At 33.4% G+C, this 53,340-nt stretch overlaps 1 protein-coding gene across 10 annotated transcripts; it reads left to right on the top strand.

The window, feature by feature from the left end:
- Window positions 1-9,670: 9,670 nt before the first annotated feature.
- Spt-I (serine palmitoyltransferase subunit I) lies at window positions 9,671-48,755 on the top strand. 10 transcript variants are annotated; one of them, XM_076451870.1, is made up of 16 exons: window positions 9,723-9,805; window positions 12,229-12,318; window positions 12,623-12,710; window positions 16,926-17,030; window positions 17,972-18,066; window positions 18,298-18,391; window positions 20,533-20,605; window positions 20,958-21,090; window positions 30,979-31,108; window positions 33,656-33,745; window positions 36,503-36,610; window positions 41,332-41,427; window positions 42,825-42,921; window positions 45,616-45,670; window positions 46,101-46,215; window positions 47,002-48,755. In XM_076451870.1, the coding sequence occupies exons 3-16, from the start codon at window positions 12,663-12,665 to the stop codon at window positions 47,158-47,160; spliced, it is 1,398 nt and encodes a 465-aa protein (XP_076307985.1). In that variant the 5' UTR covers window positions 9,723-9,805; window positions 12,229-12,318; window positions 12,623-12,662; the 3' UTR covers window positions 47,161-48,755. The 10 variants fall into 10 exon arrangements, with proteins under 10 accessions (XP_076307976.1, XP_076307979.1, XP_076307977.1 ...); XM_076451861.1 differs by lacking the exon at window positions 12,229-12,318 and having other exon boundaries at window positions 9,671-9,786; XM_076451864.1 differs by lacking the exons at window positions 9,723-9,805; window positions 12,229-12,318 and adding an exon at window positions 9,676-9,705.
- The last annotated feature ends 4,585 nt before the right edge of the window (window positions 48,756-53,340 follow it).

The raw sequence follows: 53,340 nt of genomic DNA, 5'->3' as shown, positions 1-53,340 counted from the left end.
CTACTCAATGTTAAAAACACTGAGATTTCTTAAAACGCAAACATGTCTTCCACATATTTATGGTGATAAAGCGGTTTTAACGATTAAGGATACTTTTCGAATCATTGTTTTTTTTTATATTATGACATCAAAACCATCTGGTCAGAGAAGGTGCTAGTCTACAACCTATGGTGACACTATCAATTTGATCGTACGGATCGCCATCTAGCATAACATTAGACTTCTTGATAGCAAAGTTAATTAATTTGAAAAAAAATATAGTTGAGAATGGTCACATTGTTCAAACATGAACTTCACTGTATAGTCTTCTCTTGTGGTATGTTTGAGTTCAGTGATTCAACATCCAAAGTTGATTGATGAACATTGTTGTACTGTTGTATTTCATTAGAATAGAAAAGTCAAAACGTTTTTACATCAACGTACATTTACTAAAAGCAAACGTCTTCAAAAATTCTATAAGGAACACAACAAGAATATTTTACAAGTTCCAATGCTATAAACTCAATGTACATCTTTTTTTGTGTGCATTTTTGGAAGATGATAAGATCCTTGGATCACTTACTTAACTGGTAATCTAGTATTTAATTAATGTTTTCCTTGAAGAATATTATACCTTCTCAATTCTAGCAAGTGCCTTTATAAGTTGACTTCTTTATCATCAATAATATCACGTTGTACATTTACAGGCTTTGTTTGAAATCACAAATACTGTTTTCTTTGTGAGATTTCGAAATAATAATAATACTATCATTTTTACTTATATCCTTCAAAGTTGTTAATTTTTCCGAAGTTAAATTTAGAAAACTTTCATACACAAAATTATAATTATTAAAACAAGTTAACCCTAAACCACTAATAATTAAAATGAATTAGACAAAACTGGTCGATATAACAATAACATTGTTCAAATTTTACAAAATAATCTTTAAACTTTAATAATTTTCTGCGTAAATTGCGACCCATTCAGTAAGAAACAAATGTATAGACATAAAATTAAGCGTATTCAGTTTTATTTACACCAATCAATTAATAAAACAAATAAGAATAAAGCTTGTTTATCCAATAAACTAAAAATACTGCTCACATAATGGATGATTTGAATATCCCAGATCAGCATAGTACTTATAGAAAGAAAAAAGTGATTGCAAGTAAAACCAAAACAAAACAGGTTGTGTCTGAAAGAGTGTTAAGAAATTTAAATTGACTAATATAGTGACAGATTTAGAAGATCAGGAAAATTGGTCAAATATGAAACTATAATGTCAAAAATTGTGTGAAAAAAAGGTTGGCCAAAAATGTAAAAATTAGCCGCAAGGATTTCGTTAAATATACCAAATAAGGGTCGGACATTTAAAGAATAATAAAATCTTATATCCAATAATTATGAGGTGATTCGATTATTAAATTCTATTTTTATTTTCAGTATTCACTAACAAATGTTTAAGTAATATCTTTCATCTTGAACAGTTGATAGATGGAAACTAGGCTGAACAAGATGATTGTATTAATTCTTTGTTGATTAAGAAAAAGTGGGGAAGACTATAGAATGATAAGACTACTGTGCCAGATAACATTTCTACAAGGGTTTTGAAGGAGGTTAAGGATTAGATATGTGAGCCACTTGCTACTATTTTTTCCAAGTCCTTGAATAGTGGGCAGGCGTCAAAGGAATGGAAGTTGGCTAATGTAACTCTTCTTTTAAAGGGAGGAAATAAAAAAATTGTCCCAGTAATTATAGACCGATTATTCTTGCATCAATTGTGGGAAACGTTTTAAAAAGTCTAATGAAATATGCTTTGCAAAGTCATTTAACATACTTTAGAATTTTTTGAATAGTCAACATGATTTCATTAAGGGAAAGTCTTGCCTTACAAATCTTTTGACATTTTATAAAGATGAGCTTAAGGGTGTAGATTTAGATTATTTGAATTTTCAGAAAGCATTTGACAAGATGCCATATAAACGGCTTGTGAAAAAGTATCCCTGTAGATTTGGAAGATAATTTAGTTAATTGGATAAAAGAGTGGCTGGATACAAGAAAGCAGAGAATTTATATATATGGTGTTCAGTCAAACTGGATTACCGTTACAAATTGGGTACCTCAGAGCTCAGCCTTAGAATTTTGCTATTTCTGATTTAAAACAATGACATAGATGAAGCAGCTGTCAATAAACTACTTATATTTGCTAACGAGTGTTAGCTGGCTGAGGGAGAGATACGGCTGCTTTACAAAAGGGTTTAGATCATTTAGTGAATTGAAGGAATAAATGGCAGATGGATTTTAATATAGTGAAAACAAGGTAATTCATACGGGGATGTAATAATTTGAATTGTAAGTATAATTTGGATGGTATTAACCTTAATAATGGTATGAGAGAAAGTGGCCTTGAAGTAATAGTTGGTCGACCTTTTAAGTTATCCAAGCAGTTTGCTGTTGCTAGTGGTCGGGCAAATAGGATTTTAGGTTGCATCTAGAGAAATATTGAATTCAAGTCTAAAAATATATAACTTGCTTGATGGTTAATGTTGCAAAGAAATTCAGGCGAGAAACAAAATCTACTTCAGTGCTCAACTTCCTCTTTCCATGTTAGTCTCTACTATTTTTGAAGACTTGAATAATATGTTTTAACTGTATATCGTGACAGATTTACTATTACGCATTTGTTTCAATACTGATGTTTATTTGAGCTAAATATGTATTTTAAAATACATGTTACTTCTACTGTTAAATGTGTATTGTAGAATTACTGACTATTCACTAAAACTGAATAAGATTCTCGAGTGTAAGAATTAACACTGCATATTGTTGTTTTAACTGTAATTTCTAGAATATAGCTTAACGTTTATAAAAGGTAACAACAAAATGCGCAGAGAGACTGTATATTGTTAATCGGCTACAGTTTGTATACTATAAACCTCAGAAGCCATAACTTTGGCTAACGCTTATTAATCTGGAACTTCAGATGTTTGACCAGGAACATTTATAAATTTCGAACATTACAAACCATTTAACTTCAGCAGATTAGTACCGGATGTTAGTATTTTTACAAAGATATTATACAACTCCAGTTGTGAAAAACTCAAGTGTGATCAGCGAAGAGCTAGCTTGCTTTCCATTAAGTGAATTGTACCTGTATCAAATAGAAAGTATTTCGCTCATCGTGAACCCTCGATAGGATATCAAAGAAGTTTTGTATCAGATAGAAGACTCAGTATTGTTTGTAAGTTTTGTAAAACTTTTCTTTATAAATCATTATTTGTAACAACCCTTATTATAAACTGTAATATTGTTTGTATATTAAAGTATATTTGTATTAAGAGGAAAAAAAAGTGTGTATCGATCTTGTTGACAAATATCACAAATTTGATACGTATTGACATTTGATTAACTAATAAGTTTAAATTATTCTTTAACTTAGTTTCAGTCTATTTCAAATTGTAATATAACAATATAAAATAACACACCCACCCAACAACTCCTTTGATTTTTGTCAAGGTGGCCCAGCATGGCTCGGTGGTTAACGCATTCGATTCGTAATCAGAGGGTCACGGGTTCGAATCCCCGTCACACCAAACTTGCTTGCCTTTTCATCCATGGAGGGCGTTATTATGTGACGGTCAATCCCACTATTCGTTGGTAAAGGAGTAGCCCAAGAGTTGGCGGTGGATGGTGATGACTTGCTGCTTTCACTATAGTCTTACACTGCTAAGGAAGGGACAACCCATTTATAGCTTTGCGCGAAATTCTAAAAACAAACAAACAAATCATCACTGGCGATGTAAACTCATTCCACAAGCTAACCACCCTGTTGGGAGAATAAAATGGTTTTAAGTGACACGTAATCTTCTATAAAATTTTAAATTTTGTTCATTTGTTTTATTATATTTAAAGTATGGCTCAACGAAATCAGAAGTCTTTATCATATTGATAACCCAAATACCTTGTATGTTCATTAATATCATCAATTACCCTATTTACTCTAAAGAAAATACATAATAAAACCCAAAAAAACTAAATAGATCTTAAAGAATTACTTCATACCTTTGAAATTTACTTAAAATTGTTCATTTAATTTTTTATAACTATTTATCGTTAACAAAAGTACAGGGATTCCACCATAAACAGAATTTTAAAATTGCCTAAAGCGACAAAATATCTGAGGCCGGCCTTACATCCTAAAATTATTGTTTTGAATTTCGCACAAAGCTACTCGAGGGCTATCTGTGCTAGCCGTCCCTAATTTTGCAGTGTAAGACTAGAGGGAAGGCAGCTAGTCATCACCACCCACCACCAACTCTTGGGCTACTCTTTTACCAACGAATAGTGGGATTGACCGTCACATTATAACGCCCCCACGGCTGAAAGGGCGAGCATGTTTGGCGCGACGGGGATGCGAACCCGCGACCCTCGGATTACGAGTCGCACGCCTTAACGCGCTTGGTCCTAAAATTATATAAGTTTACTGTTTCATTGCTCGATGACTAGAGAAATTTATCTACTGGTATTCCAACATCTTTTTCTTGAAGCACTCTATAAGAGGTTCCCCATCTTTGTGTGATCCAACCTATTCTTACACTGAATTAATTTCAATTTTTGAGGTGTATGTTTGTAAGTAAGCACAAAGCTACACAATGAGTATTTATACTCTGCCCTCCACGGGTATCGAAACCAGGATTTTGGCATTGTAAGAATATTCTACATGAGACGCTAAAAACTAAATAATTTATTTACGGACTAGGAACTGAAATCTGATCAAGATAAGTACATTTATTCTTTACAAATTCGTCTTTCTATTTTTAGTAAATGAATGTAATTTTCTTTGTTTTTTATAAATAGGAAGAGTGTACACTTTTTGTTTAGAAATGAGCACAAAACTACACAATGGGCTATCTGTTTTCTGCCCACCACGGGTATCGAAAGCCGGTTTACAGCGATGTGAGTCCGAAGACATATTGTTGTGCCAGTGGGTGTAACTTGTATGCAAATAACTATAAGATCCATATAATCAACTCATCTTCAAATGAAAGTTTGTAATTGCAAGAAAACATTAATGAAATTATTCATCAAGTGCATGACTTCTAGCATCTTAATTTGAAATAAAAAAAAAACAGTTTGATTTTGTCGATCAGTCAAACAAAAACAACAACAAAAATAAACAAAAACTAAGAACTTTTATTCAATCTAACAGAAACGCCAGCTTACTGGTGACTGTTCGCACTAGTAATACTAATTGTTTGTGTGTGTGTTTTTTATTGCAAAACCACATCGGGCTCTCTGCTGAGTCCACCGAGGGAATTCGAATTGTAACAGTAAAACAAAGTGTAAGAAAATTGAGCATTTCCTTTAAAAGTTTTTCTTTTTTTTATTGGAAACTCTGAACGGGAAAAATGTTCGGAATGTGCTTCTTGGTCACAGGCATCTTATCGCATCGAAATCATTCGACGTACATGGCTTAAAGTTTCATATATTTTACTGTTATAAATTGATAATATTTTATGTATTAAAAGTGATACCCTTTATGGAAAAAATAATAAATTTTTAAGAACTTCAGAATTTTAGTACTACATTTAAAGATTACATCTATAAAAATATAATGAAGCCCTTGTAAAATACCGTGTTTCTCCGATAATAAGACCTACCCATAAAATAAGAACTAGTGTGATTTTTGGGGATAGTTTTAATATAAGCCCTACCCTTAAAATAAGCCGTAGTTAGGAGTGACAGGAAGAGGTAAGAAATAAAAAAAAATTATTAATTAATTTAATAGTTAGTTAATTAGTTTGTTTAAGTATTAATCAGTTAGTTTAATAGTTTAATAATAGTTTATTTTAAATGGTTAGTTTAATAGTTTTACTTTGTAACTTCATTTTTTTAATATATCAAAATAAGATATCCCCCGAAAATAAGCCCTAGTGTCATATTTTGGAGTGAAAATTAATATAAGCCCTGTCTTATTTTCGGAGAAACACGGTAAAGACCCTACATTCTTGAACCTACGTGTTTTTAACATTATGAATGAAACCCTTACGTACAGTCATAGTGAAAATCATGTTTTTGTTGTGAAAAGAGTAATTTTACTTACAATTGTATTTGTTTTAAAGAAATTGTTGTTACACTACCATTGTTATTTTTCTAATTGTCTGAATTTTGAAGACTCAAAGTGTAAATGTTTATGGCATATTGTTTGTGGTACTATTCAACAGATGGAAGCACACTTCATAGGCCTTTGGTGTTGAGATCTTGTATTTCTGCGCAACAGATGGCTCTTTGGTATTTATTATTATTTGACCATACATAGATATATGGTCTCTTCATTCTAGGAAGATACAGTGGTACCTCGGTTCTCGAACTTAATCCGTTCCAGAAGGCTATTTGAAAACTGAATCAATTTTTCCCATAAAATATACTGTAAATTAAATTAATCCGTTACAGACCTCCAAAAAATTTCGCAATATGAAACATTTTAAGTAAAAATATTGCTTATTTATACCTGTATAATAATACTTACATGCATAACGTCAACCACAAAAACTATAAACACAATAAAAAATAATAAATGATAATTTAACTGCACTTTACTTGTGTTGAGGAGAGCTGATGGCGTAAGTAAAAGGTGGTGAGGAACGTGGAGAGTAGGAGGGTTATTATTGTTTAGAAGGGGAGTCATCTTCCATAAAAACGTCAGGTAGCTCTCCTTCTGAGGTTCTTTCTTTTTCTGTCTTGTTGCACCGCTACAGCCTGCTTGAGACTCACTGGACCTATTTCTCAATAAAAACTTGTCTATCAGCACTCGTTCAAGGGGTATTTTTCAGGAGGTCAGCATGCAACTGCTTTGCTTTTTCACAAATGATGGTCTCAGAAATGCTATCATCAGCTAACTGTTTTTCGTTTACCCAAATCAACAACAGTTTCTCTACCTTTTCCATTGTTTTTAATCTTTGTTTCGTAAGCACTGTCACTTCTTTTGCAACATCAGCTCCTTTGATGACCTCTTTATTTTTCAGTATGATGCAGACTGTATACTTCGACATACCAAACTGTGTAACAAGGTCAGACACGCGAACACCACTCTCATACTTTGCTATGAGATATTTTTTCTATTGTGGCTCTAATAACTTTTCTTTTTGGTTTGCTGCTTTCATTATCCTTCTTTGACCCCATGGTGGCTTATTTAATCAAGAAAAGCAAAAACAAAAAAAAAGAAGAACGAGAACGTTCACAGCAAATTTTAGCGGGGGTGTGGACTGAGCGAAAGGTGCGAATAAAATGTTTTGGGCAAGCTTGGCGTGGACCAAAAATGGTCGAAGGGTCGTTCGGGTCATCAGTCGGATTATTTCGGGGGTTTGAACCACGACAGCTTGGTTCGGAAAACGAGTTTATGTTCGACAACCGAGACATTTTTTTTCTCAAACAATATGTTCAAAAACCGAATTGTTCGAGAAGGAAATCGTTCGAGAACTGAGGTACCACTGTGCTTTTAAATGTGATAACCTTCAAATACTAAATCTATTTTATTGGGACAGTCTTTACAGACTTCCAATGGTAAAAGTAGGTACTACTGATATCATAGTGCCATTTGTGGATTTTTCAAGTATTTAAGGTATAGGCACTTTCAATTAAATTAAAAACTCCTACTCATATAAAACTACTGTTTTGCAAAATTAAATATTTAGTAAAATATCAAGTATATCATAACTTATATAAAATTTGACATTTAGCTGTAGTTTTACAAATTAATTATAGTTTTGGTGTTAAATCAACAGCTGACAATAAAATCCCTTGTTGTTGTTATTTCTAATTTCTGTGTTGCATATCGGTGTATAGAAGACATTATAATACTAGATATAAACGACCATACAGCACCGAATTGTCGTTTTTCTTTAATTATACACCTAAAACACAAACCATAACTGACAGTACAAAGCTTAACATATAATGGTTTAAATAATAAATTCTAATCGAATGTCTATAGAGTGTGGCTCAGCATGGCCAAGCGTGTTAAGGCGTGCGACTCGTAATTTGAGTGTCGCGGGTTCGCATCCCCGTCGCGCCAAACATGCCAACCCTTTCAGCCGTCGGGGCGTTATAATGTGGCAGTCAATCCCACTATTCGTTATTTGGTTAAAGAGTAGCCAAAGAGTTAACGGTGAGGGGGTAATGTCTAGCTGCCTTCCCTCTAATCTTACAATACTAAATTTGGGACGGCTAGCGCAGGTAATTTTTGAGTAGCTTTGGACGAAATTCAAAACAAACAAGCTATAGAGTGCGTTTGTATAGCTTTTGTTGAAAGAAAAGTATTATTGAAATAATTAACTGTTACCAATAATGTACAAAAGATCTTTCAAAATTAATGATTACAAAAACAAAAATTAGATATGATGAAAAAATAAAATAATTGAAATTATGTGTTTGTTTTCTTTTAACAAAGCTACATCGAGCTATCTGCTAAGTACACCGAGGGAAATTAAACTCCTAATTAATATTATAGGCGCCAGCCTTTATTTCTTGCATTATAAAATTCTACTTCGATTAGATATGCTGCTATATACATCTCTAAGCGATTCGGTCCCTCATGGCCAGGCGGCTCAGGCACTCGACTCGTAATCCGAGGATGCGGGTTCAAATCCCCATCATACCAAACATGCTCCCCCTTTCAGCCGTGAGAGCGTTTATGTGATGGCCAATCCCACTATTCGTTGTTAAAAAGAGTAGTCCAAGACTTGGCGGTAGGTGGTGATGACTAGCTGCCTCCCCTCTCGTCTTTACACTGCAAAATGAAGGACGGCTAGCACAGATACCCCTTGAGTAGCTTTGCCCAAAATTTAAGCGATTATTCGGTAAATTATGGGTAAGTTTTATCGCACTGTAACCGGGGGATCAATAGGTATTAGATAGTTTTGGGCTAAAATAAATAAAACGTTTGTAGTCAAGGTAATTTTTCGTCATTGTCTTTGATTTTTCGTAAGTGTCATTCTTTACATTTGGCTCTTTGTACAAGTGCTTCAGCTATTGCTTTAATGAAAACAACTATAAACGTAAGAAATAAATACATGAAGATTGGTTCGTTTTAAATTTCGCGCAAAGCTACACGAGGGCTATCTGCACTAGCCGTTCCTAGAGGGAAGGCAGCTAGTCATCACCACCAACCGCCATCTCTTGGGCTATTCTTTTACCAACGAATAGTGGAATTGATTACACAATTTTAACGTCCCCACGGCTGAAAGGGCAAGCATGTTTGGTGTGACGAGGATTCAAACCCGTGACCCTTAAATTACGAGTGAGTACCTTAACCACCTGGCCATGCCGAGCAGAAAACATGAAGAAACTCAATGAATATCCTCCTATTTGGAGGGAAATATTATAACTGAGTTAGCTTTTCCGATATTGGGGTTTTATAGTTTTCCTAGTAAGTTGTGAACAAAGTTATATGATGTACAATGTTTTAGGATCGTTCAAAAATTTATTGTTGTAATAAATTTGTGTGTAATTCCAAGTATATTTCTACAAAACTTTGAATGCTAAAAAAGTTATATATATATTTATATGCAAAAACGGCTCGTTTGGGTTGAGAAAATATTTTACAAACGAGCCGTTTTTGCATATAAATTTCTCAACAAGTGGGTTTCTCGACATCACTGATAGTTATATATATAGTTTTCTATAAAGGTAGCGCTCTTATCAGGGCGTATTTGTTTTGAAACTCGGTAGGAGAATTAGAGAGAGAGTGGTTACAGTAACGTAATATAAAGTATTACTTATAAATTTGTAATAACAGTTATCGTAAAGTGTACATCTGTAGTCAAGGTGTGAAGTTAAGGCTTAAATTAAAAATGGGGTTTTGACGCTTTTTTTTTTGTAATGTAATTGTGGAAATTTTTTTTTTTTTTTCGAAGAAGTTATTAAAACGTGTACTTGTAAAATGTAATTCTACTGTAGGCTAAAGTAAATTAATTGTATTTCAAAATGCCTTACTACTGCTGATGTTATTAGCGTTACTCCTTATTCTGTCACTATATTAATTCACAATGTGTCTTTCACCAGTTCTTTTTGTCTGTATAATTCTGCGACAGTTTTGAATGTATCTCTATTAATCTTACTATTAGTAATGCAAACTGAAAATAAAGCCTAAAGTAGACTAGAGTTAGAGCTTACTTTGGAAAGAACTTACAAGTAAAAAAAATTAGAAATTATTAAAATAGTGTTTGTCAGGAGACAGGAACTAAAATTTAAGTTTATTACGCTTTAAAGTTTAATATTGGAGTTTAATAGAAAAAGGACAAATTATAACAAAATTTTATTAATTTTAGTAAGTGCCATTATAGTTTAAATTAGTTAATACCAATTAGCTTAAGGCACTGCAAATAAAGCCATATAGATAAAAGTATATGACATATTGTAACTTTATGGTTCTGGCTGTTGATAAGAATGGGAAGATTAATCCTATAGTGTTCACAGTATTACTGTTGTTCCCTAAGTATAATGAAAAGATATGTGGTGGAATGCTTAGGAAAACTAAGGGTGTGCTTACAATGTTACATTACTAGTAATGAATTGTTAAGGATTAACAGTTTAAACTAGTGACAAGAACAAAGTAAGAAATTATGTTTATAGTGCATATCAGAGCTAATGTTATTGATGATGGCAGCTCTATTCAGTTGTGTATACATCATGTCTTGGGCTTAAAGCAGAATCAAATAGTTTTCATTTAATCAGAATACTAAGTGAGTACATAAGTTTACCAAGTATTAGTTAAGATTTAATGTATTAAATACAATTTAATAAAACTACAGACACAAAACTATCTGGCTCAGTAAATAATGGTTGGGCAGTAAAACAAAATGCAGCAGTAAACTATTGAAAGACATGTAACATTTAACTGAACACATGTATGTATGTATATAATGTAAAATTTATTCCTCATAAATGAACATGAAAAACAAATAAAGAAACAAGATTAATAATATTTGTTAATTTGTAAAAGAGGGAACAGGGATCATCTAAATAATGCAGAAAGAAGTTAAATGAAAATGCAAAGTTTATGTTTGTAAATCTAGAGCTAAGAATTCTAAAAAAAAAAAGGCAAACAAACTAAGTTGGAAATAGTGTACATTATTTTCTAAAGCTATAAATCCATATTTTTACTCCATGACTAAAGTACTTTTAAATTTTAGTGGAGTCAAAGTATGGATTTATAACTTGAGAAAATAATGTAGACACTACTTCCAGCCTTGTGTGTTTCTGTTTTTTAGAATTTCTAGTTCTAGGCTTGAAAATATAAACTTTGCATTTTGATTCAGTTTCATTCTGTACTATTTTGACTATCCCTATTACCACTTTTATATTAACTTTTACTCATTGTTAATATTAGAAGTCTTTATTTAAAAAAAAAACATTGCTCTGGTTCCAGTTAACAATGTTTATTTTACTGAATCTTTGTAAAACAATTATATTATTGTAGATGGTTTTAAAGTATCTTATTAGAACAAGCTAACAAAAACAAATGAGGATCAGTTTTGTTTGTAAGAAACATGGTGAACTTTATGAATCAAAGTATATTGTTGAGATTTACAAAAGAAAATTGAAATTTCTGTTTTGTCTATAAATCTCCTTTTCAGTTCATTAACACACACACACACACAGAAGACGAAATGGGCTATCTGTGCTATGCCCACCACATGTATTGAAATTTTATCATTGAGCTAATGGAGGGTAGAAAAAAAGTGAAAAACCTTTGGTCTTACTAATGGAGTAGGTTAACTTTGGTCTTACTAATGGAGTAGGTTAACTTTGTTCTTCATACAGATGTGATTGTGTAAACTTTAGGTTTTGAGAAAGAAGATTTGAGTGGTAAATGTTAATGATAAATATGTTAATAAATATTGTGATGTTTTTGTTAGTTCAGTAATGTAAATATTCTTTACTAACTTTGTATTCTAATAAGAAACTTTTTATCATCCAAATATGTTCTTAGAGGAATTAAACTGCTAATAAGTATCAAACATTGAGCTTACAAATAATTATTTCAGTTCAAGTAATTTTATACTCTTTTTATGAGGTAGGATATAGTGGAGTTAAGGATCATCTTGGTTTTTAAAAACAGGTGGTTTAAGTAATTGAAGAATATTGGAAAAGGTTAAGACTTTAACTAGTAAAAAGAAAATACATTTTAGTGTATGGATTGAAAGTCTGAGTGAGGGAGACATGGATTATAAGGAATAAAACCTTAGTTATAGGATGTGCTCTCTCCAAGCTCAGTGGACTTGATGTGTTGGAGGAGAGACAAGAAATGTGAACTTTCAAAGATGAATATTGGGAAAGTATAAGAAAAATTTGCTAATTTTACACCTCTTTTTCAATGGAGAAAATAAAAATTGTTCCAGTACTTATGTATAACAGTCTTACAACAATGGTGTGAAACATTTTTGAAAGTGTAACAGAAGATGTTTTGTAAAGTCATTTAACATAGTTTGATATTTTTGTAAGATGGTTTCATTCAGGAAAGATCTTGTTGTACTGAATATCTGATGTTCTTTAAAGAGGTTCCTGATTATGCAGGTAAAGATGTGTATGAATTTGATGGCAGTCATAATCACTTTTTACTTCACTATTTTTTTTTGCTAGGTTTATCAACATAGTGTGAATCAGCTGTATTCTAAAGAGAATGGATACCACATGGGAGCTTTATGAAATGTTCCAAGCTTTTCTAAAGGTAAAAATGTGTGTAACTTGAAAAATTAAAATATTGTTGACTGTCTTGTGTATGGTACATGTAAATCCTTATACAATCTAGATATTATATTAGTTTTTTTGTTAAAATTATATAAACCTTTCAGAAAAGTTACCTCTATCACTATGTGGAATAAAATTTGGGATTTTTTTAAAAAAACCTTGTTGATATACTGTCGAACTGTAACCACTGTTCCTAACTCTCCCACTACACACAATATGCCCTCTTTAAAAGCATTGCAGTGATATTGGAGTTTGGAATTTTGTACCACCAGAAAGAAAGGGTGTTACCTCTCAAACTTCCTGTAATTTTTCAGTTTCTGATAAGTAATGAAATATTGGAATATTTATTTAATTGTTATGTATAAAAGATACATCTGGTATTAGGAAGGTGTTTATGAACATACTGGTAAAAAAAGTTAAATGTTGTCAAATGGATCTATTTGAAAGTTGCTCTAGTAGTACTCTATCTGTATATCTTAGGTATTACATTATTAATTGTTCTATATTGCCACAGTATAAATCATAACTTTCTGTTAACAATTTTCATTCATAATTCTTAGCATGGTTTTAAGAAAAGTATTTTCTTTCCTTACTGATCCATTTGGGTTTTGTGAGAGTGGTTCTGGTTGATATTGTACACCTTAATTTTCAGAAGGACCATGGTGAGGTCTCACAAAAGATTTATTTATTAGTTGGATGCTTGTGAGATTAAGTTAAAAACTAAGTGAATAGTGTGTGTGTTTTCTTATAGCAAAGTCACATTGGGCTATCTGCTGTGTCCACCAAGGGGAATTGAACCCCTGATTTTAGGGTTGTAAATCTATAGACTTACTGCTGTCCCAGCAGGGGACAGTGAATAGTAAGTAGACTAAGATACAATTAATGATGCCTCTCAAAAACATTTGTTAATCGTTATTTGTCATATGGGCATAGATAACGTGTTAAAATGGAATATTTATAAATTTACAACTGATTCTGAAGAATAAATTCTGCTGAGAATATTCCTCTTATTTAAAATGTTCTTGGAAGTCTTAATGAATGAACAAGAATGTACAAAACAAGTTTTAATGAATGAACAAGAATGTACAAAACGAGTTTTAATGAATGAACAAGAATGTACAAAACAAGTTTTAATGAATGAACAAGAATGTACAAAACGAGTTTTAATGAATGAACAAGAATGTACAAAACGAGTTTTAATGGATGAACAAGAATGTACAAAACAAGTTTTAATGAATGAACAAGAATGTACAAAACGAGTTTTAATGAATGAACAAGAATGTACAAAACGAGTTTTAATGAATGAACAAGAATGTACAAAACGAGTTTTAATGAATGAACAAGAATGTACAAAACGAGTTTTAATGAATGAACAAGAATGTACAAAACGAGTTTTAATGGATGAACAAGAATGTACAAAACGAGTTTTAATGGATGAACAAGAATGTACAAAACGAGTTTTAATGGATGAACAAGAATGTACAAAACGAGTTTTAATGAATGAACAAGAATGTACAAAACGAGTTTTAATGGATGAACAAGAATGTACAAAACGAGTTTTAATGGATGAACAAGAATGTACAAAACGAGTTTTAATGAATGAACAAGAATGTACAAAACGAGTTTTAATGAATGAACAAGAATGTACAAAACGAGTTTTAATGAATGAACAAGAATGTACAAAACGAAGTTTTAATGAATGAACAAGAATGTACAAAACGAGTTTTAATGAATGAACAAGAATGTACAAAACGAGTTTTAATGAATGAACAAGAATGTACAAAACGAGTTTTAATGAATGAACAAGAATGTACAAAACGAGTTTTAATGAATGAACAAGAATGTACAAAACGAGTTTTAATGAATGAACAAGAATGTACAAAACGAGTTTTAATGAATGAACAAGAATGTACAAAACGAGTTTTAATGAATGAACAAGAATGTACAAAACGAGTTTTAATGAATGAACAAGAATGTACAAAACGAGTTTTAATGAATGAACAAGAATGTACAAAACGAGTTTTAATGAATGAACAAGAATGTACAAAACGAGTTTTAATGGATGAACAAGAATGTACAAAACGAGTTTTAATGGATGAACAAGAATGTACAAAACGAGTTTTAATGGATGAACAAGAATGTACAAAACGAGTTTTAATGGATGAACAAGAATGTACAAAACGAGTTTTAATGGATGAACAAGAATGTACAAAACGAGTTTTAATGGATGAACAAGAATGTACAAAACGAGTTTTAATGGATGAACAAGAATGTACAAAACGAGTTTTAATGAATGAACAAGAATGTACAAAACGAGTTTTAATGAATGAACAAGAATGTACAAAACGAGTTTTAATGGATGAACAAGAATGTACAAAACGAGTTCGCTTTTCTATGTAAAATATTTTCTCAACCCAAACGAGCCGTTTTTGCATATAAATTTCTCAACAAGTGGGTTTCTCGACATCACTGATTAAAGACTGGAAGTATTGAAATTTGGATAGTACCCATTTTAACATGGAAAAGAAACAAATTGGGGAAATATTTTGGTAAACATCAAAATTCATCAGCTGGAATGATGTTTTTTAAGTTATCTAGGTTGTGATGAAAGATTGTGAATTTGTTTTCTGTAAAATTTGAAAAAGTAGAGGAAATTTAAAGTAAATTCTAATTGGCTTGGTAGTAATTTAGGTGTTAAATTATGTGGGCTCTTGAGGGGCCAGCAAAACAACCTGGGGTGCTCAAAAACTTTCATGTGCCCAAAGATGTTAAATGTTTAAATTGTTCCCTAACATATATATGCAAAAACGGCTCATTTGGGTTGAGAAAATATTTTTCGTAGAAGAGCGAACAACATTTCAACCTTCTTCGGTCATCGTCAGGTTCACAAAGAAAGAAAGAGGTAACTGAACCTTCTTTGTGAATCTGACGATGACCGAAGAAGGTCGAAACTTTTGTTTGCTCTTCTACGTAAAATATTTTCTCAACCCAAACGAGCCATTTTTGCATACATATTTCTCTACAAGTGGGTTTTTTCAACATCACTGATGAGTTTCCTAACATATTGGCCATTTCAGAGATTGAATCAAAGTTCATACTCTGATGGATTGGTTGTGTGAGTCATAGATTCACAGGTTGTATTCTGACTGATTAGCTATCTGAGTGATAGAATCAAAGATTGTATTCTGATGGATTGCCTGCTTGAGTGATAGAATTAAAGTTTGTATTCTGATGGATTGGTTAGAGTGATAGAATAATTAAAGGATATATTCTGATGGATTGGCTATTTGAGTGATAGAATCAAAGGTTACATTCTGATGGATTGGCTATTTGAGTGATAGAATCAAAAGTTACATTCTGATGGATTGGCTATTTGAGTGATAGAATCAAAGGTTGCATTCTGATGGATTGGCTATTTGAGTGATGGAATCAAAGGTTACATTCTGATGGATTGGCTATTTGAGTGATGGAATCAAAGGTTACTTCTGATGGATTGGCTATTTGAGTGATGGAATTAAAGGTTGCATTCTGATGGATTGGCTATTTGAGTGATGGAATCAAAGGATGCATTCTGATGGATTGGCTATTTGAGTGATAGAATCAAAGGTTGCATTCTGATGGGTTGGTTATCTGAGTGACATAATGAAAGACTTGAAACAAATATGGATATTAAGAGTAATAGGTTTGAATTGCTAACTTTTTTCACAGTTTTCAAGTTACAAACTTGAGAAATTATTTACTTTAAGATATGGTACGTGTAGTTAATTTCAATTATTAGAATTTTGTTTTATCTGAATAAGGAAATGTGTGAAATTAATAGTTTAAAATATTGTTTGATGTCTTAGTTCTACTATACATAAACCATTGTTAAAGCTATAAATTGCTCTGGTGCTTAGTTAAAAAAATAAGTAAACCTCTCCAAAATTACATTTGGATCAGTTATTAATTAATTAATTACCTTTTACAATGAGTGAACTGACTTGGACTTGTAATTTTATTTTTCCTTAAGTTTTTGAATTTCAAAATATAAGTTTAATGATTGAGACAGTTGGTACATTTTGGTACTTGTATGTGTGTGTGTGTATGACCTGAAACATATTTCTTAGATTAAATGTATTACAGATAAGGTTCATTTCAGCTTGAAGTTTATGTTTTTTTTTACTTGCTTACCATTATACACAAATTTGTTTGTCAGGCACCTTCTTATCATCTTGCATTAGAAGCATTTTTAATCGTGTGGGTCTTATGGCTAATTTTTCACAAGAGTTACAAACCAGAGCGGTTAGAGCTGACTGAAAAGGTGAGTCTGTGAAGTATTTAACAGTTATTCAGATTTGTGTACAATGTCTGGCCACTGATACCTTTTATTTATATTTTTTGTAATTGTTGTAGCTGGTTTAGGTTATAAATGTAAATGCAAAAAGATGATGATGGAAAATCATAAAATATCAGCCTCCCCATTTATTTTTTATTCTAGCAGATTTGTGGTCCTTATTAGTAAGATTGTAATTGTTATTCTAATAGAACTATTATAAGACTGACATGTTTTAAATATTTTAATTTGTACAAGAAATGCAGTAGTAAAATAAGTTTCATTGTTTTTATCATATGTCCATTGATTTCTTGTTTTTATAATATGTCCATTGATTTCTTGTTTTTATAATATGTCCATTGATTTCTTGTTTTTATAATATGTTCATTGATTTCCTGTTTTTATAATATGTCCATTGATTTCTTGTAGTAACTTTTCCATATTATCATGAAAAGCTTTCTTGTATCAAAAGTTAACAATTTGGCATTTTTCTCTGTACTATGAATATTTTTGAATATTTATACACTTGTCCAACAGTGATTTTCTGGCATTTTGTATGAATATTTATACACTTGTCCAACAGTGATTTTCTGGCATTTTGTATGAATATTTATACACTTGTCCAACAGTGATTTTCTGGCATTTTGTATGAATATTTATACACTTGTCCAACAGTGATTTTCTGGCATTTTGTATGAATATTTATACACTTGTCCAACAGTGATTTTCTGGCATTTTGTATGAATATTTATACACTTGTCCAACAGTGATTTTCTGGCATTTTGTATGAATATTTATACACTTGTCCAACAGTGATTTTCTGGCATTTTGTATGAATATTTATACACTTGTCCAACAGTGATTTTCTGGCATTTTGTATGAATATTTATACACTTGTCCAACAGTGATTTTCTGGCATTTTGTAATAGGAAAAAGAAGAGCTGATAACAGAATGGAAACCAGAACCTTTAGTTCCAGATTCACCTAACAGCCATTATGCTTTAAAGCCAAGAGTTGTGTCAGGGTAATTTTTTTCCTGGAAAAGGAAATAATTGTTAAAAAAAAAAAAAAAAAATTGAAGGAGTCACTAAATTTCCAGCAGTACCTAACAATTTTTACTAGAATTAAGATAAACACCTGATAAAATGGTTAAAGTTAATGTATATTTTAATAATTTGAGGGTATTTAAACATTTCTAGTTTTCATATGTGATTTCAAGCTGTTAAAGACTAAAACAAAACAATTTCTCTTTCAGGGCTTTGGGCAAAAAAATTATTGTCAATGATAAAGAATGTCTGAATATGGGCACACACAATTATCTTGGTTTAATTGATTCACCAGAAATAAAGGTGAGGTTTTGAATATTTATAACATGCATGTTGAGTTTTTTGTGTGTTATTTCAAGCTCGGTTTATTCTGTTTACCTAACTTTCTCAACATGAGCTCAGTCAATTTGACTGACCATGTGACCTCTTTGTACTCATTTGAAATCTTTATAGATTTAATACTTGTATCTTTCAATATACAGTGTGTATAATGTCACAAAATTTGGCAGTCTTTTAGTTGATGTTATAAATATTTCACATGCGAAAAATTTTTTTAGAGAAATATTTTTAATAAACAAAATAAAGATTTGTCCATAAATATGCTGAGTGCTTGTTTTGAATGGTTCGTGTGAAAAGGATTTAAAATATGCTAAGTACATTTCAAACTTTTTTTCAATGTAATGTTATATTTTATCAGTTATATTCTCTATTCTATCTTTATGTAGGGGATAAGTCAATTTGACCAACCAGGTAACCACAAAAAAATTCAAAACAAATCTATATTATCCTTTTTTATTGATAGAATGACTTCAGATTGTAACATTAAACTACATCTGTTTATCCTAAGTTTATTTAAGATCATATAATTATATATCTATTTTGAATTTTTGCCCTTTGAACTATGTCTTACTGCTATCTATGCCCAATCTTTTTTTCTTGCTATCAAAGAAACTTAAGGCCTATTTTTATGGTATAGTACACTAAATTTTTATGTAATTAAATAATGCACCAAAGAATATAGACTAATAACATACAAAAAGCAAACGATTTCCTGTAACAATCACAATTTTTCTGGCCTCCTATGAAACAAGAGCAGTTTCAAATTGATCAAAACAGGCTGTTGTGATTCTCAGGGTAACTGAAGTTATAAGTGAAATTGATGCTTATCAATTCAGAAAACATTGTAATATACACATACTGTTTGATAGATGAAATTTTGTCATTCCATTGGTTATAGTTAATATTTAAAATGTGAGAGAGAACTACTAATACATCAGGTGGGTGTGGCAGTAGGGGTCTAATTTTCTATCTGATAGCTCTTTAACCAAACAAAATTGAAAGGTATAAAAATTATGATATGTCTGAGCAATGACAATTTTATAGTGAGCAATTTGCATTTAATTTTGTACTTTTACAAGGGGTGGTAGATAAAATAGAGAAGATGGCAAGATAAGAGCAAATGTATCATACTAGCAGGTATTGAGGAATATTATTAATATTGCCTTTTAGAATTAGGAACTCAAAACATATGTACTATTAACATGTATATTATTGGCTAAGAGTTTATATTATTATAATTGATATAACATAAACAAATAGTTTAATAACATTTGTAAGGCACTAACTTTGTGTTGTGCATAATAAATGATACCTGGGATGAGATGGTTAAAATTGTTTAAGAACACCTTTCAATTTGCAGTGCTAATTGTTGTAGCACTACTACTACTTACAAAGCTTCTTTTGTTTCTAAATGTTTATTACTTAAGAATTTACTTATATTGTGACAGATCTAAGAAATTCAAACTATGATATATTTCTAAAATTTCGTACAATAATTGTGCCTGATGGTTGTCTCTCTACAGTAAAAAACCCAAAATAAGAATTCATTTGATTTGTTAACATAGCATTTAGTAATCCATAGATAAAGACAGTTTTCCTCTCCAGTGATTTAACTGTGAGGGTTTGTAAGATCACATTTTAATTTAGGAGTATATGTTTGGCTGAGATGTAATAACGTTTTACACTGCTGACATAAATGTAGCATATTCAAAACTTTAGACTTTTATTAAACTTCTGTCAATATTTTTATGTTCTTAACCAAAGAGAGTGTACCAGTAAAATAACCACAAGGACAAGACTTCCAAGGATGTTTCTTCTTAAATGTAAACTGTCAAAGCAATATGTTAATGTACATGTGTTTTTATATTTTACTTCATACTTGCTCATTCAGAAAATAGTTTGTGCTTACTGACCAAGAGACAATTAAGCTATAATTGCATCAGCTAAATGTGACTTTATTGTTGAATAGAATATAAAGAGCAATGTTAAGTTAAAGAAGTTTTTAGTAAGTTATATATTGGACCTTCCTGAGAAACAGTTGAAGTCAGTTGTTTTTAGTTTACTGGGCTAGTTCTGAATTTATGTAATTTGTATGATATTGACAGGAAGCAGCAGTCAGGGGACTCAGGAAGTATGGTGTAGGCTCTTGTGGTCCAAGAGGGTTCTATGGAACTGTGGGTATGTAACATTGTAGAAATGTATCTTGTTAAGCTGCTCTCACAAATTATTAAGGTGATATAATGCATATTAATTTTTTCTGGCCTTAGAAAACTAATTCTAGGGACATTTAACATAGTAGTAATTTTAGCCTCACCAAGTAAACTTATTTTGTGAGAAATGTCTTCTGTTATTTTTGTTGTAGTGTTATTTACAAGTAATCAAACTATCATTTGGTTGGTTTTGATTATTCTACCTGTGATTTAAATCCATTTAAATTTGTTACTATTAGTAGATGCTGCTGTTTTAAATGAATATAATTGTGGTGTTTTTTTGTTTTTGTTTATTTTTCAAACCTTTTATTGTCTTACAGATGTTCACTTAGATCTAGAAGCACAGTTGGCTGAATTCATGGGTGTTGAGGAAGCTATACTGTATTCTTATGGATTTTCGTGTATGCCAAGTGCCATCCCAGCCTATTCCAAACGAGGAGATGTTATTTTCTGGTAGTATTACATATTAAATAATGATGTTGTGGTCAATTATATATATAATTTTACACCATATTATTATACAAAACCTAACTTGTCAGTGCATTTGAACATACAGAACTTGTTTATCTAGTTAAAATTGCAAATTCTGAGATGATAATTTGCCTCGCACAAAACAGCCATCTTACTTGCACATCTGCCAAGGAGATTGGCATGCCATTAACCCTGAGGCAACTCCAACGTAATTTTATGTGTTACAGCATTAACCATTAAACAGTGGGAATGTTATAGGTGGCAGTGACAGCTGCCATTTAAGGGCTAAGTGCATTGCTACTCAATGACATTATTGTGAAGCAAAAACCTTCCACCAACAGAAGAACAATACAACCTCCACATGCACTTACACTTTTTTCTTTTTGACATTGCTTTATACAGACACTTTTTAAAATTTTTGTCTGAGTTTGGTTTATTGAGATTTGCATTTATTAATGAAAGTTTGGTTCATTTTATGTGACTTTTATTTCAAAAGCTATAATTTCTTTTAATCTAACCCTCGGTGTGGATTCCTATTCATGGTGAGGGGACCTCCCAGGGAAGGTTCTGTTCTTTCAGTTTACCTCCTCTGGGATCTAAACATCTACCCATGTGTTTGCTGTGTGTGGCGACCCATGAAGGGGAGGAGAGGATCCTGGTGATTGAAGGGTCCAACCCTAACACACCACTTTGGCCTTGAATTTTTGTAGACGGGCAGTCTTTGGGTGGCCCCCTTGGGTCAGTTGGCTGGTTCACTTGGGCTAGAGTCAACCAAGTACCAGTGTTGGAAGTTCTCAGCGGGTGTTGTGGACATTGTGTCTGATGCTGGTGCTTGGGTATAGTGCTCACGAAACCCTGGCGTTGCTGCAATGTCCTTGCATGACATTGCAGTACATCCCTCATAGGGCTCCGTGGTGGGTGGGGTCAGTGGGTACCGAAATTTTCCTATGGATCCTCCAATAAAAAATTTAAATAAAATAATGAAAAATAGTCAATAGGTAAACGACCACATCTTGAAGACTCTGAGCAGCAATCTTTAACATCTGTAACACTTGTACCTCATTTTCTTATATTACATTCTCTTTCAGAAAAACCTTTAGGGCAAATGTCCCCCTTTTGTATTCAGAAGGGACTAGAGGGACTTGCTGGCTCTCCAAAGTCAGTAAAGAAGCTTAGATCTGGAGATGTATTGGTTGAAACATCCACAACCCAACACAGTGAACTCCTCTTGAATTCAAAGGCAATTGGGGATGTACCTATTGAGGTTACCCCTCATGCTACCTTGAATTCATCATGAGGAGTTATTGTTGAGAAGGATTTGAAGAACGTCCCCGAGTCAGATTTTCTCCCTGGTCTCTCCACTCAAGGAGTTTCTGCAGTGAGGTGCATCTCCACTCTCAAAGATGGAATTACACTGCCGACAAATATCCTCGTTTTGACATTTACATCACCACGTGCACCTGCCACCATCAAGGCAGGTTATCTAAATTGCAGGGTACGGCCGTACATTCCAAACCCTCTCCAATGTTTCCAATGTCAGAGGTTTGGCCACTCAAAGATGTCATGTTGTGGTTCCCTGACATGTGCTTGTTGTGGTGGCAAGGACCACGATGCCTATGAGTGTGACACGTACCCACATTGTGTCAACTGCAATGTTTCTCACCCTTCCTACTTTTGTTTTATCCCAAAATGGTTGGAGGGAAAAGAGGTGCAGCAATTGAAAATAACTCATAACATTAGTTATCCTGAGACTCAGAAATTGCTGTCCGCCACTTCATCTCAGACATATGATGCTGCACTTCGTTCCACAACTACAGTGGGAGTGCAGACAGATCTCTCTGTGCCTCCAAGAGAATCATTTTCAAAACAAATGAAAAGCCTTTTGACCTCCATGGTTAAAAAGGTTGATGAATCAGCTTCTACACCCATCTCTGTTCCTCCCATACATTCCAACAAACCCCAAGATCCACATCCTTTGGTTTCAAATACAGGCATTTCTTCAGATACATCTTTTTCTCCCACCGAAGATGCAAAACAATCATTCGTTCGCATTTCTAATCCTGGGGGACTTTAATGGACATCATCCCCTCTGGGGAAGTGCTGTTATTGATAGGAGAGGCTGCTCTGTAGAGTGTATGCTCTCTGATCACAATCTTTCTCTTTTCAGTACTGGTTCTTCCACTTATTTTCACACACCTAGTCCGTCCTTTACCGCTATTGATCTCTCGGTTTGTTTCCCTTCATTATTTTCCCATTTTTCATGGAGGGTTGACAATAATCCACTAGGCAGTGATCATTTTCTTATACTTTTGAGAGAGACTGGCACCCTACCTGCGTGCCCCAGTGGAAGCTGGACCAGGCAGACTGGTCCACTTTCACTGCTCTCGCAGATCTTGATCCTTCCATCATGAATCAGCCATCAGTAGACGACTGTGTGGCAGCGGTAACTGCTGTATTACACAAGCAGCTACTCAGTGTATTCCTAAATCCTCAACACGTTTTCCACGATATCCTCTTCCGTGGTGGAATCCTGCCTCCCACGTGGCACTAAAGGCTCAAAAACGGCCTGGGATATTTTTCGTATATATCATATCCCACACTTTCCAACGGACCAGTGCACATGCCAGGTGGGTAAGATGTCAAAGCCAGAGGGAATCTTGGATTAAGTTCACAATTAGCATATCTTCTACCACTAGTTCCAAGGTCATATGGGACAGGGTTCAAAAGGTCAGTGGGCACTACAATTTTGTCCCCCTCTTGATCTTACTCTCTAATGGCTAAGAGGTAGCTGATGTTCGGAGCATCGCCTATACTCTTGGTGAAAGCTTTTGCTGGGTATCTAGCACTTCTGCTTGTTCCTCCACCTTCTTGGTCATCAAGACTCAGGCAGAGTGTTCACCTCTTTCCTTTCGAACTGACTGTCTTTTTGACTGTAATTGTCCCTTTACACTGGTTGAACTGAAAATGGCCCTTCATCGGTCTGGCAGTACATCTGTTGGACCTGATGATGTACATTATGACATGCTGCACTATCTCTCCTGCTTCTCTTGATATTCTTCTACTTGTTTTTAACCGGATCTGGCAGGAGAATGTTTTTCCTGATGCCTGGTGCCAGGCTATTATCTTACCCTTCTCTAAACCTGGGAAAGATCCCAAGATTCCTTCAAACTACCGTCCAACTGCTTTGACGAGCTGTCTCTGTAAGACCTTAGAGAGGATTGTTAATGCTCGTCTTGTTTGGTTTCTCGAATCAAACAACCTCCTCTCACCCACCCAGTGTGGGTTCCGACGACAGCACTCCACCATGGACCACCTAATTTGTCTTGAAACATCAATCAGAGAAGCCTTTCTCAAATGCCAACATCTTGTTTCAATATTCTTTGACATTGAGAAGGCTTATGACACAACATGGAGGTATGGCATTTTGCGAGACCTCCATATATATGGTTACATGGCCATTTACCTATGTTTATTGTAAATTTTTTAATGGACAGGAGATTTGAAGTTCGTGTGGGTTCGACACTTTCCCGTTCTTTTCTACAGGGACTTGGAGTTCCTCAGGGCTGTGTTTTGAGTGTCACACTTTTCAGTATAAAGATTAATGCCATCACTGAACAACTCCCTCTCACTGTTGCAAATGGGCTCTGTTTGACGACTTTCACATCTCGTGTCAGTCGTCGAACATGAGATATATTGAGCGGCAACTACAAACTGCCCTCAATCGTGTACCGAAGTGGACCATGGCGAACTGCTTTAATTTTTCTCTCTCTAAAACCGTTTGCATGCACTTTTGCCGCCAACGTGGTATCTACCCTGATCCTGAACTCCGTATCGGTGAAGTTTTGCTGCCAGTGGTCCCTGAGATCGAGTTCTTGGAGCTTATCTTTGACTGTAAGCTGACCTTTATATCACACTTAAAGCAGCTATGGATCAAATGCACAAGAGTGCAGAACATCTTCCATGTCTCTCTACTGCCAGTTGGGGAGCAGATCGATGTTCTATGTTAAAGATATATCATGCTCTTATTCGTTCAAAGCTCGACTATGGAGCAATGATCTATGGCTCTGCTAGACCCTCGGCCTTAAAGATGCTGGACCCTATTCATCATCAAGGACTTTGACTCTGCACTGGGGCATCTCCCCAGTTCAGAGCTTATATGTGAAATCTCACGAACCTTCTCTGCACCTTTGCTGTTTGCAAATGTCTTTACTGTATTCTTCGAAACTTCACTCCTTACCAAAGCATCTCACCTGGGAATGTGTTTTCCTACCTCAGTGGGCCTTATTTTTTCAAAACAGACGATCTGCTATTTCTCCTTTTGGCCTTTGCATCCAGGCGCAATTGGATGAATTGGGTCTGTCCTTGGAAAACATTGCAAAATCCACTGGTCAGCCCATCCCCCCATGGCTTATTACAGCCCCCAAATGTAACCTTTCTTTCAGTCATTTGAAAAAGGCAGATACTCCCGTTTGGAAGTACCATCTCTTATTTACTGAACATCTTTTGAACAACCTTTTCTATTCCAATTTATACAGATGGTTCAAAATCAGGTAACTCTGTGGGCTCTGCCATGGTTTGTTGCAGTTCGGTGGTTGCTCGCAGAATCCACTCTAAAGCTTCTGTGTTCACTGCTGAACTGTACGCCATATCTCTTGCCCTGGATCATATTGAAGCTGAGCAGTACTCCGACTGCACTATTTATACTGACTCCCTTAGTTCTCTCTGGCTTTGGAATAACTTCACGTTGGCTCACACCCTGTTCTCACTGATATTCAAAATCGACTGGCCTATTTCTCATTAACATCTACTTCTATCCAGTTTTCTGGATACCAGGCCACGTTGGTATTTGCGGGAACGTGCTTGCAGACATGGCAGCTAAATCTATCTGCTCTGGCACTATCACCACTGTGCCTATTCCGTACATGGACTATGGTCCTGTATTCAAGGCTTGGCTCCATGCCAGCTGGCAGTCCACTTGGAGTGTGCAACGTGACAACAAGCTTTTTCAAATAAAACCATATATTGGGCTTTGGCTCTCTAGCTTCTGTAAGGTTCGGAAGGAAGAAGTTGTTCTAACTAGACTACACATTGGTAACAGTTTTTTAACTCATCGTTTTCTTTTAACTGGAACTGTTGCACCAGTATGTAGTTTTTCTAACACTCAAATCACTGTAAGCCACATTTTACTTTCCTGCCATCGTTACGACTCTCATTGACGGCACTATTTTAAACGTTTTGTCCCAGGGTTTGTCTGTAACATTGGACAGTGTTATTGGTGATGGTGACACTGTCCACCTTGATAAAGTTTTTAGTTTTCTAATGGTCATTAATCTTTTTAACCTTATTTAAGTGTTTGATATTTATTCATTACACCTTTTTAATTGTGGTTCCCTTTTCAGTCTCAATCTCTTTAGTTCAATTTGCAATTGGAAAATGTCATAACATTAAATAACTCGACACCAGGACTAGAAAGGCCAACTTCAGGTGACTAACGCTGCTGTTAAACTACCCGTTAGTTGTCCTGGCGAGTTGTTATTACACTTTTGCTGCATGTCTTTTAACACTTTTATTACTTTACCTTTTAGTTCAGGCTATAATGACACATAACCCAGAACCAGGACTGGAAAGACCTACTTCAGGTGACTGACGGTGGTTCTGGTACTTACCTGTTAGTCTTCCTGGCAGGTTATGATCATTACCATTCTGCTACAGGAAGTCCTTTACAACTTTGTAGACTGGATGTCAACATTGGTTTTATGTCATTTTATGTTTTAATTGCTGTTTTGTTTTTACCTTTGTTTCCTTTTACAAATTTTACTACATTTACTTTACTTTTACCTTTTTACAGGACATTTGGCTACTCATTATTATGATTTTGCTATATGTCTTTTAACACCTTTCTTATTTTACCTTTTGATAATGGCTGTTATGACAACATAACCCGGAACCAGAATTGGAAAGACCAACTTCAGGTGACTGACGCTGGTTCTTGTACTTACCTGTTAGTCTTCCTGGCAGGTTATGGTCATTACCATTTTGCTAGAGAAAGTCCTTTACAACTTCTCTTACTCTGCTTTCTCTCTTAACATTGTAGACTAGGTGTCAACATTGATTTTATACTTTTTCTGTTTTTCAGTGATGTTTTGTTTTACCTTCATTCCCTTTTATGTATTTTACTACATTTAATTTATTTTTACCTTTTTACTGGACATTTGGTGCAGATAGCCTAGCTGCTTTGTGCCATAAAACACTAAATCAATCAATCAATCTTTTGATCTAAAATTCTCAAGAAGTGGTGACTTAGTTCTGTGCAAGTGATTATATTGCATGTAAACAAATCTTCTTCCTACTATGGCTTTCTGGAAGCTTATTAATGGGCAAGAATGTTGCAGCTATTGTTCAACATGTTGTGGATTACCATATGCTTACTGGGCTTCCTACTCCTGTTCCAACAGCTAGTTCTTTCTTCTAACTCAGGAATGATCAATTGGACTATGAATTTAACTCTATGAGTACAGACTGTGTGACTGTACCTAGACTGTACTCACTAAACTAAGTATGAGAGAAGTTGTACTGTAATTTTTTAAATGTACACATATTTTCATGAAATTTCAAATGTTATCAGTAACTGTTGTGAGGCTTTTGTACATAAAATACCATATTTTAAAATTAAGGTTTAAAATCTTGTTAAAGATTTGCTCGTCAATCTTTTTTTTTTTTTTTTGGAAATATTGACCTTCTAACTGCAAAATTATTTTCTGATTAAAAATACTTTTATTAACTTGAACGTTGTTGAATTCCATTTACAAAATTTCTATAATTTTCAAATAACCTCCAGAAAACTGTCAATACCCTTGTTTGTTCTTGCAGGAGAACATTATAATTTATCTGTTATTTTCTCTGTTTTATCTCCATACAACATTGTTTGACTTGATGCTTCTTGTAATCAGCATAAAAAAGTTGGAAATAGATCTAATTATTTTCTCACACCAGTGTTTGGTACTTCTAGTTGTTTATCTTTTCTTAGACAAGCTCAGCCTTTTTCTCTTCATGTGTGAGCTTTGGTACATATTTCCCTCCACTGGTGGTCCTTATGAATTCAAGAGTTTCTCAAGTTCCACTGTCTTCATTTGTTAACCTCTCCTCAAGGAATCTTCATGTTGACTTGACCATGCAATTGGTATTTTTAGCATTCTCTTACCAACTTCAAAGCTGAATCACTCTTCTTACCAGTGTTTCTCTCTCTGATTTAGTTACATTTCTGGATAAAGGCATTCCTTTTGGCATTTTGGTGCAAGATGAGCATTTACTCCAAACAACATGCTTAAACTTGTTGCTGTTCATTAAGGATGGTCCTATCCCTGCTCCTAGTGATGAATCACTAGATCATGATCTATTTTGTCATTTCTTACACCAATCATCCAGGAGGTTTCCATTCCAGGACCCTTTGCTATTGAGCATTGGACATAATCTTGTGGGCACATTCACATCATGTTTTTCTTATCTGTTATCTGTCATGTGCCAAGAGCTAAGAACTTACACTGCTTCTCTTGGATAACTTATACCAATTGAGTGGTCTCTACACCTTCAGGTCTCTTGTTGGGTTTGCACTCATTTAACTCTACACAGGATGGGTTGAATTGACCAACTGTGTGACCACTTTGTACTCATTTAAAGTCATTATGGTTTTGATGCAATGAACTTTTAATGTGGAATGAATATCTTCACAAAATTTTGCAGGCTTTCAGTAAACATTAAGAATATTTCACATACAAAAAAATCAGGCTTTTTAGTGAATTATTTTTCATAAACTTAAAAAAAATGTCCATAAATATATCAAGTTTTTTTTTCTTTTACTGGTCTGAGTACAAAGTATTTTTGTATTAATATTAAATATACTTTTCTTCATCTCAAAAATCTCAAATTTCAGTTGTGTAATCTCTGAAACCCTAACTACATATAAAATGTTTGTTTTTGGTTTTTTTAATACTTATTAGAAGGGGTGGTAAGTAAATTAGAAAAGAGGTAGGTAATGCCCAGAGAAAAGATTTCTTACAAGGAGAAATTCAGAAATTTTGTTTTCAATATTATCTCATAAAATTAAGAATTTGAAACATATATACTATGAAATATGGATTATAAATTCTCCATTCATGCCATAGGAATTGGTATAACATAATTAAAAGGAGTTTAACTTTTGAATGTAAATCACTAAATACCTCATGGCATGAAGTAAAGGATGCCTGAGCAGATAAGGTTAAACATACCTTTTTCAACTGGACACTGATCTCACCTTTTTTTTTAAACTTTGAGAATAGTGCATACAATTTCTTTTTCAAGCCCCTTTTTGATTTCACAAGATTCCTTCAAATAGCTCGCTCCTTCTTTTCCACAAAAGATTTTTTAAGCAGGTGTCTGATAAGCATCTTGATACTTTTCTGGGTCTCCCTGATGAAATACCCCCCTTTTTTTTCTTTGTCATCTTCAATTGCAGCATGGAAGACCCTTGCAACTTACCATTTTCTAACTACTGAGTAATTGGGGGGGTGAACCAGAGAAAGAATCCTCAGTGGTTGGGCTCAGCACAGTGCACTTAAATGTGGAGCTGTTGTTACACTATTAGTATAGTATGGATCATCCTTCATGTATTTGTTGTGTCCTCCTCCTTCAGTCAGCATGTGTTCAGTAGAGCTGAGGTGAGCACACAAACATTCTTCAACCAAACTATACATTTTGGCTGTCTAACTCTGTGTGTGTGTGTGTGTAAGTACATGGTTGGTCATGTTCTCATTCCACCCATGTCCCTGACACATGGGGCTTAGTTGCCACTTTTTCCCTACTTTCAGGGCAAAAAACATTATGCTGTGGTGAAGATGAGATGCAGTTTCCCCACAGATGTACCCCTATGGTACCCCTGCCTTCAGATGTCACACTCCATGAGGTTTTCCTCAGGTGCTTTTGTAAGATAGCTCACCTCAATAACATTTTGTATTAGTCCCTCCATGCATTTAACACTGGATTCTAGCTATCCTGTGTACTGTGGAGGTGTATTAATGTGTTAAAAGTTAACATTTTCTTCATCCAAAAATGTACTTTAGATAAGTACCTATGTCTGCAAACTTTTACATCTGTTATTTCCATTTCTGGTACACATTTTTGTCTTGCCTTGTCAGAGAATTATGTTATTATAAGTGCACGTTTAGAGGGAAGCTACTGTTTGTGGGGGTTATGTTATTCTGTTATTGGTGGAGGGCTTTTGTTACAAGATAACATCATGCAGTACTGCAGCTTGAACAAAGTTTGGTGAGAGTTACCTCAAGGCTAGTGGCATGGAAATCTCCTGGAAGATGTATGAAGAAGGTAGTTTTCCTGTGTGAACAGATGAGTATCTATCAGAAATATATTTTCAGATTAGAAAATTAACATTCCCGAAAATGTGTAGTTACTTAAGGCCATCTGTCTGCAGTATTTTCATTTAATTGGTTATTAAAGTCACCTTAAAACAAGAAGTTGAAAATTATAATATTTTTTATTATATATAACTTTGAATTTAATAGTTAAAATAGTACTGTTTCATGACAAAGTATAATTTGTTAACTTTTGAAACATTAGCAGTTGAGTCTTATTCACCAAACCTAATCTGTTTATATCTGTCAAAATTATTGAAACTAATTAATACGTTATGATTTTTGTGGGTGGAAAGAACCTTGTGTCAAGGTTTACATCATATGTTTTGAAAGTTAAACAGTAAACTCAATATAAGTAATCCATCACTAACTGGGAGTGTTATCTTAGAATAAAACATCTCTGATATTGTTATATGAATTATAAATTTTAGCAGAAAACTGAGACACTTTCTGATTTCTTTAGTGATGAGGGAGTATCATTTGCCATTCAGAAGGGACTAAGTGCATCAAGAAGTCGAATTGTTTTCTTTAAACATAATAACATGGAGGATCTGGAGCGCTTGCTCTTGGAGCAGAATGATCTGGACAAGAAGGTAAATGTTTGTGGAGTTAATAGTGTTAGTATGAGTTCTTACTAACAGTGTGTATCTTTTCTGATACTCTACATTCTGTTAGTATTATGGTAGATTTTTGCTGATGTTAAGTATATCTATCCAAGTATAATAAGTATTACATTTAGGGTTATATTTGGAAATTTAAAGATAATTCTAACATTTGAATTATGCCTGTCAAACCTTTAACTAATGTCTTTTTTGTTGTTGTTGTTTCGTTAACAGAAACTATTTGACATGTACAAATTATAATCAACATTAAATATCATTTGCATGGCAAATGCATTCTTTCTATTCATGTAATACCCTGTACTTAAAAATTATTCTGTTAAAAAAAATATCTCTTGCATACGAGTGATACATTGGAACAGCATTATTGTCAAGCACAAGGTAGTACATTTAATTTCTGCATTACTTCAATAAAATGTACTGAATACTTAGTGTATTAGATGTAAAAGAATTGTTATTTTAAACAGTGGATGTTTTTAACAGCTGCATTGTCTCTCCTTTAACTTTGTTGTACTTGAAGTTCTGTATTTTTAATTCAAGAGCAACTGCTACTGTTTTACTGTTTTCTATTGTTATTATTTATTCTTTTGGCTGATGTCTTTATTCATGGAATACTTTTCATTAATCAGCAATGTTGATAAAAAGTGTAACTTATAATAATATTCTCTCTTGTAATATTTTGTTCTAGTTGAAGATGTGTATTTTCTAGTTAGATTATTAGGGCTACTTTGTCCTATTTTGCTATTTATTTATTATGCTTATATTAACAAGACTGATTATTAACTTGCCTTGAATGGTGATTGTTAAATAAAGATTTATTTTACTTAAATTTGGAATCACTTTTGGTTGTGATTGTCAGTGATCATATTCATACTGAGATGTAGACGTACATCTAATTTGGTGGTGTTCTTGCTATGGGCTCTGTGGCTGCAGTTGAGGACAATCCTGGGCATTCTGGAGAGAATCTCAATTTGCTTTTTCCTGTGTCTTCTTTTATTATATTGGCTTATCAGTCCCCCTTTGGGACAGTGGTGAGTTTACAGACTTGTATCACATAAATCTAGGTTTGATTCCCAACAGTGTACATAGCAGATAGTCCAACATTACTTTGCTCTAACAAAACATACTTACCTGACTGAATGTTGATCCAAACAATGGTAACCAGTACAGTCTTTAAAAGAAATAAAAATAGAGTCAACTTTGAGATAAGCTGTCTGATTTGTTTTCTTCAGTTGGTCATAAAGGGTGTGTTGTTTGGGTCCTTCTCCAATTGCTTTTGAGCCTAAACCTTACTTGATGATTGTAAGGTCTGGAAGAGAATAAATATTTTTTCCATTTATTCACAGGCATTGTGGCTCATGCAGGAAGGTTTACTGTTCAGTTATGTGAGAGGATATCTATGCCTTTTCCACCATGGTGTTTGGAACTACATAATTTAGCCAATCACCACCAGGTGGAAGCATATTCTAATTCTCAAATAAGATATCTGTCCCTTGAAATTAGGGATTATAAAGTGGAGTTTGTAGGTAATCTGAATAGATCAATGTCTCCTGGTGGGAAAGGATAAGTCTATGGATTTACAACTCTAGCATTCACAGTGTTGTTTTCCTAGCACTAAACTTAGTTGAAAGACTCTCTTCACCATCAGCTTCATTGATGATGATTTGGAACCATTGTTTGCATGCATAGTTTTTCCATTGTCATCTTCTACATTCATCCCTGTTATTGTTGGTGTCTCGATTTTTATTGGCTTATACAAAGGGGTATAGTTCCAACCTTAATTGAAGGTCCTAACCCCCAACATCAGCCTCTCAGTACACTGATATCTAGAATAGATTGTCCATATCCTGTGGTTCTATCAATGACATTGATGATTATTGTGTGCTTTCATGGTCTGTGGGAGCTCAGCTCCAAGAATTTCTGAACATGTGGTAACCTTAACCATAATTTTTTTTTTTTAAAAATACTTCACTAAAAAAATATTATTTTTGTATGTGAAAGATTTACAATGTTTACTGAAAGACAGCCAAATTTTATGAAGGTGTATATACTATATTGAAAGTTAAAAGTATTAAATCTACAAATATTTTAAAGCAAGTACAAAGATATCACATAATTAGTAAAACTGAACAGAGCTGTTGAGTGAGTTAAGCATCCAAGACTCTCTACACAAGTGTCATGCTAAAATAGACAGCTTTGACCATATCACCATTGTCCGTTCAGTTGGATTCATCCTTGTTGATTTTTGGAAGTTGCATATTGATCCTTACTAATTTCATAACTGCCGTTTGTGATATATTAGTATTTACTGGTTTTATGTTTGTATTTCTTTTATAATGAACTTTGCTGATGTTATGTACATAATCTGATACTTAGATAAATCTTTAATATATGAACTGGAGTTTGGTTGATAGAAGTCATTGTTAAACTTTGTGCTCACATGTATATTCATCAAATATTAGTAATTTTAGTTTTATTCATGTACATTTAATAATGATTTATTTATTTATTATTCAACAGAATCCAAAGAAAGCTAAGGTGACACGAAGATTTCTTGTGGTTGAAGGTCTGTACATAAATTATGGGGATATTTGTCCTCTGCCTGAATTGGTAAGCTTCAAGATTACAAGGTCCTTTAAATTAGTTTGTAAGATACAGACTGTGTAAGCAAAGCAATAAAAATGAAATAATGTGCTATTCATAAAATGTTTTCATCTATTTTGAATCTAATTTTTCAGTAATCTCATTAAGAAAACTGTATATTGGAGACTGCCTTAAGGTGAATGAAAAACAGATATTTACATGTGTGATCTCTGCATAAAGATGATGGTGTTTTGTCAAATAAAAAAGAAATCCTATACATTCAACCATTAGTGATATTTCTGACACGTTTTGTGTGTGTATGTTTTCAACTGTGTCTTTTAAAATGTAGTAAATACAACTTTGAGTAGGTTAAAGTGATTGTTTTATCCATAAAACATGTCTTATGTATTAACAGATGTATGTACCTGCATATAATTGTGAATCAATGGGTTTTTTTTATAACTTTGTAATCATTGGATATACCTCAACAACTGGCAAGGAAATCTATGTTTTACTGTTTGAACACCCTTTCAATCTACAGTGGTTATAAATACCTCATTAATTTCATAACGTGGTCTTGTATGTTGCAAATTCTAACGTAATGTGGTTTGATATGTTGCATATTCTATCATAACATGATTCAGTATGTCACATATTTGAACATAACATGTTCCAGTACATTGTATCTTTGAATATACCATGGCCCAGGATGTTGCATATTCTGACACAATGTGGCCCAGGATGTTGCATATTCTGACATAATGTGGCCCGGTATGTTGCATCTTCAAAGATAGGATCAGCCTTCTTATTCTTTCCACACCTTATTTTTGTTAGTATAAAGATCAAATTCAAGGTCACTGTCACATTCATCCCTGATCACATTAAGTAGTTCTGAAAAAATTAAAATAAATTGTTTTTGTAAGTTCAATGAATTCATTGAGCATACAACCAAACATTTCATATGATGACTTTAACACAGTTAACACAGACAAGGGAACATTTCCTAAGTTATGTTTATTGTCTTCAATTTGATTTGCTAGTCTTTCTCCAGGAAATGCAGTTTTGTGGAAACATTTCATGTCTGTAGACTTATCAACCTGTATTAAATGAAAAGCATGTGGTAAACATGTGCTCATCAAAGTTAAGGGGCTTTTCATAGTTTTTATTTTTTGACATGAGCTTTTACATGATAGAGTTGTAGGTATTGCTTATATAATGTCTTAACTTAATTGTCGAGGGTCAGAACAACACTTATGAGTAAAAATATATTAGTTTGACATTATATGATATATAAATGAGATAAAATATTGTACAAAAATAACGAGTTATATTTATTTTAGCTTTTTTTTTTTCTCTCTCTCTCTCTCTCTCTCTCAGAGCACGACAGCTACTACATAAAGATGTCCAACATCTTTCATGCCTTTGAACAAACCCTAATAATTACAAGTAATTTGTGGATAATTATTGAAGCCCATAAACTTTAGTGTCTCTTCAATTCCCAGATCAGGCCATTTTTCTCTTGTTATTGAATAACACAGTGCCATATTTACATACATTTTCCTGTCTCTACAGTCTTTTTCCATTACATCATGAAACAACAACCTATTGTGACCTTATTCTTTAAAAAAAAGTCTTAATTTATACCTTCACATGGTTGTACTACAAACAGCAGTATAAAGCTTCAAATGAGATATGTGAATGTTTGTCAATCAAGTTGAAACTGACTTAATGTATAAAATAGGGGTTTTCTGATTATTTATAAACAAAATTTAAATTTTAAGATGAAATGTTATATTTTAAATTGGTTGTCCAAAGAGTAGTTCACCTAAAGTTTTTGAAAGTTCACAACCTAATAAGTAATAAAAATACTAAATCAAGTTGTGTATACTTTATGAAGCCAAACTAGAGACTTAAATAGTAAGTCCTATGTCAAAAGGAAACATCCCTTCTCTTCCATATGGGGCTAAGAGAAAATTATATTTTAAGTTTTAAATCACACTTACAATTTTCAGACAGAATAACATGTACAGTATTTTAAAATAAAATTCATCGTGTGAAAAAATGGCTAATGTCTTTGTATGGGAAAAAAATAATTTTATTATAAGCATCTTACCCTTCGTTTGTGATCTGACTAAAATAGCAGATTCAGCTCTTTTGTTTTATTATAAACTGTATTACAGTTTAGCAATGGTTGTTAACTGTAAAAGACTGATCATTTGTGACAGCTATTCTATACATGAAACATTTGCAAACAACCAGAAGAGTAAGAATAGTTACTATTAATGAAGTGAGTATCAGATTTGATTCATATGATATTTGTACCCAAGTATCATACATATATGTAAGTTACTAACAAGTCATGAGTTTGACTCTGACAGACAGTACCTTCCAGTTAAAATTAAAAATAAAATTATATTAAAAACTGACTGGTTATTTCCAGTCATTATTTGCAAGGTTTTGAGTGCTGTGCTTAAAGAATGAAAACATTATTAAACCTATAAGTACATGGTTGCTCTACATTGTGGTGATTGAATTGAGACAAACATAAAGTGGTCACTGGATTTAAATAAGTGAATAATACATAGTTTCTTTAGTAGTTTAAAATAAGTTTGTTAAGTACAGATATTTGTTAACACAGTTATGATTATAGCACACTAAAAGTTGATTATTTTATTCAGAAGAAATTGTAAATATTTTAGAATAACCTAATGGATATACACGATTTCGTTTGTTAGACACCTGTAGGTATTCTTTCTCCAGTGCAATGTATTGGTTTATTTGTAGCTTGAGTTAAAGAAGAGATTCAAAGTGCGATTATTTATCGATGAAAGTTGTTCTTTTGGTGTTCTTGGAAGAAATGGTAGAGGAGTGACACAACATTTTAATATACCTGTAAGTTGAATTTTAACTTCTGTATAATTTATTCATAAGGTTATATTTCATAACTAGTTGTATGTGCTTATATGTATATGCAATTTTGGAAGTATATGTGTAATAAACATGCATTCATTGTTTTGGAAATAATGATGGAAATGGTGGGAGAAAATAGTTTTTAGACAAATATTATGGAAATTGCATCTTTTGTTTATTTCATGTGAAAGTGAAATACATTTGATTAAATTTATTGTTTCATTGACCTTTGTCTCATGATTAACTGATAATCCTGTCACACAAGTTGTTAACTATTTCACAAATGTACATCTTGTATAACTGTATTGAATGATGCATGAGCTGCTTGTGAGCACATCTTATGAAGACTATTGTTATTATTCATATCTGATCTAATCTAACCTAATAATTCTCTAATTTTTACATTTTAGTTACTTTTATTATAATACATAAGGAAGATACATGAAAACAAGAAAAACATTATTTAATTGTTTATATGCAAAAATGGCTCGTTTGGGTTGACAATTTGTGAACCTGACGATGACCGGAGAAGGTCGAAACGTTGTTCGCTCTTCTACGTAAAATATTTTCTCAACCCAAACGAGTCGTTTTTGCATATAAATTTCTCAGCTATATTGTTTCAGTGATGGGTTTCTCGACATCACTGATTATTATTTAATTGTGACTTTTGTTTGTTTGTTTGTTTTGTTTTCTGTCATTTACCAATTAACTTTAAGACTACATTTATATACTAATGCTACTGGTACACAAAATATTTTTTTATTTACTTACATAATGCACATAAAAACACAGAATAATAATTTGCCGGGTATCTAGCACTTCTGCTTGTTCCTCCACCTTCTTGGTCATCAAGACTCAGGCAGAGTGTTCACCTCTTTCCTTTCAAACTGACTGTCTTTTTGACTGTAATTGTCCCTTTACACTGGTTGAACTGAAAATGGCCCTTCATCGGTCTGGCAGTACATCTGTTGGACCTGATGATGTACATTATGACATGCTGCACTATCTCTCCTGCTTCTCTTGATATTCTTCTACTTGTTTTTAACCGGATCTGGCAGGAGAATGTTTTTCCTGATGCCTGGTGCCAGGCTATTATCTTACCCTTCTCTAAACCTGGGAAAGATCCCAAGATTCCTTCAAACTACTGTCCAATTGCTTTGACGAGCTGTCTCTGTAAGACCTTAGAGAGGATTGTTAATGCTCGTCTTGTTTGGTTTCTCGAATCAAACAACCTCCTCTCACCCACCCAGTGTGGGTTCCGACAACAGCACTCCACCACTGACCATCTAATTCGACTTGAAACATTAATCAGAGAAGCCTTTCTCAAATTCCATCATCTTGTTTCAATATTCTTTGACATTGAGAAGGCTTATGACACAACGTGGAGGTATGGCATTTTGTGAGACCTCCATATATGTGGGTTACATGGTCATTTACCCATGTTTATAAAAAAAATTTTAATGGACAGGAGATTTGAAGTTCGTGTGGGTTCGACACTTTCCCGTTCTTTTCTACAGGAACTTGGAGTCCCTCAGGGCTGTGTTTTGAGTGTCACACTTTTCAGTATAAAGATTAATGCCATCATTGAACAACTCCCTCTCACTGTTGCAAACGGGCTCTATGTCGACAACTTTCACATCTCGTGCCAGTTGTCGAACATGAGATATGTTGAGCGGCAACTACAGAATGCCCTCATTTATGTACTGAAGTGGACCATGGCGAATGGCTTTAATTTTTCTCTCCCTAAAACCATTTGCATGCACTTTTGCTGCCAACAGGATATTCACCCTGATCCTGAACTCAGTACTGGTGAAGTTTTGCTGCCAGTGAGCCCTGAGACCAAGCTCTTGGGGCTTATATTTGACTGTAAGCTGACCTTCATACCACACTTAAAGCAGCTACAGGTCAAATGTACAAGAGCACTGAACATCCTCCGTGTCCTCTCTACCACCAGTTGGGGAGCAGATCGATGTTCTATGTTAAAGATATATCGTGCTCTTATTCGATCAAAACTCGACTATGGAGCAATGATCTATGGCTCTGCCAGACCCCCGGCCTTAAAGATGCTGGACCCCATTCATCATCAAGGATTTTGACTCTACACTGGGGCTTTTCGCACCTCCCCAGTTCAAAGCTTATATGTAGAATCTCATGAACCTTCTCTGCACCTTTGCCATTTGCAACTGTCTTTACTATATTATTCAATACTTCATTCCTTACCAAAGCATCCCACCTGGGGATGTGTTTTCCTTCCTCAGTGGGCCATACTTTTTCAAAACAGACGATCTGCCATTTCTCCTTTTGGCCTTCACATTTAGGTGCAATTGGATGAATTGGGTCTGTCCTTGGAAAACATTGCAAAATCCACTGGTCAGCCCATCCCCCCATGGCTTATTACAGCCCCCAAATATAACGTTTCTTTAAGTCATCTGAGAAAAGCAGATACTCTCGATTGGAAGTAACATCTTTTATTTACTGAACATCTTTCGAACAATCTTTCCATTTCAATTTATATGGATGGTTCCAAATCAGGTAACTCTGTGGGCTCTGCCATGGTTTGTTGTGGTTCAGTAGTTGCATGCAGAATCACCTCTACAGCTTCTGTGTTCACTGCTGAATTGTATGCCATATCTCTTGCCCTGGATCATATTGAAGCTAAGTAGTACTCCAACAGCACTATTTATACTGACTTGCTTAGTTCTCTGCTGGCCCTGGAATCACTTCACGTTGACTCACACCCTGTTCTTGCTGATATTCAAAACCGACTGGCCCATTTCTCATTAACATCTACTTCTATCCAGTTTTTCTGGATACCAGGTCATGTTGGTATCCGCAGGAACGAGCTTGCAGACACTGCAGCTAAATCTATCTGCTTTGGCACTATCACCACTGTGCCTATTCCATACAAGGACTATGGTCCTTTATTCAAGGCTCTGCTCCATGGCAGCTGGCAGTCAACTTGGAGTGAGCAAAGCGACAGCAAGCTTTTCCAAATAAAACCCTATATTGGACTTTGGCTCTCTAGCTTACATAAGGTTCGGAAGGAGGAAGTTGTTCTAACCAGACTACACATTGGTCACAGTTTTTTAACTCATTGTTTTCTTTTATCTGAAATTGTTGCACCAGTGTATAGTTTGTGTAACATTCAAATCACTGTAAGCCACATTTCACTTTCTTGCCATCGTTACGACTCTCAACGACGACACTATTTTCAACATGTTCTGTCCCGAGGTTTGTCCATAACATTAGACAGTGTTATTGGTGACATTGGCACTGTCCACCTTGATAACGTTTTTAGTTTTTTAATGGCCATTAATCTTTTTGATGTCATATAAGTGTTTGATATTTATTCATTACACCTTTTTAATTGTGGTTCCCCCTTTTAATAGTCTCAATCTCTCTATTTCAATTTGCAATTGGAAAATGGCCATAACATTAAATAACTCGACACCAGGACTAGAAAGGCCAACTTCAGGTGACTAACGCTGCTGTTTGAACTACCCGTTAGTCGTCCTGGTGAGTTGTTATTACATTTTTGCTGCATGTCTTTTAACACTTTTTATTACTTTACTTTCTGATACTGGCCATAATGACACATAACCCGGAACCAGGATTGGAAAGACCTACTTCAGGTGACTGACGGTGGTTGTTGAACTTACCTGTTAGTCTTCCTGGTGGGTTATGATCATTACCATTCTGCTACAGGAAGTCCTTTACAACTTCTCTTACTCTGCTTTCTCTCTTAACATTGTAAACTAGATGTCAACATTGGTTTTATGCTTTTTCTGTTTTTCAATGCTGTTTTGTTTTTCCTTCATTTCCTTTTATGTATTTTACTACATTTAAATTATATTTACCTTTTTACCAGAAGTTTGGTGCAGATAGCTGAGCTGCTTTGTGCTGTAAAACACTAAATCAACCAACCAGTCAACCAACCAACTTTCTGATAGGTCATGACATTGCACTTTGACCTACAACAGGGTTAACTAACATTTGGCTTACTTCATATTTAGAGTAAAATGTTCTTCTGTAAACTGCAGCTGTTATACCTTATTTTGAAGAAGATTTGCAATGTAATGTTGGTCAATTAAGTGTATCTGAAATTTTAATTGTATTTTGTGTAAACTAGTAATTTTTTTGTGTTGTGACCAGTTGTTCACGCTTTTTTTTGCTATAGACTTTTTCTAAAAATAGTTATTTTCATTTTAGAATATTTGGGCAATTGATATGATGGATGAAAAGTACTTCAAACAGATATATTCTTTATATGCAAAATGAGAAAACACTTTACATAGATTCAGCGAACAACGTTTCGATGTCGGTCATCGTCAGGTTCACGATGTTCAAAATTTGTGAACCTGACGATGACCAAGAAGGTCAAAACGTTGTTCGCCTTCTATGTAAAGTGTTTTCTCAGCCCAAACGAGCCGCTTTTGCATATAAATTTCTCAACAAGTGGGTTTCTCGTCATCACTGAGATATATTCTTGATTTTTAATATCGCTGAAGAATTTATGATAAATTGGATACACAGTGTTCTTTGGAAACATTCTGTACATTTTTAAAGTCGACTAAATTTTAAGTAGAAAATTAAATATTATTAAGCTTTAACCATAAGTCAGTATTACACAGGCTCATGAGAAAGGAAGCAGTAATATTGCATTATGAGACAATAAATATGTTAAAATGTTTAATGCTTTATAGACAGAAGATGTAGACCTGATTTCAGCTTGTCTAGATTATGCTATTGGCTCATATGGTGGGTTCTGCTGTGGCTCTTCCTATGTTGTTGACCACCAGGTAAGTTTGCATTTTTGTATGGATGAAAATCAGATTTGTTTATTTCTTTGTCTTTCAGTTTGCCCAAGTGGTAAATAATTTGTGAAAATGCACCTTCAAATTCCTGTAGTAAATGATGATGTAAATATAGCTTGACATTTTTAACAACAGTCATCATAATGTGAATAAACTAGCTTTATGAAAGTGTACTCTCAAGGCCATTAATTGAAAGGTATATTTCTAATTTTCTGTCTTTACTGTTTACTTATTGTTATATATATATTTTTACCATTGGTTAACAAAAGTGTAAAAAGTAAAAATTTGTTTGGTTAAATAAGAAACTTTTAATAGGAAAGTTAAATTTAGACTATCCCTGTGATCACCTGGTTTCATAGTTCTCATGATGTGAGGTTGCAGGATATAACTTGATCTCTTTGCTTAGAGCAAGCTGTGTCCCTGTGGTGTATTGTTTCATGTACTGATGTGTAATAACATTCTAAATCAATTAAGGTAAAAAAAAAAGCAGATGTGAGAAAGATAAGAAGCAGAAGCTATTATTAAGATAAATATTTGTATTTGACTGTTACAGTCTGCAGTCATTCTGTTAAAGAAAAGGTCTTTTTTTGTTTTAATTTATATCTTCCAAGTTTTAATTTCATGTAAATTGATGACTTTGATACAGTTGGAGACAATAAGAAAGAAGGTATAAAGTTTTACCAAATCAAACTTAGTGTGCATTAAGGTTTTAAAACCTAAACAATGTGAAAATTGTAAGATGAAAAAAGTATTTCTGTTGTAGAAATGAAAATCAGATTTCACACGAACTCTCATTAGAAGCTTTATAACTTGTAAATATTTTATTACTTTTCACGTACAACATAACTGTAATGCTCACTCAAAGCTTCTAACATTTTGTAAATATACGTGTGGTATGATTCAGAGTTATATTGTCTATAGTTTGTCTTATCACATTGGTAAAAATTATCGGAACCTTATGCACGGGGTTAGCATACATTCTGTATAATATAAACAAGTTTTATTTGAAGTCCATGTGTGCTAACATAAATGCCTTGTGATATAGAAACAACATTAGTTTGAAGATTCTATATTTATATTTAAATAAAATCAGACAGTTAAATGTTACTATATTCAAATGCTTTGATTTAATTTTGTACAAATTTTTGTGAAACTTTGTCACTGTTTATAGCCTTTTGTTTAATATTAATCTTGAGTTACAGAAAAAAAAAATTATTAGTTATTATTTTCATAATCATTTCTATGTACTTTTGAAACCAGGTTAATTTGAATTTTTGAATGTATACTTAAGATGATCCCTATGTGATAAAGAAATTCATAATTTTCTTAAGTATCATGAATATGGGACTTCATGTGATTTTTTAAAACTTAAAAATTTACAGAGACTGTCTGGACTGGGGTACTGTTTCTCAGCTTCTCTGCCACCCCTTCAGTCAATTGTAGCTAGTGTTGCTGTGGATATCCTCAAGTCAAAACCAGGTGTGTTATTGTTTCCTTGTGTAATTGTACTGCTGTGTTATAGGTGGTGTGATGTAGGTGTAATGAAGCCAAAACCAGGTGTGTTATTGTTTCCTTGTGTAATTGTACTGCTGTGTTATAGGTGGTGTGATGTAGGTGTATGAAGCCAAAACCAGGTGTGTTATTGTTTCCTTGTGTAATTGTACTGCTGTGTTATAGGTGGTGTGATGTAGGTGTAATGAAGCCAAAACCAGATGTGTTATTGTTTCCTTGTGTAATTGTACTGCTGTGTTATAGGTGGTGTGATGTAGGTGTAATGAAGCCAAAACCAGATGTGTTATTGTTTCCTTGTGTAATTGTACTGCTGTGTTATAGGTGGTGTGATGTAGGTGTAATGAAGCCAAAACCAGATGTGTTTTGTTTCCTTGTGTAATTGTACTGCTGTGTTATAGGTGGTGTGATGTAGGTGTAATGAAGCCAAAACCAGGTGTGTTATTGTTTCCTTGTGTAATTGTACTGCTGTGTTATAGGTGGTGTGATGTAGGTGTAATGAAGCCAAAACCAGGTGTGTTATTGTTTCCTTGTGTAATTGTACTGCTGTGTTATAGGTGGTGTGATGTAGGTGTAATGAAGCCAAAACCAGGTGTGTTATTGTTTCCTGTGTAATTGTACTGCTGTGTTATAGGTGGTGTGATGTAGGTGTAATGAAGCCAAAACCAGGTGTGTTATTGTTTCCTTGTGTAATTGTACTGCTGTGTTATAGGTGGTGTGATGTAGGTGTAATGAAGCCAAAACCAGATGTGTTTTGTTTCCTTGTGTAATTGTACTGCTGTGTTATAGGTGGTGTGATGTAGGTGTAATGAAGACAAAACCAGATGTGTTATTGTTTCCTTGTGTAATTGTACTGCTGTGTTATAGGTGGTGTGATGTAGGTGTAATGAAGCCAAAACCAGGTGTGTTATTGTTTCCCTTGTGTAATTGTACTGCTGTGTTATAGGTGGTGTGATGTAGGTGTAATGAAGCCAAAACCAGGTGTGTTATTGTTTCCTTGTGTAATTGTACTGCTGTGTTATAGGTGGTGTGATGTAGGTGTAATGAAGCCAAACCAGATGTGTTTTGTTTCCTTGTGTAATTGTACTGCTGTGTTATAGGTGGTGTGATGTAGGTGTAATGAAGCCAAAACCAGATGTGTTATTGTTTCCTTGTGTAATTGTACTGCTGTGTTATAGGTGGTGTGATGTAGGTGTAATGAAGCCAAAACCAGGTGTGTTATTGTTTCCTTGTGTAATTGTACTGCTGTGTTATAGGTGGTGTGATGTAGGTGTAATGAAGCCAAAACCAGGTGTGTTATTGTTTCCTTGTGTAATTGTACTGCTGTGTTATAGGTGGTGTGATGTATGTGTAATGAAGCCAAAACCAGATGTGTTATTGTTTCCTTGTGTAATTGTACTGCTGTGTTATAGGTGGTGTGATGTAGGTGTAATGAAGCCAAACCAGATGTGTTATTGTTTCCTTGTGTAATTGTACTGCTGTGTTATAGGTGGTGTGATGTAGGTGTAATGAAGCCAAAACCAGATGTGTTATTGTTTCCTTTGTAATTGTACTGCTGTGTTATAGGTGGTGTGATGTAGGTGTAATGAAGCCAAACCAGATGTGTTATTGTTTCCTTGTGTAATTGTACTACTGTGTTATAGGTGGTGTGATATAGGTGTAATGAAGTCAAAACCAGATGTGTTATTGTTTCCTTGTGTAATTGTACTGCTGTGTTATAGGTGGTGTGATGTAGGTGTAATGAAGCCAAAACCAGATGTGTTATTGTTTCCTTTTGTAATTGTACTGCTGTGTTATAGGTGGTGTGATGTAGGTGTAATGAAGCCAAAACCAGATGTGTTATTGTTTCCTTGTGTAATTGTACTACTGTGTTATAGGTGGTGTGATATAGGTGTAATGAAGTCAAAACCAGGTGTGTTATTGTTTCCTTGTGTAATTGTACTGCTGTGTTATAGGTGGTGTGATGTAGGTGTAATGAAGCCAAAACCAGATGTTATTGTTTCCTTGTGTAATTGTACTGCTGTGTTATAGGTGGTGTGATGTAGGTGTAATGAAGCCAAAACCAGATATGTTATTGCTTCTTTGTTTAATTGTACTACTTTCTAATAGACCGTGCACTAAATTCAAAGCAAGGTGTGTTATTGTTTCATTGTTTAATTTTACTACTCTGTCATGGATGTTGTGATGTGGGTATATTCAAGTCAAAACTAGGTGTGTTATTTTTTGCTTGGTTAATTTTATCAGTTAATATAAGCTCATTGTAATGAAACCAAATTGTGGTATTTTATTGACTTTTAAACTTCTGTTCGTAATCAATCATAAAAATGCCAGTGTTGTATTACTTGTGAAGTATATGTTCCCTTTTATCTTGTTTGGTGCCACATGTTACAAAGTAATTTGTTGTAAAAGGACTATTTTTGTTACACTTGTATACTAACTTTACATGTAGAACTGCATGTCTAAGTTGATATGATACTTTTATCTCCAGTATTATATATCCTTTTAATAAATTTTGTTTCGTACATTAATGGAAAATCTTTTCAAATTTTATTGATTACATAATGACTTAATTCTTGAAGAGCAATTGCTATTGAAAATGTTTTGCTTAGTGAAAATTTGGTTTTATTGTGCATAATTATTATGATTACTATATTGTTTGTACAGAATTAATAGAAAAACTACAGAAGAATGCAAGATTTGCTCACAAAGAACTCCAAAGGTATTCATATTCAATGTGTTACAGTATGTACATAGTTATAGACTACTTACAAAGTCTGTTAGATGTATCTATATAAATGTAGTAATAACACCTATATACCTATGACGAAAGATTAACAAATTCTTTAAAGATTCAAGAAACATGTAAAGTATTTGTGAGTCTAACAAAGATATAAAGTAATTTGGTCATTCTGAATAAGTTTAGTACTTTCTGAAATCTCAACAGTTCAGGAAAGGAGATTTTATAAGAACCTCCCAAGAAACTTTCTTACGAAAAGATTCTGAAAAACAAAGTTCAAGAATTATGTGAAGTTCAGTGTAATATTTTTTTTACTGGTTTTTATTCAGTCAAATTTATGTTTTTAAGAATTTATTCAAACTTAATAAAGCTTGTAAATCAAAAATAATGTTCCTGTTGTTATTTGTTTCAGGTTAACCAAAATAGTGGTCTGTGGTGATGAAGTGTCTCCAATAAAACATTTAAGATTGACAACAATCACAGATCAAGCAGAGGCACAACACCTCCTGGAGCAGATTGTAGATTATGTAGGCATTTATTTATTTTTATTTTATTTTAAGTCACATGTGATGGTTTTAAAAGACACCCAGATATTTAACTTTTTCACTGTGACTGGGATTTGCATTTCCAAATGTATGCGGGAAATGTAGGTGTCAGCTATATTGAAAAATTTAAGTGTTTTTAAATTTTATAAATACAGGTATTATACTTGGTGGAATTTTATTTAGTCAAAATATGTCATTTTTCTTTTGACTAGTTGTGTACAATAGTTAAAAGTAATCAGTATGTTGATGGAAAGAAGCTGTTGACAAGCAGTTATTGTTGAAGATGCTCTGATACTTTCCAGCCATGCAGTGTCTACACTTGAGTTTTAGGGTTTAAAGACAACTGTGCCCTGTATTATATGTTATTTTAAATATTTTTCATAACACAAAAATCTTTCTTTTCAAGAATTAATATTTTAAAGGCCTACTTAACAATAAAGTATAATACGATGATCATGAAAAGAGGTGTTCATTTAATTCAAATGTTGACACATATTCAAAAATATTAAATATTTCTGTGAAACATGTTGAAGAGAAAATGTACTCATTACTCTTGTTATTATACTTTGGATGATTTAACTTGGATTAATAGAAATTTACCACTGTTTTAGCTTCGGGAAAAAGATTTGTTCATATCTGTGATCTTAAAGTTGTTTTTTTGTTGTATTAGTCATAGAAAAAAATGAGATTCTAACTATATCCTCATGTTATTGTTATTTCCATGATTCAGCTTGTATACCAAAGTTCACATGATTTTCCTTGTTTCAGATGCAAGAAGAAGGTGTGGCTTTGACTGTAGCTAGATACCTTGAAGAATATTTTGTCCCTCCACCAAGCATTCGTATAATTGTCAGTGCAGTTCTAGATGAACAAGAAATATCTTCTGTAGTATCTCTTTTAGAAAAAGCTAGTGACACTTTAGTTTGATGTTGCTTGGACTTTTCTTGGAGTACAAAACAACAGTGTTTGTACATTTAGGGAAGGTTTTTGTCAATTCTTCTTTTGAATGTAATGCTGTACACTGAAGTATTTTCAATGTTAACACTGTTCTGATTAAGGTTTTTGGCATCCAGAGTATCAGTTTGCCAAAATACTGTAAAACTTATTAGGCTTGTAATTTTTTTTTATTTTCATAAGTGGCGTTAAATGTACGTTTCGTATCAAACCAGTGTTTTTACAACTGTATATGATCATAAGAGAAGTGGCACAATTATGATAATATTGTATTCAGTAAAGTTTTTACACATTTCAATTGGAAAGTGTATAACATCTAGTCAGTTTCTCAAACGTCTGATGAGGTGATTTTGAACCTAAACTGCACATATAAGATGTTAATTATCTAGAACATGGTGAGAGTTTTATACTTAAAAAATAATAATCAGTGAACAGTTTTTAGAAAATATTGTTAATATTTAACAAAATGAAAAACCAACACCTGTTCAGATCAAAGCATGTTTGGTTTTTTAAGAATAGAATGAAGGAAAAGATCAAAACAAACTATTTATGAATTTGTTTTCCAGTTCCTTAAAATCTTTTTTTAGGATATGTTTATTACTAAAACTGTTTTAAAGGAACTTTGAAAAATGTAGCTAGTATTAGACCTGATGGACTTACAAACAGTAAGAGTTCTGCATACAAATAATGCATTTTACTTTCACTCTAGACAATCTCTTGATAATATGAAATCAGAAGTAATGTTTTAGCAAACCAAAGTTGGGGCAGACATAAATGTATTCAAACGTCCTTGAATGTTTATCAATGTAGACTTTCTGTGCAAAGTAGTTGATGAATCATGTGTTACGTATCAAATCCAGAAGAATATGTGTGATATGTGTGTAGGGTTTTTCTCACTTCATATAATAACACAATTTGCATTTAAAAACATACCATATTTTAGGCCTTGTAAGGTGCTACATCATGGAAGACAGACATTAGTATTTTGGAAAGACAATACTGAGAACAATATATTTTGACTTGGTAACCAACACCTTGATTTTATTTTCAACCTAGTGAGTAAATACAGTCAAACACATCATATTCTTCACAGAATCTTGACATATTAGTTAAATGTTTTATGCTATTGACAATACTTGTTATTGATAAGTAATGAGATTACAATCTGTATGTGAGGCCGTTTTGAGTACACCCTAAGCTAACCTCTTGCCTTAACCCATCACTTTTGTCCTTGAAGACGTGCAGATTTTCAGGGGATTTAAAAAAAAAGTGTCTTACAAGGCGTAAAACACGATAACTGTTTATTAAAAATTAAGAACTTTCAAATTGGATAGTTAATTTGAAAATATAAATTTTTAGCCACTGTAATCTTCAGGGTTGTTCTTGTCAAAACACCTTATAAATTGACTTGTTTTTTCATTACTAGAATGCTGTTAGAAGTCTAAAAAACAAGTTGATACTGATTTTCATACTCTGAGAGATTCTGACTTTTATGTTTTTCAATCAACTATAAAATTGTTATCAGCTAGCCAAACCTCAAAAATAAAATAACTAATTTTTTTGAGTTAGCGTTTGTTAGCGTCTGTTTTTTAAGGGTTAAATTGACAAATAACTACTGTCACTTTGTTAAAGAGTACAAAATATTTTCAATTTAATGACTAGAAATTTTGCATGTGATTTCAGACTGAAACAATCAAAGCACTTTTCTGCTATGAACGTCAGAAACTTGGGAATTCCTTACAAATATAATGTTAATAGTTTTGAACAGATTTAGACAACTAGATTTTGTATTTATATGAGGAATTCTTACAAATACAAAAGTTGTGCACACTAGTATCTAAACCAATTTACGGATCTTTGTACAAACATTTTAGTTTTCTAAGAAACTTTGCATAACTAGCAGCAATAACTACAATTATTAGTTGCTAAAGAATCTTAAAATAACAATAATTTTCTGGGTGAACTGATGGCAGCTGTTCAACCCAATTTTTTTTATTCTAGGAGGATGAAGACTTGTGACAATAACCATATTCTGTTGCCAATATGGCATTCTCTCAAATTCACTGTTTTATGTGAAATAGTATAATATTGTATTTCCATATTTCTTCTTGAAATTACAGTAAAGTTTATTCATTTTCTTAATGTATTAAAAATACATTTGTACTCTTCATCCACTTGGTAAAACAAAAGTCAGAAAGAAATGTAAGATGTAATTAGAGTATTCATGCAACAATCCTATGTCAAAATTAATCTTACATGAGTAGATAATAATAATAAACAATATACTGTTGAGTAAATAATATAGTTTTAATTTTTTTTTTCCTAAATTCTACTGTTTGGTGACACGAAAAAAAAAAATTACGTGCGACACATTTAATCCCCTTTGTACCATCACACTTCCATTTTACCAATATAGTGGCCCAGTTAGTACAATTACGTTTATCATATTCCAGCTGGTCTCAAGAACCATGCTAAAGTGTAGTAAACACCAAAATCTCTCTACTTTGATTCAAGTTGCATTCCAGTATCTCTGTTCCAAGTCTGATGGTTTAAATTGCCGAAAAACAGGTTTTTGTACTTGGTAGACACACTACAAATATCCCATTGTCTATCTTTGTGCTTAACAATAAAATAAATTCACTCAGGTTATCATTCATGGTTATATGTAACCACTAGATTTGAATTTGTGAAGGTCCATCTCTTTCTAAGTGTTAGATATATACGAGTGTTTCCATTTAAATTTAGTACAAGAGTCATGGTTTAGATAGTTACGTAATGCGAGAATCAAATCTTGTTATATTTAAAAGGGGAAATTTCATTGCAGGTTTATTTACGAAGCATACGAACTGTAGTTCAATTATTGTGAATTACTCTGTCATATTATTATAACCTTAAGTTTTTTTTCGAAATTGAACATTATTGCATCATTAAAATATTGTAGTGTGTGTGAAAAGGTTTTGGTCTTTGTCTAGCTGTTTATAAATCCAAATCCAAAATATACTTCAAGTGAAGTAGTGAAATATACATCTAAATTGAATAACTGTATTTAGCCATAATAAGCCTATGGTGGCGATTTCTAAGATGAACTTGTGACAGATTGTATTACAATAACAGAATGTAGAAGAATAATTTTTGTTAAAATACGTTCTAAAGTAATTGGTCTAGTGTGTATGGTATTGGACGAAAAAGTTACAACTATGGTGATTTTAAAGTGAAATTATCCATTGATTGCAGTGTGATGAGAGAGTACAGGATGATAATTTTTCTTGCCATAGTGTGTTCTAAAGTAATTGAACCAGAATGTGTGAACTTAAAAAAGTGACAATTATTTAAAGTTCTGGATACAACTGTGACAACCAGTAACGTAAGAAACATTTGTGTTTGTTTTGTTTTTCATTTCGCGCAAAGCTTCTCGAGGGCTATCTGTGTCTCTAATTTAGCAGTGTGAGACTAGAGGGAAGGCAGCTAGTCAACACCACCCACCACCAACTCTTGGGCTACTCTTTTACCAACGAATAGTGGGATTGACCGTAATATTATAACGCTCCCACGGCTGAAAGGGCGAGCATGTTTGGCGCGACGAGGATGCGAACCCGCGACCCTCAGATTACGAGTCGAACGCCTTAACCCACCTGGAGCATTTGTGTATATATTTAATTAGTTTAAAAATATTATTTATTTTAAAACAAGTGGGCTGTGTGGTGTCTGTTTGTTGTTGGAATTTATCACCAGTAAGTCACAGACACTTATGAAGAATACAGCCCATCCATACTGATATTAAGTTCCCTGGATGAGTGCTCAAATTCTTACCGGTGATAAAATGTAACAGTTTCAATACCCGAGTTTAAGAACCACAATAGGTGAAAATAAAAATGTCAAATTAACGAAAAAACTATCGGAATGAAATCTTAGTACAAAGGCCAGGTAACTAGTTTTGATACTTGCGTGTCGCCTTACCAAATCTACAGTCTTTTGAGAAGTTTACTCACACAGATTAGGTGGTGTGCTATTGTGAAATTCCAATGAGAAGGCGTGATCAACGAAACTGTTCAATTACAGTTAACTTTCAAGACATAGAGGTGTTAAAGTCCGGTACACCTTTAATGACAGTTTTCAACTTTTCTTTAACTTATGTATCAATTTAGCAGTTCATAAGGTAGCCTCTTTCTCTTGTATCAATTTTTTTTTTAATTTCTCGCAAAGCTACACTAGAGAAATCTGCGCTAGCCGTTCTTAATTTAGCAGTGTAAGATTAAAGGGAAGGCAGCTAGTCATCGCCACCCACCGCCAACTCTTGGGCCACTCTTTTACCAACGAATAGTGGAATGGATTGTAACATTATAACGCCCTCCATGGCTGAAAGGTCGAGCATGTTTGGTATGATGGGGATTCGAATCCGTGACACTCAGTTTACATTTCGAAGGCTTTAACCCTCCTGGCCTTGTGTGAAGAAATATTGCGTTCCTTGTTATCCACTTTTAAATATTTCCTTAAGTATTCTTTTATTCTTATGTTTAAAGTATTACTATTTCGCTAACGCACACTTCTCACATAATAGTGTTGGAACAATACAGAAAAATTGCATTTTGTTTTCTTTTAGTTTCGTATTGTGGTATTTGAGATATTTTTAAGAGACGTAAAATCATTTTGATTTAGGATTTTCTCTCTGTATCATTTCAAATTTTGCGCTGTAATTCAAGCGAAATGCTTTCTTTTTATTCTTTTATGTGTGTTTTTTCTTGGGGGGATGTTCAGGATTTCATACGAGAATTTTTGAGCAACTGAACAGAATATTAAATTCTTCAAAGTGGACATGATGTTTAGAATTTTTTATTTAATCTTGAAGTATGACATATTATTTAAGCTCTTAGGAACATACAAGTTACAATAGATGTTTTAACATTTTTATGGTGGTATCGAATAACTATAATAATGAGATGATTGTTGGTTTTCAACGTATAGAAAGAACAGATCGTTCTAGTGATAACTATACAGAAAAGAAGAAAGAGAGTTATTTGTTTCCAATTCAATTTTAAACTTTATGCTACTCTAAAAAGTTAAATGTTTCGAAAATCACTTGTGTGATTTGGTCAAATAAACTTTCAGATAATTATCATATGTTTCTATTTAGAAAACTTCATATTTCTTCCACTGTTGTATCTCTGTATGAGTTTAGCCAATTTCACCTACCTTGTGCCCACAAGAAGAACATAAATATATATAAATTCCTTCTCTTTTTCGTTTTAGAATGACTCCTATTATAACAAAAAATCACAAATGTTTAGTTTAAACGGTTTAAATCTTGTACAGTATACAACTATATATATAAATAAATGTATATATATATATATTATTGACCTTTCAGCTGTGTTTGAGTAACATAAAATTGCAATGATGCGGCATGAATATTTAGTAGTATAAACTGACCGTTACAAAGTTACCTCTCTTATCACCAACAAACTGAATAACAAAATATCTGATCAAATATCTGTAATTTTCCGATTAATAAGCATTACTCACAGCTGTAGCTTCCTAGGCTCATATTTTACTGGCTGTAGCAACCAAACAATATTCTAGTACTGTCTCGGCGTCTTATGATAGCTTGCTTTTACGACCAGGCGAGATTCTCGAACGTTCAACAATATTCAAAGATACACTAGTGTTTTCGTAAAACATATATTGTTGATTCTTACTCTCGTGAATCTTCTACAAATCTAGAGAGCAGGTGGGACTTGTGCAATACACATCCAACAATATATGTCACATTCATCAAATTGAAACAAACGCAGCTATTAAAATAAATATATAATAGTAAATCTGTTACAGGTATATGAATGGGGTCATTTTGGTTGATTCACTGCATTTAATAATATCTCGGCAAATTGAAAAGATTAGAGATTCGCATTTTATATTCTAGCTTATTATTATCGCTAATTTGAGAATATAAAGATCCACATTGTAAGAGAAATTTCTTCTATGCATACATTTTCTTGTATATGCATGTAGGTATATCGAATGTATTTTCTTGCTTGGGTAAAAAATTCGCAACTGCCTAATCTGCGATTAACTCAAACACGGCACTGCATTTAACAAAATCCGCAAGTGTGATACCCCTTACTAGGTAAATAATCGATAATAAATAATTCCAATTAC

The sequence above is a fragment of the Tachypleus tridentatus genome, chromosome 8 (genome assembly GCF_004210375.1).
Source record: "Tachypleus tridentatus isolate NWPU-2018 chromosome 8, ASM421037v1, whole genome shotgun sequence".
In the NCBI taxonomy this organism is placed as follows: Eukaryota; Metazoa; Arthropoda; class Merostomata; order Xiphosura; family Limulidae; genus Tachypleus; species Tachypleus tridentatus.
The sequence above is the reverse complement of the archived record's forward strand: the minus strand, read 5'-3'. Positions and strand labels throughout refer to the sequence as shown.

Bases quoted from the DNA above. Each gene is read 5' to 3' on its own strand.
- Spt-I (XM_076451861.1), top strand. From the start codon at position 12,663: ATGGATACCACATGGGAGCTTTATGAAATGTTCCAAGCTTTTCTAAAG. The intron at 18,067-18,297 runs GTAATTTTTTTC...TTTCTCTTTCAG, and splicing joins AAGCCAAGAGTTGTGTCAGG to GGCTTTGGGCAAAAAAATTA. The intron at 18,392-20,532 runs GTGAGGTTTTGA...TGATATTGACAG, and splicing joins TTGATTCACCAGAAATAAAG to GAAGCAGCAGTCAGGGGACT.